Source organism: Rhodamnia argentea, chromosome 8 (assembly GCF_020921035.1).
Source record: "Rhodamnia argentea isolate NSW1041297 chromosome 8, ASM2092103v1, whole genome shotgun sequence".
Taxonomy (NCBI): domain Eukaryota; kingdom Viridiplantae; phylum Streptophyta; class Magnoliopsida; order Myrtales; family Myrtaceae; genus Rhodamnia; species Rhodamnia argentea.
Window position 1 is genome coordinate 6,578,590 of NC_063157.1, and position 72,089 is coordinate 6,650,678.

Genomic DNA, 72,089 nt, shown 5'->3' on the forward strand with positions numbered 1-72,089 from the left:
TACTCATTCTTGTCTTACACCTTTGTCTGATACTATTGAGCCCAAACCTAGTGCGACTCGGATTGCTCAACTCGAATATGAAATTAGGGCTAGGCATGTTGCTGATCAAAAAGCAGAGGCAATCTTGTTTGGTTTTATTAGCCCCGATCTTCGCCCCCAATTTTCTCACAATGTTGGTGCGAAACAGTTATGGGATCAAATTGCTAAGATGTTTACACTGACGGGTTACGTTCGTATTTATCAACTTATGGAGGAACCTCGTTGTGCCATCTAGGGTACACAATATGTTTGTGATTTTTATAACTATATGACGTTTCTTTAGTTCCAACTTGATGTGTTGGCTTGTATAACAAGTTTCACATGTGCTAGCTAGTTGCACTGCTTCTACTACATCCAAACTTGAAGATCAGAACAAGTATCATCTCTACGAATTCTTGATGCAACTCTCACCAGATTTTAAGGGAGTTCACGGTCAATTTCTCTATCGTTATCCTGCTCCATCTCTCTCCGATATAGTAAAGGAACTTCAAGCCGAGGAATCTAGACGAGGAATTCTTGGTGCTCCTCCCTCTTTAGATTCCTCTACCGTATTGGCCACTCCATAAGCGGGTTTTTAGTCCGGCTCCTTTCGGCGTGGTTTTCAGCCTAATTTTCGGTCCGACTCCTCTCAGCATGGTTTTCAACGTGGTTCCCAGCATGTCTCTATAGAGACAAGCATTCTTTGTGGTTTCTAGAACAAAACATTCTTAAAACAGTTTTGAATGCTTACATTGATTGTTGGAAGAGTCCCCGATTCCAAGGCGGATGATGTTTGCGACCTAGATAACAAACCGCTAAGAAGCCCTTCCTTGGTTTTAACTCTTGTTTTCTTGGTTTTTGGTGAACCTACTGAAATGGATGGTCCTTTGCTGAAGGAAGAAGTGGTACTAATTCTCTCAAGATAAGTGGAAAGTCGCCGTGGCGTGGGTCAAAGATGCGGTTCCATAAGATTCCACTATAGTTTGTCCCCATCACGCCTTTCGGCCCGAAAGACAAGGACGATGAACTAGAGGGAGGGAGTTCTGAATATCCAAGTGGAGTCTCCTGAATGTTGGAAGCATCTTTACTCCGCAAATTAGTGTAATCGAAGTTTGAATTTGTTAAAGAGCTGATACTTGTCGAGCTCACCGATGAGGGAAAATCTTGGAACGAAAACATTGACCCCGATATTTGACTTCCAACTAACGTTCCTAGACGGGATGGCAAAGCGAGAGGCTGGCCACTATGAGCATATTTGTCCAATACCTTTTCCCCACCCCAAGCTTCTGGAGGAGTGATAGAAGAATCTTCACTTTTGGATGATTGAGGAGTAGATCCAAGCAGTGTTAAAATTCGATTCTCATCCCGCACAACATAAAGAAACCGTCCATGATTTTCACAAGTAACTCCTATAAGATGTGTTGAGTGGCACGATGTTTACAATAAGACAAGAACAATCCACCAGGTTACTCTAGCGAAATAGAATGTCTTCTAACAAAATCCGACATAGAGTTAATCTAACACAATAGGATGCCTTCTACTCTTCATTGAAAGAAAACTCGGGAAATGCAGGAAATTTTTAATATCACTTTCAAATCACAATCACATCGAACTCCTAGACCGTTTATATGAAGACATATAGGCCTGGACCATCTTCTACCTTTGCCCCAAAAGAGCCAAAACATAAATATGGCTCTCAATTATGGAAGCAAATAGAAATTGCAATATTGTCTCTATGAGCACAGTAACATTCACAATGTGCATCAAACAACAAAAGGATATAGCATTTTCATGGGACAAATGAAAGTATGAAACATGTCCTGAATTGGAGCTGAATTTGCAATCAAATATAGGATGAATGTTACACCCATCCTCAGCAAAGGGATACTGTTGATTCGATGAAGGAAACAATAGCGAAAGAAGTCTCTTATCAAGAGCAGAAAGATCTTTCTTCCTACCATCATTGTCGTTCCATGGTTTATCAAGTGAGGGTGTGATTGGCTGGACGTCTACAAGGGGAGAGAAAACCTCCATGTCATCCTTTGGGTTAAATGTAGAACGCGGAGTATGCAACCTAGCAAACGTCCCACTAGACCATAGATGGCTTCTGTAGGGTGTTTCCTCAGCTGAAACCAAATTTTGCGTGCTCATGGTTAATCCACTGTTACTTGTCGTCGGCGAAGTTGCATCTAGGGAAAGACTTGATCGGCAAGGATCACGTGAGCCAACTACTGATGTAGATATTGTAAAGTTCGATGATGTTGAGGAGAGAAGCGGATCCAGCATAAGTATTGATTCTTCATCAGCACCTACAAGAAGAGCAGTCTCGGCCGAACAAGTACTCTCATTTACAATAACTATTTTGGCTCTTTCCAGCATAAACTCGTAACAGCCTGATTAAAACCACAAAAACTCAAGTTTATAGTAAGACTAGGATTTTAAGGCCTATTTTCTAATCAGAGTTCTTGTAGAGTTTCACAAATAATTAGATAATGATAGTGAAATTCTAAGTTTCACAGCCATTTTAATAAAGCACGAAAAAGGCCTGCAGCAGATATGCTTTTCCAGTCATTCATCACAAAATTTAGTTCCACAAGAAGCAGCAGAGACTATTACTGCTGTTCCATTCTGTGGAGCGGGAAGATAGATCCATTATCCAATTGACAAAGGAGTATATATCACTATACCAAAACCAGGGTATTTCCCTCACTTGTTCATATAATGGATATTTCCTTTAGTTGTTCATACAATGAAACAAACTAAAATACATAGGCTGCATTTGGCACGCTAATATTCAAGAATGGTCTTGGATTTCCTAATATGATGCCGGATCCAAATGAATAAGTACTTGGATTTCCTAACATGATGCCAAATCCAAAAATCAGCAGAGATTGCATTCAATTCAGGAATCAAGAATGAACATAATAGGTGGAGACATGTTACGTCCCAAGGACTGCAAGTATATTTGTCACACCCCGATCCTTGGGCCCACAACAACACTACGAAAACGCCTCAGGTCATAAAAGGACGACGTCCCAGGCACATCATCGACCCATTATTTTATCTTATTATTAAGTGCATATGGAACGTGTAACTCCCAAACAATTATAAAATACATAGTGATAGAAAAGCAGGAAATCACTCCAGACAATCCATTTAATTTATTTATTGTTAACCCTAGGAAGAACGTATATATACAAGCCCCACCTAAAGGCCACTTCCTACAACCCTCAAATATACCGGATCAAGATTATGGGTTAACACCGCTCCGTGCTACTCAAAAAGAATCTGCAAACACTTCCGGCTTCCAAAGCTAAAGACCTAAAAAATTGTTAACAACAACGGGGTGAGATATAAAATCTCGGTGAGTCAACGCCTAAGTCCGAGTAGGACATTGACTCGCTCAAGGCATCCTAAGCATGTAATACAATAACGATGGTAAACCAATAGCGTCCGATCCTCGCAATGCTTTACCTATCACCGAATCGGATCCAAAATCAACAGTCCACCATCAAGCACATGCAAGCTTACCCCACCTTGGTCCACACATTAAACAATTCATATATAACATGCAATCAAATGCATACAACTAAGGCACATAACCAGAACACTCATCATAAATTGCATGCACAATGCACCACATATGTTCTAGTTATTAATGACCATTCCCGGTCTTAGCAAAACCATGCTCTTCCGGCGGGACCAGGCACCGTTCCATTCCTTCGGCAACGGTAACTAACAAACCATGTGGTTTCAAGTACCCTCGGCATGGATGAACAATCGGGCATTCCTGTAGAGAGCGTCGGTCCGTCACAAGCTACGACCGGCATCTAATAAGTCGTGTGGTTCCAAGTACCCTTGGCACGAACTTACCAGGCTCGAACCCTCGTACTCGGGGGTTGGCTTCGTCCTCACGTACCCGAGAAAACGGTATCCATTATGTGACCACACACGTACAACGAGCAACCAGCCAATTTATATCTTTGCATTTAACCCAATGCACACACACAAACAATCGTGCTCAAAACTTGGCTCAAAGCCATTTTCATGCTTAAAATGTCAGTCCACACGTGATCACATAAATACACATATTGTCCACCGGACTTTACATTTATATATATATATGATGACCGGTCACAACAGTCAAGACACTAAACAGTCATCAAATAGACACCCAATAATAATAATCCAATAAACAAGTAATTACTAATTAACGTAATTAATTATCCCGACTACGACTAATTAATATAATTATCGCAGTCCTAATTAATTGATTTAATTACCACTTAATTAGCAATTAATAAATCTCAAATATAAATAATTAAATCTATCTTAATTAATTAACCCGTCCTTAGTTAATTAATCCATCTCGATCAATTCATTCATGCTTTGATTAATTGTCACCTTAATAATACACTGATCCGACTTTAGAAAAATAATGCAATTATAATTTAAATAAAATATATCTAGTACCCGCTAATTATTTTAATCGCAGTCCACATCAATTATTCTAATTCTCGAACGCAGGTTAACACCATAATCGAGTTTAGGGGTTGACTCACTATTCCGATGTTCGATGTAGAGTCGGGCGTGAGGCGACGAAAACGGCGACACGGGTCGATACGGGTCTAGTTAGGCTTCGAGTCGGGTTCTTGTTCGGGTCGGGTCGTGGCGGTCGATTCGGTTCGGGTCGGTTCGGTGGATTTCGAGTCGGTTCAGATCGGATGCGGTTCGGGTTGGGTTCATCCAGTGGCAAGGGTCCGGTCTTCGGGTTCACAGATCTATGGGTCTCGGGCACCGGGGCTGGACCGAGGTGGTTGTGGGTGGTCGGATCAAGGGCGTGGAGTGGTTGATCGAGCGTTGGGGCTGGGCACGGCACGACCGGAATGGAGGCCGGGTCACGGCCGTGGGTCTCGGGTAAGGGCGTGAGCAACGGAGAGGAAGGTCGCGGGTGGTTCGGATCCGGGTTGGGGTAGGGTGGTGGTGTCGAGAACGGGCATGGCGGCCGGGACGGGCTCGGATGGGGGTCTCGGGTGGCTGAAATGGAGGAGCTAGTGTCGGGCTTGCGAGCTCGCGGATCCGGGTCGGGCGGAGGTCGGAACGGGGTTGGGTCGGGGTCGGGGTCGTGGTTGAGCTTGAGCAACCGGCGCGGGGTGACAAGCTAGTGGCGTGGGGTTGGCGGACGAAGGCGGCTGGGTGGTGGTGATAATTGGGCATGGTGGTGTGGCGTCCGGTGGGTTGCAGAGCAGGAAAAAGAAGAAGAAGTTGAGGGCGAAGAAGAAGATGTACGAGGGAGGGGGTGGGGTTTGGTCGCTCAAGAGAGAGAGAGAGAGAGAGAGAGAGAGAGAGAGAGAGAGAGGGAATTAATTGGAGAGAGAGAAAAGATGGGATGGGATGAGGTGATGGGGATGGGTGTTCACGTGGAGGGTGAAGAATGAAGAGTTTGGGGGGGGGGTTTCGGTCAAAGAAAAGAAAAGAATGGGGCCCATGGTCTCTTCAAAATTAGTTTTTTTGTCTTATCTAAATAAAATCTAAGGGAAAATTGGTAATTGGCAAAAATGGGTACCGGTAATCATTTGGCTCAATCGATCGAGGGCAAAATTAGAATTTTGGCATTTAGGGTTCGGACAAGTCCGAAGTTGCGCGAAAAGGGTCTTGACACTACGAGTCAATGTTTGACTATTCAAACTTGACTTTCTCCGACAGACGTCCCGGAACGACCAATCATCGTATCTTAAATCCTCAAAATCCAAATTTTATTTTCCATGTTGGAATTCATAATTTTTCTTACAGACACCAAATTTTCAAGACGTCACAATATTCAAGGCGCAAAAACATGCTTAAACAAGGCTAAGGAGATTCGCATTCCATTTATGACGAGGATAGTGATCAGCATTAATAAAGATAGTTATCAATTAGTTTCTGGCTATATTGATATTCATGTGTACTCGGCTATTTAAGAGGCCATTAGGTTACATTGAAGAATCAACCAATTACAATTCTATTCCTACCTCTCTTCCTTCTTTCTCCTTCTCTCTTTTTTATTCCTACTATATCAACTATTCTCTTAACAATTGGTGCTCTCATCGACTCACACCTCCATCATGCTTGCAACACGTTCTCAAGAACAGGAGGCCCAATTGCAAGCGGTGCAACAACTAGCCAATGATACTGCTGCAGCTGTTGAATAATTGCGATAAGATCTCGTTACCTCTCAAACCAATCAATCGAATGCCGAGAGCCTCATGACTCTCCTGGACAAACGTGACCAACGTCTCAAGGCTATCATCCGAGCAGAGCCATCACCACTGCCCCCCTCATCCAATCCTACGGCGTCTGGAATTCTCGGAAGTGGCCCATCGAAACCCACCCATACGGATGAGAGGCCAACGCAGGGCCCGACACTACGCTTCATATTTCCGCGTTTCTCTTCGGGTGATCCGTCTGTTTATCTTTTCAACGTAAGCCACTTTTTTCAATATTATCATACTCACCCTCAAGATCGACTCACGCTAGTAGCAATGCACCTCGATGCTCCCGCCACCACTTGGAATCAAGGATTAGTGGCTAAAAATCTTCTACAGGATTGGGATGCATTTACCCGCGCTATCCGTCATCGCTTTGACCCCTCCGAATACGAAGATGCAACCGCCCTTCTTGCCAAGTTATCTCAAACGGGTTTTGTCCTTGATTACCGGATCGCCTTTGAAAATCTTGCTAGCGAGGTACGTGGACTCACTCCGGCACACTTATGTAGCCTGCAGCTCCGAGTGCACATGGCCGTCCAAGATCCCCGGCCCGTGGACTTACATGATGCCTTCGCATTAGCGCGCATGTATGAGGCCCGGTTCAGCGAGTCGCGCAACCGGCCTTTTCCACCGTACCCTTCCGCATATGTACCTGCACAACCACCGGTTCCACGGCTTCCCGTTAAACGTCCGTCCGCCAAAGAGATGCAAGTACGACGTGACAAAGGTCTATGCTTCAACCGTGATGAAAAATTCGTTCGCGAGCATCGTTGTAAGGGGCATCCGACCCTTTTATATTTGGAGGGTTTCGACGACTCGAATGATGTCTCACCGCCAACCGAAAGTGAGGCCACCGAAACCACTCCATCTGAACCCGAAATCAGCCTCCATGCTCTCTTGGATCAACGTTCGGCCAAATCCACGCTCATGATGGGAACGATGCGAGGTCAATCGGTTCAGTGCTTGGTTGATGGAGGAAGAACACATAACTTCCTCTCTACGCACATATCCAAGTTCCTTACCTTGCCGCTGTCGCCAATCACTCCCTTCCAGGTGTTGGTAGGCAATGGTGATGCCCTACGATGCACGACTATATGTCACGATGTGCCTGTACTCCTTCGGACCCATTTATTTACCATGGACCAGTTTGTTCTTGACTTGCGGGGAACCCGATATTGTTCGGGCGTCCAATGGCAAGAAACTTTAGGGCCAGTCCTAACGCACCACACAAACATGACAATGGAATTCTAGCACCATGGCCAACCGGTGCGGTTGCAAGGTGACCCCTCTCTGCGCGCACTGTCGGTCTCCTCTTCGAGCCTTTTCAAACTCATGGTGGCCGACGGCGTAAGCGCATGCTATATGTGCTTATCCGCCTCTTCATCAGACCAACCTCCAGCAGACGTGAATGCCGACATTCCGCTATCGGTACCAAAGCTTCTTGCGGAGTACGACGACCTATTTGCCCAGCCAACCGGCCTTCCACCGGCACGTGATGTCGACCACCGTATTCCCCTCAAAGGCGGCACCAAGGCGGTCAATGTCCGGGCTTACCGTTATCTACACTACCAAAAACATGAGATTGAACGCCTAGTCACGGAACTCCTCCGGGATAGAACTATTCACCCAAGTTGCTCGGCCTTCATTCCGCCGGTCCTCCTTGTAAAAAAGGACGGCTCTTAGCGCTTATGCATCGATTACGTGGAGCTTAATGTCGCCACTATTCGAGATCGATTCCCCATTCCAACGGTTGATGAGCTATTGGATGAGTGGCACGGCGCTATCATTTTCTCCAAATTGGATTTGCGCTCCGGATATCATCAGATTGGGATGGACCCCTCAGGCATTCACAAAACAGCCTCCGGACACACCACGACCACTTCGAGTTCTTGGTAATGCCTTTCGGACTCACCAACGCACCATCCACCTTTCGGGCATTAATAAATGAGGTATTCTGGCCATTCCTTCGTCGGTTTGTTGTTATATTCTTCGACCATGTTCTTATTTATAGCAAGGATTTGGCCCTTCATCTTGATCATCTCCGCCAAGTATTTGCCACTCTGCGTCACCACCACCCGATGGTCAAACACTCGAAGTGTAACTTCGCCACGCCCACTGTCGAATTCCTTGGACACATTGTTTCAGTGCATGGTGTCTCCGCTGATCTTGCAAAGCTTGAAGCTGTTCAAGACCGGCCAATCCCAACTACGCTCAAGCGGGTTCGTGGCTTCTTGGGGTTGACCGGCTATTATCGTCGTTTCATCCGCCACTACGCGACTATAGCTGCCGCCCTCATGGACCTCCTCACCAAGGATGGGTTCGCGTGGTGCGCACAAGTCGAGCATGCCTTCACCTCCCTCAAAGATGCTTTGAGTCATGCCCCGATATTGGCACTGCTTGATTTTGCCATTCCCTTTCTTGTGAAGACCGACGCCAGCGGCGTAGGAATTGGCACAGTATTGATGCATCCCGAGCATCCGGTGGCCTTTTACAGTCACAAACTTTCCCCCCTCATGCGCAGCAAGTTAACTTATGTGCGTGAGTTGTTCACAATATAGTCAGCCATCCAAAAGTAGCGTCAATATTTGCTCGAGGCTCACTTCATTATTCGGACAAATCATAGGCCGCTGCACCATCTTCTTCAGCAAACCATCCAGACATCAGAACAACAACAATTCCTCTCAAAATTGGTCGGCTTTGATTGCTCTATCGAATACAAGCTGGGCAAGAAAAATGCAAATGCGTATACCTTGTCAAGGGTTTATGACAACGTCAACTAGGAAAGCGCACTTTTAACATTATCCCGTCCCGTGAATACGGACCTTGACACCCTTGGTGCCGAGCTACTGCTAGACCGGCGTGCAAAGAGCATCATCGATGGCTTCCAGCGTGCATCTAACTCCCAATCCGAGTGTATCACTTTAAAAAAAAAGGTAAGGCATTTGGTAAATAATGTTTTGGATCACTTTGGGAAGATGCCAGCATTGGAAAAATTGAAAGTCCGAGACAAGTGGGCTTTGTTTAGTATTTTCGAAAGGGAAATTTTCGGGGGTTTAGTGACATCTTTTTTTTCTAGTTTTCTCATTTTTCATTTTTACCGTTGAAGGGCCACATCTAAGGACACTTTGAAAGCGTTCACGGGGAATTCACGAAGGAAGTTAGGGACGCCGACCAAGGTCGAGCGACGTTGACTCCAGATGTTGCTTGGCTTGCCTTGTTGAGGTCTCTGTTTTGATTTGTCTTTTTTTTTTTTAACAAGTCTAGCTCACTAATGGTCACACGACACTGGCTGAGGGTTGCAAGACGTTTATGTTCAATTTCAAGCCCTAATAGACGAAGTTGTGCAAGCCTTAGTCGAGTGCAGCTGGATTTGAGATGGAGAGAACTCGAGATGTAAAGCCATGGGAAGAGAGAGCAACAACATGCTAGACTGATGTAGGAGGTAGCGAAACTATCCTCGCCCTCGCCAAGTGTAATACTTGAGTTTTTTTTTATTAGATCAAAATAAGTGGCAGGACCCAATGGTATAAAAAAAAAAAGAGAAAAAGAAAAGAGAGTAGTTGGTTCTCCTTAAAGGGGGTCGGGAGTATTTTGTAGTAGAAAGAAAGGAAAAGAAAATAGAGAAAGGAAAGAAAGAAGAGAAGAAAGAAGGAAAAAGGAGAAAGGGAAAAAGAGAAGAAATAGTCACGTGCGCGCGCCACCCGCCACGAGCGCCTCACCGAGCTAGTTTTACTACCTGTTGCAATGCTGGGTAAGTGCTCGCACCTCTCGTTTCTCCTATAAAGGTGATTTTCGGGTTTAGGGTAAAATTTTGGATTTTGGAGGAAACTGAGTTGTTGTGTCCAATTGCATGGGCGTTGGGCTGTGTGTCTTCTGGAGAATGAAAATTTAGGATGTTATGAAGCCGTAGGATTCGACGGATCTCGATTTGACGTTGTGGTTTGCCCGGAGCGAGTTATTCAAATCTGGTGTGCAAACTGTACTATGCGAATAGTATACTTCGAGGGCTAATTTCTTTAGTTTCCGGTTGTCGGCTGAGGTTCTCTATGTAGGGACTTTTGTAGTACCTCGAATAAGCTTCGTTTTGACTACTATATTGCATTAATCGGAGCTTGGTAGAGGGAGTTATAGCTCAATGAAATTTTGCGCGCAGGCTGCCCAATGTGTGACCAGCAGCTTTTTAGCCCATAGGTATCGAATTATCGACGTTTATATGTCGTTTAGTCAAGTTTTTTGCTAACGTAGTATTTTTCCATCGTTTAATGTTGTTTTTCAATTAATTTTTAGAATTTCAAGCTTTGTGGTTCGAGTAACTATTATAGGTTGGGTTGCGACTTTTAAGGTAAGATGCACTTTATCTTCTAAGAATTTATAAAACTCATGATTTAAAGATGGGTACGTGTACTGTGATTTAATTTTCTTGACAAGGTGAAGAAATGTGACGTTTAGAGCATTAATTTTGCATAAACGGGATCGAGCTATTACTACCTTTTGATTATTTGATATGACTTGTTGACGATTGTTTTATCGCAATGCTTGTTTGAGAAATATGTTTCGTGGAAGGCTATGCATTTAGTTTATAGCTTTCAATTTGTGAAACTGGATCGTTGTGGTTTTTTTGAATTTGGTATTGGGGTTAATGATCATGTTCCTATGATTAGAACCCACCGAGGTGGGGCTAGTATCCATACTGTCGGGATGTCATTGAGCCAAACCATCGGCTGAAATGGGTGGTAGACCTACCCAAGAAGGGTAAATTTGGTGGTCTTGTCAAGGCATTAAACGTGATCATAGTTAACGATGAGCATGAGATTATTTGATGGATGGATCATCGAAAATTGGTTTAATGGGATTAATTAATGGATTAAGCCATTGATAGTTTGTTATTACTATGAATTACTATTTGATTAACTTTGATGAATGCATAGTGATTTCTCGATCCTCTTAGAAGAGATTGTACTTCTCACTGAGCTGTGGTTGCTCGCCCCTTTATCTCCTTTTGTTTCGGCAAGCTGTGCTACAGGACTTTTGGGATTGTGGGGTATATTTTTGTATAAGTTGTATATAGTTGGTAATTTTCGAGCTAGATGTGGAAAGATATGTATGTATATCTTTTTGGTTATAATAGATGAGCTCTGATTTTGTGGACATGTGACCTTTTTATCAAATATATATGGAGGTATATATTTCGATATCAGGTTTTCTCGAGCTATGTTTGAGGCTGCGTCCTTTGATAAAAAGAAGAAGAAGAAGAAGAAGAAGAAGGACGGCCGTGTCATGCCCTTTTTTCTTGGAGAATCGGAGTATGACACCGAGGTTCCCCGATGTTGCCGGCTTCAACTACCTCACAATTGGATTTCTGCACTCTTTTCTTTCCATTTTCTCTTTTCATAGAACAATTGCTTTACAAAGCCCTAGTCTAGTGATCAAAATCTTTTAACCAAAAGTCTTTGCATTTCCCTAAAGGTTTTAGCCAAATGCCGAATCAAACACAAGTAACCAAATCAAATAAGTACTAGAAAATGGATAACATTACGTAAGATGATGTCGTAATCTTATAGACAATGATATAAAACTAAAGTCCCATTGTCGCGACCTAAAAAAAGTAAACGAGTTAATTTTCGGGCTAATGGATTATCAGGTTAATTAATTAACTAACCTAACTCGGACTCTCCCAAGTCCATACCAAATCGCAACTTAAGGTTCAAATAATTAACATGCAATGTGTTTTGAATTTGGAGTCGCCACTAATCATTTTCGGTAGGTTGATTAGAAACCTAAATAAAATAGCGGGAGAAAACTATCTTATTTCCGCGAACCGGAGATTTTGAATTCGGGGATTTGGTTACGTCAGATTTCTCTAACGCCCTTTCGGTACCATTTTCATGAAAAATATTTGATTTGGCAATTTTGATGGATTTTACTTGAAATTCAAAGATGCAATTTTTTGGTTTTTTATCTTCTTTTTTATGAGAATGTAAAACATTGAACTTTGTGCGATATACACCATGGATGATTTAGAAAGAAAGAAAACGCAGCCAAGCACGAGTATTTACAGAAATAAATTAACATGTAATAATGCTAAATTTTGGAACACGTGGCATGTCTAAAATAAACAAACAAATGTTCAAACCAAACGATTACATTTTTGTAGATCGAGATGGAAAGGATTACCTTCTATTACACAAAATCTTACTCACATACACGTTATAGTTCCCTTCAAGATCTCGGAGCTGGAAGAACGCGGCTGTCGTCGAAAATGGCAAGCAATGGCGTTGTTGGGTGGCGAGAGGCGAAATATGTGTCGGGACTCGTCGAAGATGATGCTCGACTAAAACTCTTTTCTTCACTCTCGAATTTTCTCTTCTGATTTTTCTCAAGAACTCTCTTTTTCCTCTCTAAAAATTCCTCTCAAAAACTCTCTCAAAACTCTCTCAATTCTCTTCCACTCCCCTCCCTAAAACTCTTCTCAAGAGCTCTCTACCTTCTCTATCACCAAAATTCTCCTCCTCAATTCTCAAGAACTCTCCCTCTTTTATAGCCAAATTTCTCCACCCTTCATTCTTCATCTTCATTTCTTCACCTTCCATTTTCATCTTCCCTTCTTCATCTTCATTTCTTCACCTTCCATTTTCATCTTCCCTTCATCACCTTCCCTTCATCATCTTCCCTTCTTCATCTTCTTTTGGTATTTGCAATACGGTCCCCGAAGTTCCAAGTATTTGCAATGCAGTCCCCGAAATTTTAAGTATTTGCAATACAGTCCCTGAAGTTTCAAATCTTCTCGGTGTATTTTTCCATCCCGTGCCTAGTCTAGACGCATGCTAAATTAAGTGTTCTGCTTGCCCAATTATATGCCAATGCAATGTACGCTAAAAATAAATATGTGAGATGATTTTTATTTAGAACTAAAATTAGTTCTAATTTTTATGCAAAAAATAGATTAGTCAAAATTTAGGCGTCAACACCCATCTGAATATCCAAATCTGACATTATTGTCCGGCCTTCAAAAACGCTCTCATGAGAAAATGAATAATCCACTACACAGATTCTATAATTTGAACGAGATGACAAATGGTAATTATGCGTCGCAAAAAAAAAAAAATACTATAAAGGCATAGGAGATGAAAAGAGTTTGAAACATTCATTAACATTAATTCTTTCTTTCATAATATAATATCCTTTATGCAACATTTTGCCAACTAACAAAACCGATTCCCATTCGACAAAAAAAAAAAAAAACTGATTCCCCGTGAATAGAAGTCGACAAATACAAGCTTAACAAAGGGAATTTTTTCCTACTACTGTTTCCAATTTCATGTAAGGGTCGACAAATAGAATGAATTTCCTTTTCTACCCTTTATGTTCTTTTCGAGGAATAGTACACGTACTAAGAAGTTTGCTAAACTTTTGTTACTACATGATGTGGCAATTTCTTGTTGGATGTCATAGCACGATTCTCGGTTGATTCAACAGTTAATCAAAAATCTTACCACATCACATAGTAGAATAATTTTTGTTAGATTTTCTTTTGTACTTGCAGCATTTGTCTTTCTCAATTAGCTTCTGATTGACCGTTAATTTGAACAGCAAGCTCTCTTGCTGAAATTACCCGTGAAATTCCCGACGTTAATGGTGGTGCCGTGGGGGAGCAACATGGGGTTCGAGGCCGCCTCCTCCGCAACCAACGCCTTCCCGCTGATGATATGGTAGATGTTGAGCAGGACCTTATGGAATGCGTTCTCGATGTTAAACGCCTCGAGAGCCAACATCTCGAGGAAGGACAGGTTCCCCCTCTCGCCCATGCCCTCCGCCGCCTTCGGCGAGACCGCCCTCGTGTGGTTGAGGTCGAACTTGTTCCCGACCAACATGATGACAATGTTGGAGTCAGCGTGGTCGCGGAGCTCGCGGAGCCACCACCGGATGTTGTCGAATGTTTGCCTCTTGGTTATGTCATAGACTAGCAACGCCCCGACCGCGCCTTGACGGTAGGCGTTCGTGATGGCACGGTACAGCTCCTACCCGGCCGTGTCCCATATTTGAGCCTTCACCGTCTTGCCATGGACCTAAATGATAATGGGAATACTTAATCCATGATCATCTTGCTTTACAAATGCAATTTCAAAAAGATTACTTTTACAGTTTCTTTCTCCAAAAAGCTAAATTTTATCAGCAGTTGTAGATCGGATATGTTTCGTCATTCAAAATAATATAGCAAAAAACTCCGCATAATTTTTTTTTGTCTTCATGAAATTAGATGCTTTGGAAACACATACTTTCTTGTCAAATTCAACAAGAAAAAAAAGATATAAAAAAAGAAGCCGAAAAACGATTTGATTATGACCATTTCAAAATAACACAATAATGAAAGATTATCGGAGAACTTTAAGAAAGCTTCCCCTGTTGATTTTGGTTGACGGGACTTTTGTGTCTGTAACTACATGTCAAAATCGAAAATTTTTAAGGAAAAACGACACGGGAACCAAAAATCATCGGGCGAATCCAATCACGTACCACACCAACCCGAAATCGCAGAAATAAATTAGAATACGAAGACCAAATTAATCCAGACAAAACAGGCAAGCAAGAATAACACCATTCTAATTAAGACAAAAAGCAAAATACTAGAGAGAAAAATTGATGAACCTGGAGAGTCCTGGTGGCGAATTCGACCCCGATGGTGGATTTAGACTCCAAGCAGAACTCATTTCGTGTGATTCGTGTTGGATTTCCCCACGCCCGAATCTCCGATCAGCACGATCTTGAGCAGATAATCGTATTCTTGATCCACTTTATATGCCATTAATTTTAAAAAAATTATAAAGAAAGAATTTCTGATTAGTGCCTAATGATTCCTGCTAGTTTGCTGGAGAATCAAAATCGTTTGACCATGGAAGGTGGCCCCTTCTCGATGATCCCGCAGAGAAGCTTCTTCTCCAGGATGAAGTTTAACCCCAGAGAGAAAAAAAAAAGAGTATTTTTTTTAACTTGATTTATTCGTCTTTTTTCATCTTTATTTCTGATTCTTTATTTTTTGTTTTCTCTGTGGGGTGGGGGATTGTGAAGGGAGAAATTCTCAGTCCAATAGAGGAAAACATAAATTTCGATCCCAAGGCACACCGGTGGCCGTCCACGTTGGACAAGAAGAGATGATTTCGGGGAAATTCATGATTATTTTTCCGCTTAAATCACGAACGTGAAAATTGTTATGTTGTCTCGTGAAAGACTTTATCGTTCCTGGCGGGCGAAGTACATCGCCCAGGGCTTTTGCAGCGACAAGGCTGCCCTCACCTAAATCTAGCGAGAGCTTGGGCAAGAGCCGCGATCCGTGCTAGCGACTAGCGAGGTCGGCCGGCCGTGCCATGTAGAATGACCTGTATTGATACCAATATGACAATGTTTAAAATGAAATTGATGCAATTAAAAGATTTGAAGTTGAATTGGTACCAATGAAACTAATTCGAGACTTTTTTAATACTTTTCTCCAATTTCTTTTAATGAGTTAGAATTGAGTTTTAAGACCTGCGAACAACATGACCACATCATATCTGATTTTGCCAGCATGGAATTTATCCAACTTGACCACATCATATCTCCATGAGATTTTTTGGGCCAAAGCAAACAAATCCTCCCTAAATCAGATCGCTAGACACGGAAAGAATGCTCCGATAATCAACGAAATCTCAATACATTCGATCAATCTTGGGGCCTCTAAAGAGGAGATTCGCTCAAGAATAACCCGAACAATGCGAGCCCCCGAGAAGGGGACGTGTATAGGACCTCATGAGCCGCCCCGCGCACGGTGTTGCACATCGGGCGTGTCGCATTCTCATCTCCCATCGACCCGCCAAAGGATTGCGACCAACCACCCAGCTACAAAAGCCATGGCCAAAAAAAGGAGAGGAAAACCCTATGCATATCACTACCAAATTTGCCATCCAAAATATAAATGCTTGTTAGGATTCGTCACACAATTATGACGAAATATATCGCAAAAATGAGAAAAAAAATCGAGTCACAAAATTTATCTTGATTCACCCTTTAAATAGGGTTACATTTAGCAGATGATTCCACCGTAATTAGTGCCTTGCACCTCTCTGTCACGTCATTTAGTTACAAGCGAAAAAGAGTATATATATAACGGTAGCTACTCACGAACCCAAACTCAAATTACCAATGTAAAGTAGACTCAAACTATAAAGGGGAATTGAATCATGTACCTGTTTTTTGTGGTACTGTTTGACCGAGAGGGATTGTCCAATCTTGATCCCCGTTGTTTCGATCGCCCAATATATGAACTGAATCCGACTCACCAATCTTGGAGGATTCTACTTGAATCCGGACTCGGATGAAATGGAAGATGGTCGCTCGTTTCATGACGAGGAAATCTTTCACCGAAATTCGTTCTTCGATTTTTATTAAGAGGGTTCCGTGGTTCAACCGTCGAGGAGGATTTTGGCGAAAAATAGGCTGCAAGGCAAATGTATGGAAATGGATATGAAATAGATGGATCGAATATGGATTTGAGATCAACAAAAGTTTGAGTTACATTACAATACTTCTAAGAAGGCAGTACATGATTGGAAAATAAACTTGATTGCTGGAATTGAAAGTGCATGAAATGTAAAGTGCGAGAAAGTTAAAGTGCAGAAGAAATTGAGTGTTTTTTTGATGTGTTGTTGATTTTTCTTTCTCTTTATCATCCCTACATATTTGTATCTTCTTGGACTTTGTAACTGCTCGGTCGGTTATCATATTTTTCAAATCTCGAATCTTGGCACCTTCAACCACGTTCTGCATTGTTTTTGTCCACCAAAATTTGATCTTCAATCGCTACAATGACTTCGAATTTGAATCCTTCCAAGTAACTCCCATGATCTGCTACCATGACTTTGAATTTGAATCCTTCCGAGTAACTTCCCACGATCCGTTTGCATCTTCCCCGCCGATGTGACTAACTTGGCTGACTCATGGTTTTCTTTATGCCTACAACCCTCTATTGCTGGCTTTATGCAAGATTCGGTATGTTCCCGAATCTTGCCGAATTGCAGGATTCATGGCTTTATTCCCCCATTTCCCAAATATCGGGTTTAGCCTTCTTGCCATTTTCGGTATGTTGTAATCAACTTATCGAACGTCAGGAAGTGGTTGTTTCTCCTGATTTACCGACTTCAGGACATGGTGATACCGACACCGATTTGGTATTTGTGCTTATTATTATTATTATTATTATTTTTTTGGTGACCCAGGGAACCCCCGCACGGCCGGCAGCCGGGAGGTAAACCCCGGGGGCAACACGTGCTAGCCATCACACACGTGCCATTGGTTAAGTCACCTCGCAACGCCTCTGGAATTCGAACACTCGACCTTTTGTGAGAGGAAGAGTGCGCGAACCAGCGGCGCCACCCGAGTGGGTGGTAAGCTTGTTATTATTTTGGTGTCAACGGAAGTCTAATGAAGATCAAACCTGGATGGCCAGATAGGAATGCCTTCCTGGATGATCTCCGTAATGAGGGGGATCGGGTTCATCTCCACATTATCTTCTTTATACACAAGCGGCCTGCGAAATACACGGATTATGTGTTTCGAAGCCTAATTTTTTGCGCAATTAGCAGACGCGCGCTAGACTTGATCAAGGACTCAATCTTTTGACTTAACTTTTAGACCGCAGAGACTATTTTTCCCGATTTTTCGAGATTCTCTTTGCTTAGACTTGAACATTTTTTGACCTAACTCCATTATGTTCTCATAATTTAGACAGATCTAGAGACGGAGAGAGAGAGAGACCCTTGACAAAAGTCCCAATGAAAAGGGAGGTGAGTGGTGTTAGCATGAAGAGCCCTTTGAACCTCAGGCTTGTTTTTTTTTTTTTTTCCTTCAATTGGAAAAGACGTAATTCATGAAACTAACTCAAAGGATTTGAGTACAAAAGACTTGATTCAGAAACATATAAGGCTCATAGCGCTTTGGGAGAGCTTGCGAGTCACTTTCAGATAGGGATCTATTCGATCGCGCTTTACCAATCCTATCCGCTATCTAATTTGACTCTTTGCTGTTTGCTGCAGTGAGCCTATGTCAATGTCAGATTTGGAAAGCTCATAATGAAAGTCTTGGCCTCAGTGATAAGTACGTCCGCTTCCCACGTGAAGTGATCTAATCCTTGAAGGGTCTTCACAAAAGTTAAGTTGTCTTACTTAACCATAAGACTCTAGCTCGTACGCATCTTATTAAAAAATCTTGGGGTTTCCACCTATGCTAGAGCCTCTGTTGCGCAGCTGAACTCGACCTCACCTTCATTGCTAAACCATCAATCAATTCTCCATGGGAATTCCAGCCAACACAGCTAATGGTCCCAGCCGTAGATCCCACAACGAAGGAGGCATCAACATTGAATTTGAGGGTTCCCTTGCTAGGATTTTTCCAGATTTGAGGTAAGCTATCTTCATCTGCTCCTCACTTGCGCTTGGCTTTAGCCCCCTGAGTAAAGCACCGGTAATCGGCCATGGCAGAACTAATAAGCAGCTATGGGTCGGGAGCTTTCTTGCGAAAATGAAGCTGTTCCTTTCTTTCCGTATATGCCAGAGAACAACAGCAACGAGGTCGAAACTCATCGACGTATGTTGAAAATTTAGAATCCACTTTTCAATTCGAGTGAGACGCAGAGGTGAAATAGTGATGTGCAATGCAGGGTCCGACCAAACACTACGGTTCCAGGGACATAGTAAAAAGAGGTGTTCCAAGGTCTCTGGGTTCTGCTTACACAGGCCCCAAGTATCTTCTTCACAGATTCCTCTTCTAGCTAGGTTTTCCTTTATGGGGTATTTGCCAAAATGCTCTACCTCAGGCTTGTTCAGATAAGTGAATATTCTTCCCTTAAGGCATGGTTCCCCGTCATTCCTAGTCCTCTCCTAGCAACCTGTCAAAAACAAAGAAAAAAAATTCCCATCAAATTTAATTTGACCGAGTTATATGACCCACCAAATCTCATCAATCATGCCTCATTTAGGTATATTTTTAAACTCACTGCACGGCCATCGGCAGGAATTGCTCTGACTTCAAGCTCGAGGATGATGTGCATTTAGGGAGAAGGAGATCGTTGAGCTGTACATCTTCACCGACTTCGTCATTGACTCTGATATTGAACACGTAGTTGCATTCGTTGGAATACTGATCGTGCACAATACTGTCGCGTGTCCTTGGAATTATTGCAGACCGTCCTCTCCAAGTAGAGCATCTCGTCCGATATCACCCCGTGCGCCCACAAGTAATCGCCTGCCTGAACACCAATGTCTAGGTCTAGCAGCAGTTTCCTCGCTAAAGAGACGGTGTGCAAATTTTTAAGGAGAGAAGAATCGTTTCATAGGGGCAAAACTGCAGGAATTGTGCAAAATTTACGGCTATTGACTTGAGCTTGACAGGTTTAACATTGGGCCTTTTGTTGCACTCGATCAACAGTTTGGCAAATTGAGGTATGTAGTGACCTACAAAAAAATGGTATTATATTATTAAGGAGAATAGTCTTACTTCTTGTCCAAAAACGAAATGTCATTTAAGTAATCTAGTTTGGCTTATCATCTTTGAAAATGAGGTCAATCGATGTCGACAACCTGAGAACAAGAAACAACTTTGAGCTGTCCTTACCTGCAGAGCTTTCACCAGCTAGAGAGAACTCAGAGTCCTTGTACATTGGGATTCCTCAAGCCAGTTATGAGAAACCTCAAGTTGTCCTCCGCTGCGAACGGGCCGATGGATCAGTATATTATCGCCCCATGGCCAAAACGGGAAGGATGAACATAATCAAATTTGAAATCTTTGGGAGAAAAGGGGAAAAGTATACTAGAAGTGCCATAACTTGTGTACGGTGTTCACTTGAGTGCCATAACTTTCAAAACGTTCACTTAAGTACCACAACTTTCAAAAATCATTCACTTGAGTGGTACGTCGGAGCAAAATCGTTCACTTGAGTGCTGTAGTAACTTTTTCGGCATGCCACGTCAGCTTTCCAGCGTACTACAATAACTTTTCTGGCATGCCACGTCAGTTTTTCCGGCTGCTACGTCAACATGGCACTCAAGTGAACGATTTTTGAAAGTTATGGCACTTAAGTGAACGTTTTGAAAGTTATGACACTTAAGTGAACGCCGTATAAAAGTTATGGCACTTCTAGTGTATTTTTCCCGGAGAAAAGTGCATAGAGGCGTACTGGTCCGGGTGTGTGGGTGTCGTCCCAATTTATGTAGTGTGAGCTCGCGTTGGAGCATAAGAATCCGAGCATGATGGGTGACTCGAGATATAGCATGTTCGATTCTGATCAGCACTCGCTTAACATCAAAGCAAGATACTAGGAAGCCAGCCAAGTTAATTGCACCTGGTCATAGACAGATTAGTGCAGTGAGCAAGTAAAAATTTACCCAAGTTCCACAGAGTAGTGATTCTTGATGAGCCAATCGTTGTCGCAAGGTTTGAAGGGACCGTGATCCATTAAAAAGAAGAAACCGAGCAACGGACAACCTGGTCCTGGGATTGGAAAGATTGCTCTGTGAACCACAAGTCACAAAACTGGGAATGCGACCAAAGGAAGAGAATTTTGATGCCTCAAGTGAAAAATTCCTGGACCTCCATTGAACCAGAGGGTCAAGGGAAGAGGGGAAACGTTAGGCTAGCGATTCAGCTTCGACGAAGTTATACAACAGAGCTCGGCCATGCGGAGCATCAGTGACAACATAACCGGAGTATTGCTTGAAGGAGACATTAAATGGTTGACCCGGGGAGAGATGTTACGAGCTCGCGCAAGACATAGAACAGTAGAACAGCAACGCGAACAGAGCGAGGATCCGAAGTGCCCTGCGAGAGAATCTTGGTTTCGTGATTCAATAAAAGTCGCAGACTACTTTTCTCGCGCGGGCAGTGCACACGTATATAGTGACAGTTGTGGTCAGTATCCGGTAAATCCAAAGTTTTGGAAGCTTGGTAATGCTTTTGCCTTAAGACCCAGGTAAGGGCCGGCACTGAACAATGAAAATCTTGGACAAAACAAAGCACAATAAGTGGAAACTCCTACGAAAGACTTAATGGACCATCGAAATCAGATGCATATTGGATATCTTTATAAGATCCTTTTTGTTTTGTCAAATCATGATATCTCCAACACTGGACTAGTCTCACAAACCGAATTCTCCTGTACTTGCGTACCCTTGTGAGTGAAGCTTTGTGGAGTGACACTCGGACAAAGAACTCAAATTAGGAGTAAATTGACCAGCCTCGGCCATCTGCATTGCAAGTTCGATGAAAGAGAGCTAGAGATATTTTCCACCCCATGTTTGACCTCAAATTACGATAGTCGCATCGAACCTCGAGTCATATACATCATGGCACCGATCCTCTTGCACGAATACGACGTCGACATTTGCTCATCCGAATTTGATTACTACACTTTCTGAAGATCTGCATGGCCCTGCATTAAATTCTGAAAGCGGATGGAAAAGGCCAAAGAAATTTGACTTCTTGCATTACGAGGAGAATTCAAATTTTGCATACCAAAAGCACAAGTGCAAAAAAATTTTGATCCCCTCAATTACAAGGAATTGGCCTTTCTAGTCCAACCTAATCTTCTTTCACTCCTCCGACATTCTCCATCCCAGATTCTTGTTTGTCCCCAAGAAACCCCCACAACTTTGTGGAGAAACTATTCAACATGCCCAGTCTGCCACTACCAAAGTCAAATCACCAAAACCCTCAGCCAAAGACAATAAAAATAACTTGAAAACTTCCCCTTATATATAATAATAGATCTGCCCAATCAAAGGTTGGTGTTGGATTTAATTGTCTCTTGTTATTATTGGGCCTCTGTAAGGAATTCCAACCACATTAAAATCCTCTGGTATCTCACCCTCTCTTGAAGCCGTGCATAATCTTCTCTCTCCTCTCTAGGCACTGATGATGCTGCATCAACTGCAATATCACAAGGCAACTTCTTATTCTTTGAAAATAACTTCCGAGGACTGTGAAAAGAATCAAGGGGATTAAAAAATAATAGGAAAAAGAGGGGGGCGGGGGGAGACATGGTTTCGGTGTGGAAACCTGAGAAGCTGGTGAATGGGAGATCGCGGTAGTAGGTACAATGTCGGCCTTCAGGGTCGGAGTATGGCGGGCCTAATACATCGAGAACTGCACAAGCTGTCACTGCGGTAAAGCAATGCATGTTGCCTCCGTTGGCTGGATAAAGCATGGACGTTTCACATGGAGCCGTAAACTCGGAATTGACCTTGACCTTAGCCATGCGCATCCCACAAGGCTGGACTGCAAAAAGAGAAATTCAAAGATTTGCGTGACATAGGCACAAACAGCCTGTGACCCGTGTTTCACATTTAGCGAGCTGCTAATCAAAGCACGCTGTGTGCCTCTCTACAAGGCAAAATAATAGAAAAAAAAAATCAATTGTGCAAGAGAGCCGTTTGTTGTTTTTGCAACAAGCGTAACATCCTCAGTTACCCGACTCTTGCTGGATTGCACTTTATGGACAGTTTTAAGAAGATGGCTACTGATTTGTCATTTGACATGTTTTGTATATTTATCCCACCTCTCTAATGCATGATCTTCTCGGTCAACAATAATTACTCGCTCCAGATAGAGAGGTCTTAAATCTTAATGGACAGAGAGTACACTGAGACTTGTTCACAAAGCAAAGTGCCTCACAATCCCAAGGAAATTTAGCAGATTGTAAACGAGCAAGGGCCATATTGAACCCTCAACAAGAGTCCGCCACATCAGCTCCTAATAGAAGATAGCTATTCGAATGCATAGTATTCCACATGCCCCTTTGAAAAAGCACAATCGAGGCTGTGTCATCAAAAACCAAAGTAACTTTTTGGCTAATTTCTTCTAGCCAACAACCCAGAAGTCATGCACGTTCTGGACCAATGGTCAAAATGACAAAGCTTTTTAGCCCTCTTAACTTTTTTAGCCTATCCACAAATTGATATTTTCGGCACTCTTACGTTCTTATCTTATTGAGAGGAAAAGAAAAATGAACATTCCTTTCACTAGGTCGGCAGCACTAATTTCCACCTCATGATTTGAGTTCAAGAGATACAACTGCATAAAATCACAACACCAGCAAATCGAGTTCTTTCTTTGCTTTGTTTAAAACTCTTGTGCTCCTCATTTATTTTCCTTTTCGAATGTGTGTGACTTTTCAGACTCGTCTCTGCATTCATGATACCTATTCTCCTACTTCTAACTCCCCCAATTTAGGTTGTAAATGAAGGAGCAGATTTTACTGAAGCAACTTACTTTGAGGATTACCCAGAACAGCTGATGCTCCGCTGGAACCGTCAACCATCCAATTGTACGATTTGACGTGCATCGTTCCGAATAAAAGCTTGTTGAAGGGTGGTTATGTAGAGGAATCGCACTGGATGCTGGCAAGCAGAAGATCACCGTCACACCCCGACTCTTGAGTTCGCGACATCCCTACCTATATCGCCACAGGTCATAAAATATAGCGTCTCGGGCAGGCTATCGACCTTCGCACTCACAGCCTATGTAGCACCGACACTCCTCCTAAGTGAGAGTGTCGTGTTGGACACCGTGTCCTACACCGACACCCATCCGACACCTCCCGACACCCGTGTCGGTCACATTGACCCCATGTCGGCATTTCGACACTTGGTCAACACGGCCGACACCCCGACGTGTATATAATACACGATTCGAATTAGTGCATATAATACCTATTTCAGCTTTATTTATTTTTTTATATTTTAAAAAATATATTTAATATAACGTGCCCCCGACGTGTCGGATTTTTCTATTTTTGAGAAATGACGTGTCGATGTGCCGTGTCGGTGTCGATGTCGATGTCGGTGTCGGTATCAGTGCAACCTAGCTCACGGCACACGCGGAAACGTGAATTCTCCAATCAATAAACAACATGAGATAGTAAAGCGAGAAACAGACACAATAGTCATTCACAAAAGACAATTTCATTCATGGAGTCAAAGCAGATGATTTTTAACCCTACTGAGCTACGTAAGACTTATACAACCCCATTCTTCGGGGCGGCTCTCTAGGACCTCAAAAAGACACATGGTCGGGTAAGATTAAACCCTCATCTTCTCCCAAAAATTGCTCTAACCACCAGGCCCTAACATCCACGGGCTCCATCACTCGAGACCCGAAAAAGGGTTAACAACGACAGGATGAGAAATAAATCTCGGTGAGTCAACGCCTAAGCCCGGTTAGGGTGTTGATTCGCTCGGACATCCTAGCAAACAGCCGTATCATCCAAGAGCAGATATTTCAACCACAAGCAAACTTACTAGTCTTCTGCCACGCATAATGCAATGCTTGACTCCAATCAACAGTCATGTCGGACAAACAACTTGTAAGGCATCACATCAACTTGCACACATAGGACACCACACGAAATCCCATTTATTAACAGATGAGGCCACATGGCTCGGCACACTAGACGGTTGGTGCCTAGCACACTAGACAGTTGGTGCTCTATTGGCGGGATCGGGCATCGTCCCATTACTTCGGCGACGGCGACTACTATGCCGGTGTAATTCCGATCGACACGGCACGACATAGCAGGCATTCCCAAAAGGAGCGTCGGTCCGTCACAAGCCGCGACCGGCATCCGGTCAATCCGACGACATGGAAAGGCGTGCATCCGACAAGTCGTGTAATTCCGATCGACGCGACACGATCTTGTCGGGAACAACCTTTCAGTAATCATTCAAGCGCATTCGACAACAACCAATCAAATTCTTATCTTTACACTTAGCCGGATACTTATACAATCATGATCAAAGACTCGGCACCAGGCCGTTTTCATGCTAAGACTATGCAATTTGCTTTCACTCGGTTTGCATGAATGCCCGGATTATCCACCAGTCTTTGCATCTAGAAAACGTGGGAGTGACACCCACAATTTTCATCCATAACATCCAGGCAAGCAACAATCAAGACAAAAGCCGGACATTCTCCACAAATCCGACGATACATACCGATCCAATTTCATAAAATTGAACTATTAACGGTCTAATCCAACTAACAATCAAGCATCCACTCGGTTGTGCCCTATCGCTTGCTCGCAATCACACACTGGTAATCATTGCCCAAATAATCGGTTCGAACTAATCACCAAATAGCCATAGACAACCCGACTAGCAGATCGACTTAATTAATCGTGGCCATTTAATTTAAACCCAGTCTCTATTTAACCGACCACGATTAGGCTACCTAAACACCCTATTAGGCTAATTACTCTAATTACCATAACTAATTACCGCTAATTACACTAACTAAGCGTAATTAGCGCCCTAATCGGGGTTTAACTCACAAAAAAACCAGCGGCCGGTGTCGGATCGGGTACAAAACTTTCGAATCGGGTCACACTGTTCACGGGTTGGGTACTGTTCACGTAACAGTAATTTCGGCGGCACACGCTCGGGATGATGATAGGGCTGCGATTTGGTGGTCGGAACTCCCGGATCCGGTGGGTCTCGGGCGTTCGAACGACGGTTGGGGTGGCGCAAGTCACGGCCGGGTGAGGAATCTCGGGTTACGGGGGTTCGGCTCGGGCTCGGCTCCGGGATGCGGGTGGATCGCGAGTTTGACGGAGTGGCTCGGCGGCTTGTGGCGATGGCTCTCGGGACACGCGGGTGGAGGAGGTTGGGGTTTGGGGCATTTCCGATCGGGGTCGTCGTGGGCTGAGGTTGATGGCGCGCTGCCGGATGGCTGCCGATCCGGTGTCGGGGTTGATGGATGGTGGCATGCGGAGGCTCGGGTGAGGTGGGGGTCGAGCGGCTACTCGGGTGGTGGCCGGGGTGAGGTGGAGCAGCGGTGGGGGCTGTAGTCGGTGGTGCAGAAGCAGATTTGATGGAGAGGGGGGGGCGTCACACGGGAAGACCGGAAGAAGAAGAAAGGGAAAGAGAGAGAGAGAGAGAGTCACGTCGTTGGGGGGAAGGCGCAGAAGGGGAGAGAGAAAAAGAGAGTGAGAGAGAGGAAAGGAGAGAGAGAGAGAGAGAGTGCTCGTAGGAAGGGGGACCGGAAGAGAGATGGAGGAGAGAGAGTGAGTGGGTGGGTGGTGATGGGACAAGTGGTGTCCCATCACCCATTAAACCTTTTCGTCCTACTTGCATAAATACTTGAAGGAAATTTTGAATATCGGGTAATATAGGACTGGTTTGACATTTGGCTCAACCAATAGAAAATAATTTTGATCTTTTCACAGATCGGGCTCGGTCTCTGCACAGAGGGTCTAATTTCCAAGGCGTCACAACTCTCCCCACCTTAGGAAATTTCGTCCCCAAAATTCAACCACCGCAACTCCTCAAAAGGATGGAGATACTAACACCTCATAACATCCTCGGTGCTCATCATAATATGCTCGTTCCACACCAATCCTTCTCTCAATTCATCGTACTAAAACCACAATTCGACCATCAATACACAAGTTAGATTCAAACTTACGATCCTCAAATGCTAACCTATCGCAATTCTGTATCCACAATCCGACTTGGCGGGTTAAATTGTCTAACTCCAAAAATTCAACTTAAATTGTCGCCTTTTGAACCGGCTATTCGAACCAACTATTGATTGCCTTACTAAAGCCACAATTCATCACATCAATTAGCCAACCATGCTCGTTGATCGACAATCTCTTAATCAACAATTGACCAAAGTTGCTACTATTCCCTTACCATTCGCAAACACATTCTATAATATTTCACCTAGCATATAATTTAACCTTTCAAACTGACCATCCGTCTAAGGTTGGTAGGCCATGCCAACTGCAGCTTTATTCTCAAAGCAATCCGTAGACTTTTCCAAAATGTGGCGGTGAACTTGGGATTGTGAACTCAAGTGATCATTACTGGCACTCCCTAAATACGTACTATATGTGGTGCATATAGTTCAACATATCTGTCCAAAGCAAAATCATTTCCCCCCGCTACAAAACGAGCAGACTTTGTTAATCCGCCCACTACGACCCAAATTGAACTATGTGCCCTTTGACTTCAAGGCAATTTCCATCACAAGTCTGTTGAGACATACTCTCATTTTTTTTTCCTGGAATCTCCAATCGTTGCGGCAGTCCATTAGACCTACCATAATGCACCTTGACTTGCCGATACGGCTAACACTTCATCACGTGCTTGGCTACATCGGCCTTCAAACCAATCCACTAAAAGTGTTGTCTCATATTCTAATACCTTTTTTTTTTTACTAACATGACTAATACTATAGCTACTACGATAGGTTTCCGACAAAGTTTCTACCTTAACCAAAGCAAGACCCTCGTGGTCATTATCTCCGTAAACTATGTGGCCTCACTATGCTTCCGATGCGCACTCTAATCACGTGCCTTTCTTAATTGCCACATCTCGCAATTTTAACCTTATTCTAGGTCATCACCGATCTTAGCAACTTAAAGACTCAACTAGCAATCCCCACTATATCATCCACTCATAACTTGCCAGATCGAACCTTTCTTGTTTGTCTCTACAATCCTTCGTTCGTCTCGTTAGCCTATGGTTCCATTGGTTACAGTTATCAAATGTTGTACACTTTCCCATGGCAATGTTAGGTCGCTAGTCAACTAGCTCGTAGGGTCTCCAATCATTTCAAACTTATCCTAGTCACACATCAGAGGTCCTCTCCAACCTACTCTCGGAGGTACAACCCGACTTTTACTAATACCATGAGACATAAAGGTGTCACTCAACCGTGGACCACCTACTCACCATCTTTCATATGACACTCAAGATGCAATGTTATGCACTCTTGAAAGTATTTTCACCTTGAGAACCAACTTCAATGTCATGAACGTGTGTAGTATACGATCCTCCTCATCACTCGTTACACACCACTCGTTTTCACTTCAATCCTTATCATTTCGAACTTTCTAACTCGACAAGCGACCAATACATCTCGTAGATCCATTTCCTAAAATCAATCTATAGCCTTATGTCCGATCACGGTCCATATAATTCTCATATGCATTCACTTACACCGGCCTTTAGTCCAAACGTTCACCATTCCACGCCTTGCGATCCTCTTTTTTTTATTATATTGATCAGAGTCCTTAAAAGTCAATAATTTACACTACCAAAATGCCACACGGATTCGGACTTATAATCTATAATTAATCACCCCAATCATTCCAACAAGCTAACCACCAAACTTCAACGATTTACACTTAGATGCTCGCCTCCCGAACTTATCGCCTAATCTATTGTCGGTTACTATGCTATATCCTCAAGTTTGGTCGTTGATAATTCAAAATTACTATCATCTAATCCAATTGGCCCTTCGCCCAAACGTTTCGTATTCGCTTCCTAAACCTCACATCAACAATTAATCGGGGCCTTTTCATAACAATCGATATCTAAAACAATTAGGAACCAACATAATTTCAAGCCTATGATCCACCAAAATCAATCCTCAAACTTCACATCCAAAGCCATTGATATGCCATTTCCATATCAACTTATCGTTCTTAAGTAAATTATTAAACCTCAAGCATATTCACCACTCAAATCCACACTTAAAGCTCTCTCGCTTCGTTCGTTTCCTTGCGAGTCTCAATCATATTACCACTATCGTCGCCGGGTATCCTTGACATCCACTTTCCAATAAACGTGTCGCTTCCAAAGATGAACCAACAGCGTCGAGGTCCCACCTCGACCTCCAACAAACTCAAAGCTACCTCCACTTGATGGGTTAAACCGCACACCCTTACGACTACAATCCACTATGGCTTTTTGCCTTGTCAGCCCATCCATTCTAACAATCGGATCAAAGTCAAACATTTCTAGCACGATCGGGTCTATCTTACTCTCATGACCATCTATTACTAGCTTACAGTTCGGATAGCCTACAGCGGTAACTACGTTATCCTTTAAAGGTGCAGAAATCTTAAAAATAACATCCAAGGGCAATAATTTCAATCCAACCAACCCAACAAATTTAGCTGCCACAAATGAGTGTGTAGCACCCGGATCAAACAAAGCATATGCGACATGGTTGTGCAAGAGGACCGTACCTGTGACGGTCGGTGAATCCTTCGCCTCCTCTCGGGTGTGAGCTAACACCCTTCCTTGCGCCGGAGGTCGACTTTGAAAGTTCGGTGGCGCATTCCCTCCAAACTGTCCTCTCTGCTGTGGCGGTGCTCGTCCGCTCTGGCGCCTCTGCGGGCAGTCTCTCACTTGATGGCCACGTTGGCCACACCAAAAACAGGCTCCTCCTTGATACGAGCACGAGCGAGTCGCATGCATTTGATGGCACAGACGGAACTCGTCATCCCGACGAAAAATCGGCTTGTTGATTGCCCTCTTCTATTGGGCGGGATGTGGCGCCTACCACTCGGGCATCGGCCTTTTCCTTACCGAATGTCCCGTCTATGCGATGGTATAAACCGCAATCCAGTTGTGGCAGCCTTCTCAGCAAAATCACGTTCCACCATCTGTGCCCTCTCATACGTGTCGTCGTAATCTTTCAAGTTGAGAGGCACCAACACGCTCTTGATTTCCGGCTTCAATCCATCCCGGAATCTTCTTGCCCTATCTACGTGGTCCTCTATCATCCTTGGGACATACTTTGACAGTTCAGTAAATCTTACTTCATACTCATCCACCGACAATTGGTTCTCGCGCAGGTGAAGGAACTCTGTCATCTTTTATTCCCTTGCAGGATCTGAAAAGTACTTCCCATTGAACTCTTCCACGAAGGTAACCCATGTCGGGGCTACACCATTCGGAAAGGCCCTATCCTTAGTGGCTCTCCACCACGAACTTGCATTGCCCCGTAATTGATAAACGGCCAGAGTGACCTTATCTTCATCCGTACACCTCAAGAGAGCGAACACTTTCTCCAGTTCCTCTATCCAAGAAGTGGTAGGGTCTCCGCTTCCCGCAAACTTAGGTGGCTTCAGCTTAAGGAATTGTTCCACCAACTTTTGTGCTTGGCGTCCATCATTCGCCACTCCAGCTGGCACGTTCCCTTGTGGTACTTATACAGCGGCGGCAACATTCTGATTTCTTACTTGCTGCCCCATTATATTCCCAATGGCTCCCAACGCCTCGAGGATCCCATCAATCCTTGGATCCCGCCTATCAAGTCTAACTCGGGATGCACTTTCACCTTCCAAGATCTCGGCGATTGTTGGATCCCCGTCCTACAGTGCGGTTGGATTCGATCTAACATTCCTAGCTCAGGGTGCTCTTCCACCGCGTCTACTCATCTTGCGGGAAAATACGGAGACCCGCCCACCCCATAGAAAACGCAATAAGAAGACAGCCCCAACAACTAGAACACAGATAACAATCACATGCATAGCACTTACGGTCCTACTAACTATCCCAATTTTCTCAACGCACCTTATCACTCCAGGCTAATGACCCGATGGATCAGATCGACTTTGCTCTGATACCACCTTGGCCGGGGATGTCACGTCCCGACTCTTGAGCTCGCGACATCCCTACCTATATCGCCACGGGTCATAAAAGATAGCGTCCCGGACAAGCTATCGACCTTCGCACTCACGGCACATGCGGAAACGTGAATTCTCCAATCAATAAACAACATGGGATAGTAAAGCGGGAAACGGACACAATAGTCATTCACAAAAGAAAATTTCATTCATGGAGTGAAAGCAGATGATTTTTAACCCTACAGAGCTACGGAAGACTTATACAACCCCATTCTTCGGGGCGGCTCTCTAGGACCTAAAAAAGACACATGGTCGGGTAAGGTTAAACCCTCATTTACTCCCAAAAATTGCTCTAACCACCGGGCCCTAACATCCACGGGCTCCATCACTTGGGACCCGAAAAAGGGTTAACAACGACGGGGTGAGAAATAAATCTCGGTGAGTCAACGCTTAAACCCGGTTAGGGCGTTGATTCGCTCGGACATCCTAGCAAACAGCCGTATCATCCAAGAGCAGATATTTCAACCACATGCAAACTTACTAGTCTTACGCCACGCATAATGCAATGCTTGACTCCAATCAACAATCATGACAGACAAACAAGCGGCAAGGCATCACATCAACTTGCACATAGGACACCACATGAAGTCCCATTTATTAATAGATGAGGCCACATGGCCCGGCACACTAGACAGTTGGTGCTCTATTGGCGTGGATCGACATCGTCCCATTACTTCGGCGACGGCGACTACTATGCCTGTGTAATTCTGATCGACATGACACGACATAGCAGGCATTCCCAAAAGGAGCGTTGGTCCGTCACAAGCTACGACCGGCATCCGCTCAATCCGACGACATGGAAAGGCGTGCATTTGTCAAGTCGTGTAATTCCGATCGACACGACACGATCTTGTCGGGAACAACCATTATGTGATCATTCAAGCGCATTCGACAACAACCAATCAAATTCTTATCTTTACACTTAGCCGGATGCTCATACAATCATGATCAAAGACTCGGCACCAGGCCGTTTTCATGCTAAAAATATGCAATCTTCTTTCACTCGGTTCGCATGAATGCGCAAATTATCCACCAGTCTTTGCATCTAGAAAACGTGGGACCGACACCCACAATTTTCATCTATAACATCCAGGCAAGCAACAATCAAGATAAAAGCCGGACATTCTCCACAAATCCGACGATACATACTGATCCAATTTCATAAAATTGAACTATTAACGGTCCAATCCAACTAACAATCAAGCGTCCACTCGGGCTCGCCCTATCGCTCACTCGTAATCACACACCGGCAATCATTGTCCAAACAATCGGTTCGAACTAATCACCAAATAGCCACGCACAACCCGACTAGCAAACCGACTTTATTAATCGTGGCCATTTAACTTAAACCCAGTCTCTATTTAACCGACCACGATTAGACCCACCTCTCGGATCCGGTGGGTCTCGGGCGTTCGGGCAACGGTTGGGGTGGCGCGAGTCACGGCCGGGTGAGGAATCTCGGGTCACGAGGGTTCGGCTCGGGCTCGGCTTAGGCTCGGCTACGGGACGCAGGTGGATCGCGAGTCCGATGGAATGGTCGGGTGGGTATTTTTGCATTTTTATTTATATTTTCATGTGGTTTTGAAAATACAAAATATTGCTTACCCGTAAATGACCACTTTATGATAATTTATTGCATGGTACATAGAGGGTATGTATAAGAGTTTACGTGCTTGTAATTAGAATTCAAAACAAACTCGAACAATGGTAGGAGATTATGTTATCTTACATTTTGCGTTCAAAAGTTTTAATAAAGCACGAAAAAGGCCCGCAGCAGATATGCTTTTCCAGTCATTCATCACAAAATTTAGTTCCACAAGAAGCAGCAGAGACCATTACTGCTGTTCCATTCTGTGGAGCGGGAAGATAGATCCATTATCCAATTAACAAAGGAGTATATATCACTACACCAAAACCAGGGTATTTCCCTCGCTTGTTCATACAATGGGTATTTCCTTTAGTTGTTCATACAATGAAACAAACTAAAATACATAGGCTGCATTTGGCACGCTAATATTCAAGAATGGTCTTGGATTTCCTAACATGATGCCAGATCCAAATGAATAAGTACTTGGATTTCCTAACATGATGCCGGATCCAAAAACCAGCAGAGATTGCATTCAATTCGGGAATCAAGAATGAGCATAATAGGTGGAGACATGTTACGTCCCAAGAACTGCAAGTATATTCAAGGCGCAAAAACATGCCTAAACAAGGCTAAGGAGATTCGCATTCCATTTATGACGAGGATAGTAATCAGCATTAATAATGATAGTTATCAATTAGTTTCTATCTACAAGGATAGCCCTCAATTAGTTTACATTTGTCAATTAGTTTCTATCTATAATTGATATTCATGTGTACTCGGCTATTTAAGAGCCCATCAGGTTACACTAAAGCATCAAGCAATTACAATTCTATTCCTACCTCTCTTCCTTCTTTCTCCTTCTCTCTTTTTTATTCCCGCTATATCAACTATTCTCTTAATAATTCGTGCTCTCGTTGACTCACACCTCCATCATGCCTACAACACGTTCTCAAGAACAGGAGGCCCAATTGCAAGCGGTGGAACAGCTAGCCAATGATACTGCTGCAGCTGTTGAACAATTGTGACAAGATCTTGTTACCTCTCAAGCCAATCAACCGACCGCCGAGAGCCTCATAACTCTTCCGGACAAACGTGACCAACGTCTCAAGGCTATCATTCGAGCAGAGCCATCACCACTGCCCCCCTCATCCAATCCTACGGCATCTGGAATTCTCGGGAGTGGCCCATAGAAACCCACCCATACGGATGAGAGGCCAACGCAGGGCCCGACACCATGCCTCATATTTCCGCGTTTCTCTTCGTGTGATCCGTCTGTTTGGCTTTTCAACGTAAGCCACTTTTTTCAATATTATCATATTCACCCTCAAGATCGACTCTCGCTAGCGGCAATGCACCTCAATGCTCCCGCCACCACTTGGAATCAAGGATTAGTGGCTGAAAATCTTCTACCGGATTGGGATGCATTTGGCCCCTCCGAATACGAAGATGCAATCGCCCTTCTTGCCAAGTTATCTCAAACGGGTTCCGTCCTTGATTACCAGGCTGCCTTTGAAAATCTTGCTAGCAAGGTACGTGGACTCACTCCCGCACACTTACGTAGCTCGCTTATTTCAGGCTTGCGGCTCCAGTGCGCATGGCCGTCCAAGATCACCGGCCGGTGGACTTAGATGATGCCTTTGCATTAACGCGCGTGTATGAGGCCCGGTTCGGCGAGCCACGCAACCGGTTGTTTCCACCGTACCCTTCCACATCTGTACCTGCAGAACTACCGGTTCCTCGGCTTCCCGTTAAACATCTGTCCACCGAAGAGATGCAAGTACGACGTGACAAAGGTCTATGCTTCAACCGTGATGAAAAATTCGTCCGCGGGCATCGTTGTAAGGGGCATCCGACCCTTTTATATTTGGAGGGTTTCGATGACTTGGATGACGTCTCATGGTCAACCGAAAGTGAGACCACCGAAACCACTCCATCCGAACCAGAAATCAGCCTCCATGCTCTCCCGGGTCAACGCTCGCCCAAATCCATGCGCATGACGGGAACGGTGCAAGGTCGGTCGGTTCAAGTGTTGGTTGATGGAGGAAGCACACATAACTTCCTCTCTACGCGCATGTCCAAGTTCCTTACCTTGCTGCTATCACCAATCACTCCCTTCCAGGTGTTAGTAGGCAATAGTGATGCCCTACGATGCACAACTATATGTCACGATGTGCCTGTACTCCTTCAGACCCATTTATTTACCATGGACCAGTTTGTTCTTGACTTGTAGGGAACCGATATTGTTCTAGGCGTCCAATGGCAAGAAACTTTGGGGCCAGTCCTAACAGACCACGCAAACATGACAATGGAATTCCAGCACCATGGCCAACCGGTGCGGCTTCAAGGTGACCCCTCTCTGCGCGCATTATTGGTCTCCTCTTCGGGCCTTTTCAAACTCATGGCAGCTGATAGCGTAAGCGTGTGCTACATGTGCTTATCCGCCTCTTCATCAAACCAACCTCCAGCATACGTGAATGCCGACATTCCGCTATCAGCACAAACGCTTCTTGCGGAGTACGACGACCTATTTACCTAGCCAACCGGCCTTCCACCGGCGCGTGATGTCGACCACCGTATTCCCCTCAAAGCTGGCACCAAGGCGGTCAATGTTCGGCCTTACCGTTATCCACATTACCAAAAACATGAGATTGAACACCTAGTTACGGAACTCCTTCGGGACGGAACCATTCGCCCAAGTCGCTCGGCCTTCAATTTGCCAATCCTCCTGGTAAAAAAGGACGGCTCTTGGAGCTTATGTGTCGATTACGGGGAGCTTAATGCCGCCACTATTCAAGATCCATTCCCCGTTCCAACGGTTGATGAGCTATTGGACGAGTTGCACCGCGCTATCATTTTCTCCAAATTGGATTTGCGCTCCGGATATAATCAGATTCGGATGGACCCCTCAGACATTCACAAAACAGCCTCCGGACACACCACGGCCACTTCGAGTTCCCGGTAATGCCTTTCGGACTCACCAACGCACCATCCACCTTTCAAGCATTAATGAATGAGGTATTCCTTTCCTTTGTCGGTTTGTTGTTATATTCTTCGACGATGTTCTTATTTATAGCAAGGATTTGGCCCTTCATCTTGATCATCTCCGCCAAGTATTTGCCACTCTGCGTCACCACCGCCTGGCGGTCAAACACTCGAAGTGCAACTTCGCCACACCCACTGTTAAATTCCTTAGACACATTGTTTTAGCACATGGTGTCTCCGCTAATCCTGCAAAGCTTGAAGCTGTTCGAGATTGGCCAATCCCAACTACGCTCAAGTAGGTTCGCGGCTTCTTGGGGTTGACCGGCTATTATTGTCGTTTCATCGCCCACTACGCGACTATAGCTGCCCCCCTCACGGACCTCCTCACCAAGGATGGGTTCGCGTGGTGTGCACAAGCCGAGCATGCCTTCACCTCCCTCAAAGATGCTTTAAGTCATGCCCCGGTATTGGCACCGCCTGATTTTGCCATTCCCTTTCTTGTGGAGACCGATGCTAGCGGCGTAGGAATTGGCACAGTATTGATGCGCTCCGAGCATTCGGCGGCCTTCTATAGTCGTAAACTTTCCCCTCATGCGTAGCAAGTCAACTTATGTGCATGAGTTGTTCACAATACAGTTAGCCATCCAAAAGTAGCATCAATATTTGCTCGAGGCTCACTTCATTTTCCGAATAGATCATAGGCCGCTGCACCATCTTCTTCAGCAAACCATCCAAACACCGTAACAACAACAGTTCCTCTCGAAATTGATCGGCTTTGACTACTCTATCGAATACAAGCCGGGCAAGAAAAATGCAGCGGCAGATGCCTTGTCAAGGGTTTACGATAACGTCAACTAGGGAAGCGCACTTTTAACATTATCCCGTCCCGTGAATACCGACCTCGATAGCCTTGGTGCCGAGCTACCGCTAGACCAGCATACGAAGAGCATCATCGACGGCCTCCAGCGTGCACCCGACTCCCGATCCGAGTGGTCTTACTCATCAGGTCCGCTCCACCACCGTGGCCGCTTGTTCTTGCCGGTGGACTCCTCCCTCGTGCCCTTCCTTCCGTCAGATTATCACTTAAGCTTACACGGTGGTCACTCTGGGGAACAACGAACCTTACAGCGCATCTCCGCGCATTTTCGGTGGGACGACATGCGCAAGGACATCGCCAAGTTCGTCCAAGCATGCGAAGTTTGCCAAAAGTACAAACCAACCAACCATCACCCCTACGGGTTACTTCAGCCCATTGCTCCACCCAACACATTATGGACCGATCTCTCTATGGACTTCATCACACATTTACCACCATCTGCCGGATATACGGCCATATTAGTGGTCGTTGATTGTTTTTTCCAAGGGGGCCCACCTCGCTTCACCGCTGCTACGCTACACCGCTACCAAGGTGGCCCAAGTTTTCTGGACTACAGTGGGAAAACTACACGGCATACCTTACTCCATTATTTCCGACCGTGACCCAATTTTTCGTAGTGCCATTTGGAAAGGGTTGTTTAAACTCCGAGGAACAAAGCTGCACTTCTCATTCGCTTACCACCCGCAATCGAATGGACAAATGGAGCGTGTCAATCGCTGCATTGAATAGTTTCTTCGTTCATTTGTTCATGATCAACCCTCCAAATGAACCAAGATACTTAGCTAGGCGGAGTACCACTACAACACCACGCTCTAGGCTTCTATCGGTATAACGCCCTTCGAGGTGACATTCGGCAGAAAACCTCCCTCCCTTTTGGCCTATTGTACGAGCACCGGTGCCGTCGAAGCGATCGATCATGACTTGCGCTCACGTGATATAATCTTATCTCGATTACGTGCCAATTTATCCAAAGCTCAGGTGGTCATGAAAACCTAGACAGATAAGCACTACACTGATATTTCTTTCAAACCAGGCGACATGGTGCTTCTTCGCCTTCATCCTTATCGCCCGGTGTCGGTTCGCAAAGACTCAGCCCACAAGCTTGAGCTTAGCTACTATGGTCCGTTCCTTGTGGAGGAACGCGTAGGGCAAGTGGCTTATCGACTTTCCCCGCCGCCTTCCGATCGCATACACCTAGTTTTTTATTGTTCACTACTCAAACCATATATCGCTTCACAATCCACTAGGGTGCACCCACCTCCGGATGCAGCTATTGATCACCAACCCATTCACAAAGCCACTAGCAATTTTGGGTCAATGAGTCATTATGAAGGACTCTAAGCCGGTCTCACAAGTGTTAGTTCAATGGCGGGACCTCGCACCCAAAGACTCCAGTTGGGAGGATGAGCATCTCTTGGATAATACTCGACTTGAGGACAAGTCATCTCTTTATGGGGGAAGGAATGTTACGTCCCAAGGACTGCAAGTATATTCACAGCGCAAAAAATGCCTAAACAAGGCTAAGGAGATTCACATTCCATTTATGACGAGGATAGTAATAAACATTAATAAGGATAGCTATCAATTAGTTTCTATCTATAAGGATAGCCATCAATTAGTTTACATTTATCAATTAGTTTCTATCTATAATTGATATTCATATGTGTACTCGGCTATTTAAGAGGCCATTAGGCTACACTGAAGAATCAAGAAATTACAATTCTATTCCTACCTCTCTTCTTTCTTTCTCCTTCTCTCTCTTTTATTCCTGCTATATCAACTATTCTCTTAACAAGACAACAGCAGAGAAAGCAGAAAAATCAGCAATGCTCAATTTCAATCTTTTATAGGATTTACTTTTAACTCATTCTATTTCATGTATTCCCTCATACAAATGCCTTCCTGTATTGTCATATAACCTACTACCATCCAATGAACATTGTGAGAAAGGGAGATTTATGCAACAATTGCCCCATCATATTGGTTACATTTGCATACTAACATGCTTCTCTATTCATGGAGACACAGAGTGACCATCTTTATGCATGTTAATCTCACATAAAATACAGAGGCTCGGTTATTCTTTTTCTACATCCGTACTAGCCCATGCCCACTAACATATCCAACGCAATTTTTTTTTTTTTATGACCGAGGTTCCGCGCGGCCGGCGAGCTTCGCTCAACACAGCGGTGGAGCATGACTAGTCCTCGGGAGGGGCTAGCGCAGGAGCCCACCACCACGACCCCCCACTTAAGACACTGGTGTCGAGGAGTTTTGAACCCAGGACCTCTCGTGAAAGGAACTGAACTCAAACCAACTTGGCCACCGATCGGTGGGTATATCCAACGCAATTTCATTCCTTGTCGGGCCAACAATCCAAAGTCGAGGAAAAAGGGGGAAAAGGCGATGTTCTACTCTTGTAAAAGACATGGAAGGACCTATAAATAGTCAGAAGCAATTCTATCAACAAAAAATCAGTGTTAAAAGGGCTTGATGGGAGTATCGGAGAACAGGAAAAACAGTTCAACGAAATACACGTAAACAAAGACTTACTTAGGTAGTTCTATGTGCATATTAGGGAGACTATTCAAAACACAGAAAAAGATTTACAATACAAAGAACCAACTACAAACGGACGAGTATCCAAGTTTGAAAGTTTCTCGTGTAAAGGTAAATACGGAAAACATCGATCACCTCTGAACTATTATAAGCACGAAGAACAGTGAAAGGTTGAGGCTTTGCCCGGTCATCATAAAAGACTATGCGACCATTGCTGGTTCCCGCAGCCAATATCCATCCATCGTCTCTAAAAGCCACCGAAGAGAAAGGTGCTTCATAGGAAGTGCAGGAGAACCTTCTGGATCCAGAGTCATAGGTATACAGTTTTTTATCATAACCAACACTGACAGCATCTGCCACAGATATTCTGGATATTAGAATCATCAACACTGTTTAGATCATCGACAACAACGGGCAGACCTTATCAAAAAATAAAAAAGATAGCAATCTTTCACATCAACTATGTCCGCAGCTATCTGATATTCTCTTTTCACGAAGAAGAACGAAAATCCAGGTCTCTGCTAGTGAGTGGAAGGACAAACCTTATCACTGGATGGAGAGAAGCTAACACCAGCAGTTGGTGCAGAATGCTGCTTCAACCAAGCAATCTTAGAGAAAACAAAGGAACCATCAAAACATTGCCTCAAATACTTACTGAAAATGAGAAACAGACTAGCCAACAACGTGGTGGTTGTGTGGGGGTGCGTGCGTGTGTGTTAAAGAAGAGAGTCTCACAATGATTCTCATTCGAATTCAAATAAAATCTCCTTCCAAAAGACGGTGGAAAATCCAAAACAATGTGCTTATTGGAGCTCTAATGTCATATCTTAAGTTATATTGCTAATCCGATTGGCAATCTAGCACAGGTAATTCTCTGGAAGAGCTATTAACAATGACTACCTTTTCAATTCTCCATGATTTTCCACAAGCATAGCTTTGAACTGGAAAAGCAACAGTATGAAATGGTGCAGGTAAATAATAACCATATCCACGTTCACAGGGATCTCGAAATAAAGTAACAAAACATCGCAATGGTAGCAAGCATATGTTAAAACATAAAAGAAAACCTTGGGACTACGACCAGTAGTGTCCCACAGATTAACTGTCCCATCATCGCCAGCAGTTACCAAAAGGTGTCGACTAATCCTTGAGTAGTTAAGTACCCTAAGTACCAGGTCTTGAATCGTCCAGCAAAATAAAATTAGCTTTACAAAGCAGAGCCAGCAAGCATCACGCTGCAGTTTAAGATGAAAACAATAAATGACCTCTGCATTGGGGTCCTTCAGTTCAGCCGCCCTTGCACCGGATGCAAGGTTGGGAAGAATGAGGTCTCCACTGATACTGACAGAAGCCAAGTCCTCATCCTTACAGTTGCACACGGCACCTGTTATCGTATTGCTATGACCCTTTAACCCTTTAATGCATCGCTTCCTCTGCAAGTCCCATATTCTTACAACTTTATCACTTCCCCCGGAGCATATGTATCTGCATCCCTTGTTGCTAAAGCTAATAGCCATGATAGATTCCTGAAAGCCCAGAAAATCACAGTAAGTCAATGCCATGGCCATGATAGCATGACAAATATGAAAACTAGAGTTCTCTTTATTTGTGATCCTCATGCAACGTGTTAGTTTCTTATGCAGTGAGTCAGAATTGTGTAAAGGAGCAAGAAAATAGTAGCCCCATCACCAATGTATATATTGCATGTGAAAGATCAAGTGGAATTGCGAATCATCAATAATTGCTAATGACATTGAAATGCAGGGTTTTCTGTCCATTTCCAGCAAATTCTTGCAACTGTATTCATGTACATTGTACATGTAAAGCCATTAAATCTGCCTCAAGATCGTCGGTAACAACTTCTAGAGTCTAAAAAACTGAATCATTAGACAGTTATGCTATCCCATCTCCACTCAACGGATATATCCTCCATTCTTCTAGTCACTATGTTATAAGCCCTAACAAAAAGCAAGACAGATGGGATAGTGTTGACACCTAAATTTTGATTTTTATTAAATCATTTATTTCAAGCATAAAATGAGAATTAGTTATAGTTCTCACCAAAAATTAATTCCCCGTGCATTGCATATTTATTTTTCATCAGTCATGTATTATTGCAGAGTTGAGTCAATAGAGCTTAATTGAACATAGCGACCGAACCAAACTTAGTTTGAAATTTTCGACTAAGGCCACGAAGTGTGCCGAAAATTCTAAGAGGGCTTGAACCTATTTTCAAGTTTAATTCAGCTCACTTTGCTCGCCTAATTGTTAAAGGCTTTTAATTAATTACTCATTTAATTAATTAAAGCCCAATTTGAGCCCAAGAATGTGCAATCAAGCTCGCAAGAGCATGAAATTGGGCTAGCCCATGACAATTCCTCTTGTGGCCAAAATTATTGAGGAGTTTTAATGAAATCGGACTCTCGAAAATCAGAATTTTTAATCTGACGGTTGATGACGAGTCTTACTTCAACTAGGACTAGAAAACCCTTAGTCTATAAATAGAGTGCAAAGCCTAGGGTTTAGGAGGAGACCAATTCATTGTCGAACACGGCACTTTTTGAAGTAAAAGAAAGAGAGAGGGGTCCTCTGTCTTGCCCTTTTTTTTCTTGCAGGTTTGGGGGCCAATCCTTTGAATATACGGCCATAGGCAATTGGAGATTCAAGGAACAGTGAGAGAGCTTCAGAAACCAATGGAGAACTCGTGTTCTCCACGGTAAGATCGGAGAAAAGAAAGTGGTTGGGTGTTTCCATCGTTAAAAAATTCATTACGCAATTCCGAAGGTGCCAATTACAAAGAGAGAGGAAAGGGACAAGGAAAAAGGGGAAGGATCCTTCATCAGTATCACGTTATTCCAATTCCTTTATTGTTTTGCATTTTCTCACTTTCTTTTAGGTTCCCTTTGTGGATTCCACTTGCAGCTTAATTGAGGTTAATATTATTTTGTAGGTGTACTGGAGACCAACCACGCCCACATGGTGTGCTCTGGGCTGTGATTTCTTGAAAGAACAAACAAAATAGAAGAGGCCACATTATTGGGAATCACGGCAGAGAAGAGGACATAGTCTGGGCGGTTGATCGTGAATTCCGAAGCTCCTTACTGTCCCTCTTGTGGTTTGCCTCTTTGAAAATCCTTGGTGATCTGTAGTTTGTCCATGAATAAACGAGTTCAACAAGTCCACGCTTCCATGGTCAAGATCAAGTGGTGTCCTTGCTTCCCTGAAGTCTACGATCAAAGAAAGCAATTGGGGTTGCGGCTACTCAAGCTTAAATTCTATGCGATTATTGCAAGTTTTCTGTCCAGCAGCTTCCGCACCACTGTTCGGCTCTGCTCAGGGCTGATTTAGCATCGTTTTTGCTTGGAATTCAACGACCAACTTGTTTCCTATTTGGTGCTAGATTACCTTGCTCTTTAGAGCTCGAATTCAGCTCAAAAGGAGCAAGTTTTGGGCGGTTTTCATCAAGTGCGCGCGTGCTGGAAATTTGGCATTGAAAAGGTTTTTGGCGTTTCCCTCAATGAAGTATACACCTCAGTACATAGTCAAAAGAAGCAATTGAGTTGGGCGAGCTACTCCAGTGAAACTCCAACCCACTTAACAAACTGCTCATTCATCGACCTCTATTGGCCAAAGCCGAGAATCTCCTCTGTTTGATCTGAATTCTTGCACGGTTTGAGGCTTAATTTCAGGGCTGTTCGCGCACTGTTTGGGGCTGGTTTTTGCGACTAATTGAGGTTTATTCGAAGCTGGTGGTTGTGAATAATGAGCACACGAGTTTACAGCAATTCGGAGTTGATTTTGAAGTGTTCATCATCGTTTTAACTGCTGTCTATCCCAAAAACAGCAGTTGTTTTGTGCAGATTTTTGTCTCGCTGTTCGGGGACAATTACTTCGTTGTCTCGCGCAAAAATTTTGCTATTTGGTGCTGGATTGTAGGTGTATTCATGCTCAAAGTTGCTGTTGCGAAACAAGCCTTTACGAAAGCACAAAAACCGCCCTTGGCGAAGCTGCTAGGTAGCCGATCAGTCCACTTTTCGAGCTTGGTACGCAATCTTTGAACAAAGTTCGAATTAGGAAATCACAATCGCAAGATAAGGTAAAATTCTACCCCTTGAATGATAAGATTATCTTGTTTTCCTAATTCGATTTGTTTGAATTATTTGAGCATATCTACAAGGATTTAATTGCCTAATCTGAATTGGATAATATCTATGTTGTGGATAATCCTTTTGCTCTAGATAATTATCTGAAGCTCATTGAATTGATTGAGTTGAACTTATCCGTTGGCTATTTGATGTTATCTCTATGTTGCAGATGAGGTTTAATAAACTGAACTTTATCTAATCTTTGAATACATTTGAATTGGATAAAATCATATTTGCTGTGGATAATTCTCGGCTTTGAATGTTTATCTTTAACATGTGTGTTAGTTGGATGCCTTGTTTGATCTTATCTTTTGTGGTTTGAATGGATATCTAATCTTAAGGATAAGGTTTGAGTTCAAATAGACAATATCTGATTTTTTTTTTTTTGAGAATTATCTGAAATTAAATCTTCAAATCCTAAGGATGTCTTCTCAAATTAAAATTTGGATTTCGGATGAGGAAAGGTGGGCCCCAATATCATGTTTTCGGCCACCCCTAGAACTTTTGAAAATTAACATTAGTTGGCTCACGTTTATTTTATTTTTGTCATGTTTGTTTGCTTTTGATTGTTATAAAATTTGCACATTTTTAAACAAACATGCCCATAATAAATGCTCCCCTATGTGCCTAAACCCGTCGAAAAAAATAAATCATACGCCTTGTCCATGATCTTATGAAACGGGATGGTGATTTAATATAGAAATTTGTGTTCTGCCCTTTGGCGAAAGGGATGTTGTTTTTCTATATAGATGTCCACATACCGGCTCGAATCCTCGAGGATGTAGCGGATAAAATCTCGCTCTAGCCCGGATCTTTGGGAATGAGAGGATTTTTGGAAAAATTGGAAATTAAAGGTATATTCTGGGCATTTTTGTTTATTTTTGTTCGGATTTTTCATTGCTTCTATTACCAAAAATACCAAAGAAAATCATCCTCCGGGCGCTTAATATATGGTTTTCATGTCACATTTTTTCAATTAATCATCGAATTCACATCGATCAATTGGAAAGGCTTTTTTCATGAAATTGGTACCGAAAGGGCGTTAATTTTTCAATTAGCGTAACCAGGTCCCCGGATTCATATTCTACGGTTCGTAGAGATAAAATAGTTCTCCCGCTATTTTATACAAGTTTCTAATCAGCCTACCGTAAATGATTAATGGCAGCTCCGATTAAATATTTTCTCATAAATAAACCTAAGTTACGATTCGGTAGGACTTGGGAGGGTACAAATTAGGTTAGTTGATTTAATTGACACGATAATCCGTTAACCTAGAAAACCAATTTTTAGGTCGTGAGAGATAGAAACCATGTTATATTTTTCTTTCTTTCGTGTGGTAAATATGTAGGAGCAAATTCCCAGACATAGTGGCTGTATAAGGAATGTGTTTTTGGACACACAGAAATTAAAAGTTTTGACATCCCAAACCTAATGCAAGGGACAACTACAAACAACAGGAGACAGCAACCCCAATAAATAGAAAACAACTGCCTGTGAGCCTTTTTTAGCTTGATTAACAATGGGGAAAGAACTAAAGAGTAAATCTGGGTACCTTAGTGTTGTCTCCACCATCTATCCCGGACACCGATAATGTCCCCATGCTTTGAGCATTTTTACTCCACAGCGAGATCTTCCCGTCTTCCCGTCTTCCCCAGCACTAGCGACAACTAAACCTGAAGATCAGCAAAGAAAATTAGAAAAAGAAAAACCCGAATGTTTTAACCGGGCACAAGATGAATTTTTGTTCATCTTCTTCATATATGCTACTGGAGACAACCCTACACGAAACTCTCCTCGTTTCACACACAGACCCAATCACTCCCACACCAGGTATAGCGATTGGCTAGTTGACTACACTTCATTTACGATTACCATAAGCCTACCACTTCCGTGAAGACCAATCGATCACTCAATCCTCACTTCGGCTCAGAAAAGCAATCTAATTTCCCCGACAGAGTGTAAAATAAACAGGACGGACAGCTACACCGAGACCGTCACTCACTGGTGTGATTCCACTTGATGGAGTGAACGGTGCTCCCCGGCGATGGCGCGTAGCTCAATGTACACGGATCCCCAGCCTCCACGGACACGTCGAACAGATTCACGGCGTCGCCTCCGCTCGCGGCCAGGAACGCCGTCGACGGATCCATCAAACTCTTCATCATCGCTCCACCTTGCCTCGCGAATCCCTTGGTGGCGATATTGATGAGGGAAACGAGGGAGAGAAGCGTCGAAATCTCCCAAGCCCCGCACCCCAAAGCCCTCCTAAATCGCGGCAAATGTGGGGTCTGGCAATGCAGGGATTGCAATCGATTTCGAGAAGAAAGACCGGGGAATTTCAGAAGATCGAGTCTGGGAAGAGAATTTCAATTTTGCAGAGAGCAAAACCCTACCTTTTGGAGTATGAACTACGAATGAAAGCGAGCGAGAGAGTGTTCGGCAAAAAAATTTTAAAAATGGATGGAGAGGGTGCTGGTAATTGTAATTGGGCACCTTCACAAGTCCATCCTTTTTGCCAAGGGTATATTCATAATGTAAAGTGATTTTTGTCACATTTTTTCTCACCTTCCAAAACTATCTATAGAATACATAATAAAAGATAAGGACCAGTGCATTAGAAGCCTCAAAATTTATCACGAAAGTCTAATTAAATCCTAAAACTTTTAAAAAAAATAAAAGTAAAATCCTAAAACATGTCAAATTAGTGCTAAATTAGCCTAAACTAGCGAACCCAAGTCACTTTGGGACCATACTCCCCACAGCTAACACTTGTCCAGTCCAATAGGAACACGCCGAACAAACGACCGTGAGCTGCTATACCGAATCCTCCACCGGCCATCGGGGACCAAGTGATAAGGTCGTGATCCGTAGGGGAACGGATCACTCATTCTTCCATTGGGGACAGGTGCCTAAACGGCAACTCCGAACGTCACAAATTTGCTGCCTGCCTACCGTTTAGGTGGCACCAAAAATTGGTGAAAAGATAATTTTTATTATTTTCTCATAAGGTTAACTAAAGCACCAAAACAAGATTTCAATATCTCAAAATTTTTAGCTTAGTGTTTAGATAAACTAGATTAAAAATAAAAAAGCTAAAAATTTCTATAAAAAAGAAAATACAAGCTGGCCATCGCGCTTGTGACTATTGCCCCATTACTAATGGGGTGAGGGCTGACAACCCCGACTAGCCATTACCGATACCCAATCGATAATGGGGTGGCGACCAAGGGCAAAGGGCCCAATCCTCCTTTCGCTGGTTGTCCCCTTAACTTTTAGATATATATATTTTTTAGTTTGTCTTTATTTAAAAAACTCTGAATTTTTAACCTAATTAAATCATTGTGATTTGGAACGTCGTTTTGGTGCTTTAGTTAACCTTAAGGCCACACGGGAAAGTGAAAAATAATAATAAAAAAAATAACGCTAGTCGAAATTAACAGAATGTCATTTTTTGAACGTTTTACTTTCGCGATAAGTTTTAGCATTTCTGCTGCACTTATCCCGTAAAAGAAGACAAAATATAATTAACACGATTTTCTTATTGTAACTTCTAATTTTATTTTTCTCGTGTAACATTGTAACTATCCATTTTCATCCCTCAATACCTTCTAACGATAATTGTCTCAACTGGAAGAAAGATGATCATGAAATTAGTCGGAAAAACTAAAGTCTTTTCATATTCCAAAGTGAATATGCTGCATGAAAGTTTTCATCTTCCACTAGATAGTTTCTATTAAAGTCATCATGGAATATGTTATTAATTAATTAGTATAACTGAGAATTATAACAATCTTACTATTGCTACTTTAAGAAAAAAATATTTGATGGCCTGATTGGTTAAGTTTTCGAAAAGTGAAAAGCAACCCTCTTTCCTTTCCGCACAAATTCAAAATATAATTCGAATTTCTAAAAGTTGTGAAATACTCCGTGCATGAATTTACTCATTAAGGGAAAGGTTAAAGTGCATCGATCGCAAAATTCAGATTGAACAAATAGCAAAAAGTAAAAAACCTACATAGACTCGCTCCAGAATAAAGCCTTCTTTCTTACTTTTAACTTTACTATACTCCAGTACCATTTACAACAATCTCGTGTCAAGCCCTCAAAACGAGTATCACAGATTGTGCCATATGCGGAGTGTGCCACATTTACGAGTCAAGTCCTAATTTTTCTCTCATTCGATTCGAAGAGGGACTTGAGGTGTTAAAAAGTTTCATCGAAAACTTTATTTACCATTTTAAAGGACATTGTTCAGTCCATGCATGCAACATCTAGCCTTTCTTAAACTAGGAAAGTCCATAACCTAGAATAAAAACAAAAATTTCATTAGCCTTCTCTTCCGTTAGTCAAATCCGTGATAAAAATTGTGGAGCTTCACACCTTGAATTTTGCATTGTCGCGACTTCAATATCTAATCATACAATCGGGGCTAGCTCGTTAAAAGACTATTTCGTGTATATTTTTTTGTGAGTACAAGTTTAGGGGAAAATCCATGTGATTCCTCTTCGAGATTATCAAATGAATAATTACACTTAATTTTCACGATACAAATAATCAAATGGAAATTAAAAGAAAAACATCTTTGCTGTAGAAACAGAGAGATGATCCGTAAAGTTCCTGGCGTCTTATCTTCTAAACTCCACTTTCTTTCTTTGCGTAGCTTAAATAACAATCTCTCGTTCACCTTGGCCAAAGGGCAAGACCCCCACGGAATTTTCCTTTCTTTCAACAACAGAAATTCGAAATAATTATAGCCCACTTGGCTAAATTCTATCGAAACTCGAGGGTCAAATTCTAGCTGCTTCTTAGTACTAGCTAATTTAGTTCTAAAACTTTAACGATTTATAAATTTAATCACTCCATTGCCGTTGTATCACATAGGACGGTTGACGCTCACCACAGCAGCAATTTTTGATCGAACTTGACAAGTTTTCAAATGGTTAGAGGACTTAACTGGTACAATTGAAAAGTTTACAACTAAATCGACAAGATGTCAAGAAGCTTAGAACTAAATCGATTGTGACATCCTGTAATCCGGCTCGTTTTGAAGCCTAGAATAAATGAAAAGTTTCATCGATGTATTTCAGTCGAATCTCACTCGGAATTGATCCCTCTCGAGAAGACTAACCAAATGAGAATGACTAGCTAGGAAAATCAAGTACATTGACCTAAGAACTTGATCCTGGACCGACTTTTTGGCCATGAAAATTGTCGAGGGAATATTTTGGACCAATATAGGCCGATCCTAGAATAATTAAGGAACGAATTGGGTAATACCATATACTTGGATCACGGGTGATTCCGTTTGACCTCGTGTGGGTTCCAAACATCCCTAAATTATTTTCTAACGATCGTGACCATCGGGAATAGTGATTGACCCTCGCAATTGAATGACAACCAAGGTCGCCATGGCTTGAGTAATTCTTAAACGTGATTTTAATCACGGGTCGATACGCGTAACTCCTAAAAGCCGCCCGTTAGTTTGAGATAAGCTGAAAATTCTATCGATCGATATTGATCGCGAATCAAGCTTCGAAATTTGACGTTGGACCTTTAGGGGTTTCAATAAATAAAATTTTGGACGTTTCCTCATCCTGTGTGCAATTCCTTCGCAGTTCGCCCCAAAGAGGTTCTAGAAAAATAGATTTGGACTGGAAATGAAAAAGGACTCAATTGCCCTCGAAAAATACCCCATTTTTCACTTGGAACGAAGGGTATTTTGGTCATTTTTCCCCTTGGCCGAATTTTGACTATTTTTGGTAGAGAAAATCACCATTTTACCCCTCTTGACTTTCAAGACACCGAGAATATCCCACCCAATAATTATCTTAACCTATATTAGTTATTATTTAGCCTTCCTCCTCTTCATTTTTCAAGAACCTTCTCTCTCTAGCTCACTTTTTCTCTCTCTCTCTCTCTTGGCTGAATTCTCTACACCACCACCATCCTCACCTAAAATTCTTCAAGCTTTCACCGGTATCGCTTTGGATCGCTTGGAGTGGTGGGATCGCCGTCGAGTCGCCGACCGTGCAAGGACCGCCGGAATCGCCGCTTGTTTCAAGCTTTTCTCAACCGTTCAACGGAGGTTTTTGCTAGTTTTTGAGGTAGGATCATTTTTAAACCTAAATTAGGTGGTTAAGTTGCTAAGAGACTATGTATTTGCAAAATTTTTGATGAAGAAAATTGTTGGAATTGAGCTTGGGATGGCTTGGCCGAAAATTTCATGGAGGAGAGAGAGAAACCATGTTCTTGACATGAATAGTGAAGTCAAAAGGATAATTGTTTGGTCAAAGTTGGACCATGGTTACTTTATGTCTAACTATAGTTACTTTATGATATTATTTAATCATGGTTAGGTTAGTTATGGACTCTAGTTAATTTTTGAACCATGGTTAGATTATATCTTAACTAGAGTTACTTTTATGTGTCAATAAATTGTTATGCCATGGTGCTAATTAAATATGGTATTATTATAGTTTAGTACTATAGTAGCGAATTAATTGCACGTTAGGAAATTTAAATTGTTCGGCCCCGATAATTCCCACGTTAGTATAATTTTAATCGTACGTTATTTATTTAGTGCTACGTTAGCATAATTTGGCCGCATGGCGTGGATTGAAGTATGTGGTAGCGTGAATTAATCGGGTGGTCCCGATTTATTAATTCTCTAACGTGAGTAAATCACGTGGTCCCGAGCTATTCTCCGAAAATATGAGGGTCGTATTCAATCAAGTCGTCCGAGGCCAAAGTGTGCCGTATTCGTCTGATTGTCCGAGACCGAGAAAGTATGAAAGTCGTGTTCAATTAAGTCGTCCGAGACCAAAGTGAGTCGTGTTCAACTAATTGTCCGAGACTTAATCCGGTCGTGTTCCTATGTGTCCGAGACCAAGATTTATGGGTCGTATTCCTTTGTGTCCGAGACCCTGGCATATATATATAGAACCGTGTTCCATAAAGGTCCGAGGCTCAATTTCATGAACTTATATGATGGCGGTGGAGTAACGTGAAATATTTCTGGAGTAACGTGGAATATTTTTAGAGTAACGTGGAATATTCTGGAGTAACGTGGAATATTTCTGGAGTAACGTGGAATATTCTGGAGTAATGTGGAATATTGTGGAGTAACATGGAATATTTTGGAGTAACATGGAATATTCTGGAGTAACGTGGAAATTTTCGGAGTAATGTGGATATTTATATTATGGTCTGATGCGTTAAAGGCGGGCCCCGGAGCACGTAGAATATTTTATTGTCGGACCGAGGCGTGGAACGCCGAAACGAGAGTAACGTAGAATATTTGAGATGGTGTGAGAATTTTCGGAGAAAGAATGGAATTTTTTTGGAATTAAATTGTGGAATTTTTGGTAAAAAGGAAAGAGTTGTTGGAAATTGTTGCTCGCCTAGGTTGTGTCTAGAGGCACTAGCGACCCGATCTAGGGTTAGAGATTTTCCTCCCGAGATTTTATCTCACCCCGTCGCGGGCTCGTTGTTTATTTCGGACCCTCCGCCTCGGCCATGAGTGTTCCGCCCTCGAAGTTCGGTATTCCTCGGGACATAGATATGCGGGTGACAGAGTATCCTGTCGGGGAAGACCAAGTTTATTATAGGTATGGTACTACGGTTTGGGTAGACACCGGAGAGCTCTACTGGAAGCCCCGGACATATGTGGCATGGACTTATCGCCATGGGGACCTAACTATTGGACCATTGAGCTGTTTCGATGTTCCCTTTAATGGAGTCGGGAAGTACGATCCTGCAAATGCTGCACTTCCAGATTGAGAGGTGGTGAATCCCGATGCTGCACCTGAAGTTTTGGCACCCAACCCCGTAATCTGCGGTACTGCAGAAGAAGACGACAAAGTTGTGGAGCCTTCGGATGCCGAGCGATCTCCAGAGTTGAATGAGGACAAGCTGGCAGCCTTATACGGGTTTGTACTGGATAGCGAGGACGAGGCTTATGATAGTTGGCCTCTTAGTTTTGTAGGGTGTTGTATTTTGGTTGTGTGGCGGGCTTCGACCACGTGTCTTTTTGTTATAGGTGGTCACGGGCTTATACGGTGGCCCTTGAAGCCCGAGGTTTGACAGTTTGAAACAACTATGTATATATGTACATATGTGTGTTTTTACCATCCCAAGTTATCGTAGTGTTATTGGTTTTCTGTACGGAGATTTTTGTTGCTTCCGCGAAATTTTATTTTGTTGGCCTTTGGATCCTGGAGAACTGTACACGGTCGTGGCCGGGTGGGATGTCGACGGTTCGTAGGGTTCGGGTCGTGACATCCCCGTTTGGAGTGGTATCAGAGCAAGGTCAACTCAATCCAAGTTTGGAAGAGTTATGGAGTGATAAGGAGCGATGACTTTGGGATGGTTAGGGAGAGAGACCTTAGGTGTTTACGCGAGGTAATCGCATTATGCAAGGCATTTGAATATGCGCCCGTGATCTGCTTGATTGGCTTCTGTCATGCTGAGTGTTTGGTTTTGTTTGTTGAATCGTTCTTCCAGAAGCGATTATTAGCTTTGAGCTAATTATCGTGTTAAGCAGTGTGAGAGCGCTAGACCGAGTAGATGGTTTAGGTCTCTAATTCCTTGGCGGAATTATTTTGGTTCAGGTGTTGTGAAGAAAGTTAATGGAAATGGAAAATCAAGGTAGAGGTTCCAGAGGAAGTTTTAGAGGAGCATCTAGAGAAGGTTCTAGGGGAGCCTCTAGTTCGAGAACTACAGTTAGAGAAAATCCGAGAGTGGATGGAGTCCTTAGGACTCTTGAGGAGATAGGAAATCTCATGGGTAGGCGGACTCGGGAACGAGCCGCCGCTATTGCCCAAGCCGCCGAGGCTGCTGTTATGGCTTGCTGCTGCTTGTCCATGGGGCCAATGTCAATCAGGGGAGTGACAATGAGAATAGACAGATGCATCGGTTGGTAGAGCAGTTCTTGAAATTGAAACCGGCGAAGTTTACCGGGAAAGGTGACCCGGAAGCTGCACCTCGTTGGATGGAAAACCTGGAAAAAGCATTTGTGGAATTAGTTGGGATTGAGTTAAAACTGCTAGAAGTAATGTTGCACGTAATTACACCCTTAAAGGATAAAGTATTGGTTACCTTAGGGTGTACTGGATGTAAGATAGTCATTGGTGGTAGAGAAGAATTAATAGACCAAGCAGTTTTGACTATGCATGATTATGACGTCATAATTGGAATGGATTGGATGGGGAAACAAATAGCTGTTTTTGATCGTGGTAGCAGGGTAATCTAATTCAATCCAATTGGACATCCTAGATTTGAGTTTGTGGGAAGTCGAGGAGGAATCTCGATTCCCCTGATCTCATCCTTGGAAGTGACTAAGTTGTTAAATGAAGGATGCCAAAGATATTTGGCTGCGGTGGTAGATCCGTCGATTGAAGGATCGAGGCTAGAGGATATAGCCGTGGTGCGCGATTATCCCAATGTCTTTTCTTAAGAATTGCCGGGATTGCCACCCGAAAGAGAAGTAGAATTTGTGATTGAGTTAGCACCAGGGATAGAACCGATTTCCAAGGCGCCCTACATAATGTCCCTCTTAGAGTTGAAGGAATTGAAGGTTCGGATGCAAGAATTGCTGGATAAAGGATTTATCCGCCCCAGTGTATCGCCTTGGGGAACGCCAGTGCTATTTGTGAGGAAAAAGGACGGGTCATTGCGATTATGCATTGACTACCAGCGGTTGAATCAAGTGACCATCAAGAACAAGTATCTATTGCCAAGGATAGATGACTTGTTCGATCAAGCGCAAGGCGCTTCAGTATTTTCTAAGATTGACCTAAGGACGGGCTACCACCAGTTGAGGATCAAGAAAGAGGACATACCGAAGAGCGCTTTCCATACCAGATATGGGCATTATGAGTTCACGGTCATGCCTTTTGGATTGACCAATGCCCCGGTTGCCTTTATGGATATGATGCATCGGGTGTTTAGAGAATTCTTGGATCGGTTTGTCATCGTGTTCATCGATGATATTTTGGTGTACTCGAGGAGTTTAGAGGAACATGAACATCATTTGAGTATTATTCTACGGACTTTAAGAGAACACGCTCTTTATGCCAAATTTAGCAAGTGTGAATTTTAGCTCGATCGGGTAGCGTTTCTTGGACATATCGCCTCGGATAATGGAATCTCGGTAGACCCGGCGAAAATTGAGACCGTGATAAATTGGCTAAGACCAATGTCCGTCACGGAGGTTCGAAGTTTTCTAGGCTTGGCAGGGTATTATCGCCGATTTGTGGAAAAGTTTTCTTCGATAGCTATTCCGCTGACCCAGCTAACGAAGAAGGAAACTTGCTTTGAATGGACAGATAAGTGTGAGAGGAGTTTCCAAAAACCGAAACATAGGTTGACGACGGCACCGGTTCTGACGATACCATTGGGCCCTGGAGGATTTGAAATTTATAGTGATGCTTCGCTAAAGGGACTCGGATGCGTATTAATGCAACATGGCGGGGTGGTCGCGTATGCGTCGCGATAGTTGAGGCCTCATGAGCAGAACTATCCAACGCATGATCTAGAACTGGCGGCAATTGTTTTTGCGCTGAAGATTTGGAGGCATTATCTGTGGGGAGAAAAGTTTCAGATTTACACGGATCATCAGAGTTTAAAGTATTTATTCTCCCGTAAAGAGCTGAATATGAGGCAGCGCCGTTGGATGGAGTTATTGAAGGACTATGATTGTGATATTTTATATCACCCTGAAAAAGCGAATAAAGTAGCGGATGCTCTGAGTCGGAAGTCGAGCATGGCACATTTATTGGTTAAAGAGTGGACTTTATTGGAAGAGTTGAGAGATTCGGAATTTAAGTTGGAAGTTTGCAATGTCTCAAGTCTACCGGCAACTCCGAGGATTGAGCTAGAGATTCGGGCGAGGATTAAGGCGTTGCGGTCAATAGATCCCGACATTCAGAAAATTTTAGAGATGGATGCCACCAAGAGGAAACCTGAGTTTCAAGTGGCCGAGGACGGAATCTTGAAATTCCGTGGACGTCTGTGTGTCCCTAACGATGAGGAGCTCAAAGAAAAGATTTTGTCAGAAGCACATAGAAGTAGTTACGGTGTGCATCCAGGTAGCACCAAAATGTATCGGAATTTGCGCCAACATTACCGGTGGAATGGAATGAAAGTGGACGTGGCTAAGCATGTGGCTAAGTGTCTGACGTGCCAACAAGTAAAAGCACAACATTGTAAGCCTGGAGGGCTCCTTCGATCGTTAGAGATTCCCGAGTGGAAATGGGAACATGTTAACATGGATTTCGTCATGGGGATACCGAGGAACCAGAGAGGGCACGATTCAATTTGGGTAGTCGTTGATAGATCGACTAAGTCCACACATTTTTGGCAAGTGCCAAAGGATTTTGCAATGGAAAAGTATGCCGAGTTATATATGCGCCGGATAGTCCGGTTGCATGGAGTGCCGGTAACAATTACGTTGGATAGAGACCCTAAGTTTACCGCGACTTTCCGGAAAGTTTTCAGAATGCAATGGGAACACAAGTGCAATTTAGCACCGCCTATCATCCTCTGACGGACGGACGGTCAGAGAGAATAATTCAGACTCTTGAGGATATGTTGAGAGCATGCATGATAGATTTTAAAGGGGGCTGGGAAGAATAGCTACATTTAGTGGAGTTTGCCTACAACAATAGCTTCCAACAGAGTATTGGAATGACACCATTTGAAGCGTTGTATGGCAGAGCTTGCGGAACTCCAGTATGTTGGGATGAAGTTGGCGAGAGAAGTATAACGGGACCAGAGCTAGTTCAGCAATTTGTTGAGGCAGTGAAAGTGATCAGAGAAAGGCTAAATACTGCTCGTAGTCGTCAAAAGATTTATGCGGATAAACGACGTAAACCATTGGAATTCCAGGTGGGAGATCACGTTTTCTTGAAAGTGTCGCCAATGAGAGGCTTATCTCGGTTTGGGAAGAAAGGAAAGTTAAGTCCGAGGTACGTAGGTCCATTTGAGATCCTGGAACGGATTGGGACGTTAGCTTATCGACTTGCCTTGCCGCCGAACTTGTCCCAAGTCCATAACGTTTTCCACGTGTATATGTTGAGGAAGTACGAGCCGGACCCAACTCATATACTGGATCATGAAGTCGTGGAAGTTGATGAAAGAGTATCCTACATGGAGAGGCCGGTGCGAATAGAAGACAGAAAGGAACAAGTTCTGAGGAACAAGACAATTCCACTGGTGAAGATCGTATGGGAACACCATGGAACGGAAGGGGCAACCTGGGAAAATGAAGAAACGATGAGGCAACCGCACCCCCATTTGTTTGAATAGATAAGTTTTGTTGTAAATTTCGAGGACGAAATTTTTGTAAGGGGGAAGAATTGTGACTTCCTGTAATCCGGCTCGTTTTGAAGCCTTGGATAAATGAAAAGTCTCATCGATTTATTTCAGTCGAATCTCACTCGGAATTGATCCCTCTCGAGAAGACTAACCAAATGGGAATGGCTAGCTAGGAAAATCAAGTACATGGACCTAAGAACTTGATCATGGACCGACTCTTTGGCCATGAAAATTGTCGAGGGAATATTTTGGACCAATATAGGCTGATCCTAGAATAATTAAGGAACGATTTGGATAATACCCTATACTTGAATCACGGGTGATTCCGTTTGACCTCATGTAGGTTCCAAACATCCCTAAATTATTTTCTAACGATCGTGACCATCGGGACTAGTGATTGACCCTCGCAATTGAATGACAACCAAGGTCGCCATGGCTCGAGTAATTCTTAAACGTGATTTTAATCACATGTCGATACGCGTAACTCCTAAAAGCCGCCCGTTAGTTTGAGATATGCTAAAAATTCTATCGATCGAGATTGATCGCAAATCGAGCTTCGGAATTTGACGTCGGACCTTCGGGGGTTTCAATAAATAAAATTTTGGACATTTCCTCATCCCGTGTGCAATTCCTTCGCAGTTCGCCCCAAAGAGGTTCTAGAAAAATAGATTTGGACTGGAAATGAAAAAGGACTCAATTGCCCTCGAAAAATACCCCATTTTTCACTTGGAACGAAGGGTATTTTGGTCATTTTTCCCCTTGGCCGAATTTTGACTATTTTTGGTAGAGAAAATCACCATTTTACCCCTCTTGACTTTCAAGACACCGAGAATATCCCACCCAATAATTATCTTAACATATATTAGTTATTATTTGGCCTTCTTCCTCTTCATTTTTCAAGAACCTTCTCTCTTTCTCTCTCTCTCTCTCTTGGCCGAATTCTCTACACCACCACCATCCTCACCTAAAATTCTTCAAGCTTTCACCGGTATTGCTTTGGATCGCTTGGAGTGGTGGGATCGCCGTCGAGTCACCGACCGTGCAAGGACCGCCGGAATCGTTGCTTGATTCAAGCTTTTCTCAACCGTTCAACGGAGGTTTTTGCTAGTTTTTGAGGTAGGATCATTTCTAAACCTAAATTAGGTGGTTAGGTTGCTAAGAGACTACGTATTTGCAAATTTTTTTATGAAGAAAATTGTTGGAATTGAGCTTGGGATGGCTTGGCCGAAAATTTCATGGAGGAGAGAGAGAAACCATGTTCTTGACATGAATAGTGAAGTCAAGAGGATAATTGTTTGGTCAAAGTTGGACCATGGTTACTTTATGTCTAACTATAGTTACTTTATGCTATTATTTAATCATGGTTAGGTTAGTTATGGACTCTAGTTAATTTTTGAACCATGGTTAGATTATATCTTAACTAGAGTTACTTTTATGTGTCAATAAATTGTTATGCCATGGTGCTAATTAAATATGGTATTATTATAGTTTAGTACTATAGTAGCGAATTAATTGCACGTTAGGAAATTTAAATTGTTCGGCCCCGATAATTCCCACGTTAGTATAATTTTAATCGTACGTTATTTATTTAGTGCTACGTTAGCATAATCTGGCCGCATGGCGTGGATTGAAGTCTGTGGTAGCGTGAATTAATCGGGTGGTCCCGATTTATTAATTCTCTAACGTGAGTAAATCAAGTGGTCTCGAGCTATTCTCTGAAAATATGAGGGTCGTATTCAATCAAGTCGCCCGAGGCCAAAGTGAGCCGTATTCGTCGATTGTCTCGAGACCGAGAAAGTATGAAAGTCATGTTCAATTAAGTCGTCCAAGACCAAAGTAAGTCGTGTTCGACTAATTGTCCGAGACTTAATCCGGTCGTGTTCCTATGTGTCCGAGACCGAGATTTATGGGTCGTATTCCTTTGTGTTTGAGACCCTTTATATATATATAGAGACGTGTTCCATAAAGGTCCGAGGCTCAATTTCATGAACTTATATGATGGTGGTGGAGTAACGTGGAATATTTTTAGAGTAACATGGAATATTCTGGAGTAACGTGGAATATTTTGGAGTAACATGGAATATTCTGGAGTAGCGTGGAATATTTTTGGAGTAACGTGGAAATTTTCGGAGTAATGTGGATATTTATATTATGACATAATGCGTTAAACGCGGGCCCTGGAGCACGTAGAATATTTTATTATCAGATTGAGGCATGGAACGCCAAAACGGGAGTAACGTAGAATATTTGAGAAGGTGTGAGAATTTTCAGAGAAATAATGGAATTTTTTTGGAATTAAATTGTGGAATTTTATGTAAAAAGGAAAGAGTTGTTGGAAATTGTTGCTCGCCTAGGTTGTGTCTAGAGGCACTAGCGACCTGATCTAGGGTTAGAGATTTTCCTACCGAGATTTTATCTCACCCCGTCGTGGGCTTGTTGTTTACTTCGGACCCTCCGCCTCAGCCATGAGTGTTCCGCTCCCGAAGTTCGGTATTCCTCGGGACATAGATACGCAGGTGATAGAGTATCCTGTCGGGGAGGACCAAGTTTATTATAGGTACGGTACTACGGTTTGGGTAGACATCGGAGAGCTCTACCGGAAGCCCCGGACATATGTGGCATGGACTTATCGCCACGGGGACCTGACTGTGGGACCATTGAGCGGTTTCGATGTTCCCTTTAATGGAGTCGGGGAGTACGATCCTGCGAATGCTGCACCTCCAGATGGAGAGGTGGTGAATCCCGATGCTGCACCTGAAGTTTTGGCGCCCGACCCCGTAATCGCGGTACCTACGGAAGAAGACGGCAAAGTTGTGGAGCCTTCGGATGCCGAGCAGTCTCCAGAGTTGAATAAGGACGAGCTGGCAGCCTTATACGGGTTTGTGCTGGATAGCGAGGACGAGGCTTAGGATAGTTGGCCTCTTAGTTTTGTAGGGTGTTGTATTTTGATTGTGTGGCAGGCTTCGATCACGTGTCTTTTTGTTATAGGTGGTCACGGGCTTGTACGGTGGCCCCCGAAGCCCTATGTTTGACAGTTTGAAACAACTATGTATATATGTACATATGTGTGTTTTTACCATCCCAAGTTATCGTAGTGTTATTGGTTTTCTGTACGGAGATTGTTGTTGCTTCCGCGAAATTTTATTTTGTTGGCCTTTGGATCCTGGAGAATTGTACACGGTCGTGGCCGGGTGGGATGTCGACGGCTCGTAGGGTTTGGGTCGTGACATCGACACAATTAAAAATTTTAGGATTGAATTAACTCCTATACAATTATGACTTTTTGACAATTTTCAGACTCGTTTTATGTTAAACCTCAAGATAATCGTGGTACAGAAAGAAGTGGTGATTAGCTCGTGATGGATAAGTTGAAAACTCATGATAAGTCAGGTCTTGGGTGATCACTGATTTACAGCTCAGTAACCACTTATCTCTCCTTTCTATCCTTTTTGGGATCTCGTCGCCTTTCCTATAGAGTCGGCTGAACTTGGAAGGCCAGTTGCAATCTTCTTGTCTGGGCCATGATTGAACCCCATCAACATTGACCCCACAAGCCCCTCTAACTACTACCTTGACATATAATGGTGATGGAAGGAGCATAACTATAATGTCTGGCCGGCTCCTGTTGATTGCCGCGGCTCGATACATCGACACAGTGTATAAGGATAAATTTCTCATTCTCAATTACTGTTATAAAATTCATGTTGTTTGAGTCCTCTAAAAGATATCATGGTCGTCGCCGTTGGAACAGCATTTTCAGAAAAGAACAAAAATGATGTGGACAGGTTTACGAGATGAAGTGCTGGCATCCCTGTTTCTAATGTGAGTATCTTAGTATAGTCAGTGCCAGTTGTTAGATGAGGATTTAGTTGAGATTTAGTTGTAGATTGGAAAGTGGATAGTGAAATTGTGGACCAAGAAATGCTAGTGGATGTTCAGTGCCTGCTGTTAGATGAGGATTTTTGTTGCAGATTGAAAAGTGCTAATTTTTTGTGTGTGCGCGCGCTTTTTTTTTTTTTTTTTTTTTTTGTAAATGGATTTGGTTGTGTACTATCTATCTAGCCTGGGGATTTGGTAATTTTGAGTTCAGTTTCTAACCATGGAGTTTAGGATCAGCATTTTGTAATGATCTTACTGATGGCGATAGCAATTTTCTTTTCTGTGCCTTGTATTATTGCTTTTGGATGGAAAATTAGTGATTTCTAGATGGGCAATTTATTGTGGACATATATTCTGTTTTGTTTTTGCATTAATTTCATGTATGATGCGGAATTTTAGAGAACCTGTGTGAAAACCACTGCTAATGTAACTTTTATATTTGCATTTCAAGATCAACGAGGATCACAACTCAAATAGGTCTTTCGCCAACATTATAAACAAATAAATCAAAAAGAGAAAACTGAGAGATGTAAAAAAATAGCTACAAGATGCTCTGCATCATCTAAAACACAACTTCAGTTCAGTCGAACAGAAGAAAAGGACCTCACTTGTCGGCTCTGACTCTTAACTCCTTTGCTCCTTTTCCTTCTCTTTCAAGGCCTTCAATGTGTACTCTTCATGTGCTAACGCTCAGTTGAAAATTCATGAGCTTCTTACTCCCACCCTTCAGTAAACCGCATAAAGAAAAAATGGTTTCATGAGCTTCTGCGGTACCGAGTAAAAATTAGGGAAGACCCTGAAAAAATCATACAGGAAAGACAAAGATGAGTTTAACTTGAAGGAGTGTAATTTTTCCTGTGGCACATTAACCAAATAAGCGAAAACACTCATTCATGAAAGACAAATATATTTTTTAACTTGAAATTTTATAACATGTTCGGGTACATTTGTTTCACGAAAAATCAAAGATTTGGAAAATATTTTCCAAAAAATTAACGCTTATATCTTTTGGAAAAATTAGTCAATGAAAAATATTTTCATTACCACTAACACTTTCTGCCTCACTATTTTCGTGGTAATGAAAATAATTTGCATTCATTCATTTTTATGAGTGATGCAAGCATTTATTATCTTTTTCAGAACTTATATGCCCAAACGTGTTACCAGCACACAGCCCCACACACATGACTTAAAGCTGTTCAACTGCCCCAAAAGAAAGATCCCATGCCCGCTTTTATGAGTCTGATATCAGTTTCAAAAGAACTAAACTGGTGGTAATATATACAAATAGTTTAGTTGTGTTTTTCGGACGGGCGAGGGAAGGATTGGTGAAACATCTTTTGGTATCTGAGTTTTTACATTTATATTATGTCTCACGTTTTCATTTGGTATCTGAGCATTCTTCTCTAGGGATCCATCGACTAATGAGCTCGAGTAGGGCTCCACCACATCTGCAGAAAATGGCTACATGAGGCCTGCATGCTTTTACACCTATAATCTTCAATTGCATTTGTTGACACCAAAAATGGAAATTAGCGTAGACACCGAATCGGTACCGATAGGCCTCGAATTCGGTAAAATAGGAAGAATGAATTGCTTCTCGAATTCACTGCTCTGAATTGAGTTCGAGAACGTACCGAAAAGCTGAGCGCTAATGGCGTCGTGTCTCGAATTCGGTAACCCACAAAGTACGAAACAACTCCCAAAGCACGGATTGCGATTCGGGAATGCATGGGAAGAGAATGCTAAAACCATCGTGTCTTGAATTCGGTAGTCGGGAAATGCAGACTCTTTCCCGAAGTTCGGGAAGTTGTGATATCGGGAGAGTCCCGAAAATGCAGAAAGATTGGCAGAGTCAATGGTAGAGCTGTCGGCAAAATCTTTGTAGATGCCGGAGCTACCCCGAATCTCATATCTTATAAATATTTCAAGAAGTTGGGAAAAGATGAGGACGACATAATCCCATCTAACGTTCAGCTATCCGACTTTCTTGGAGAAGTTACCGAGGTCAAGGGGGCGGTTGTACTTGACTTAATCGTAGGATCCAAGACATCAAAGACTACTTTCTTCGTGATAGAGTCTGATGGTTCATACAATTTGCTCTTGGGAAGAGATTGGATACACTCCAATCGGTGTGTGCCTTCAACCCTTCATCAAGTTTTAGCATTCTGGAATGGAGAGAAGGTAGAATACATTGGGGCGGATTCAGGACTTGCTTCAATTGGGTGGGCCGACGTGCATCAAGAGCTTGAGAATCTTCCCCGTGTGGGTCATATCGTCGGACCCCCAAAGACAGATCCACGATCTTTTGCTTATTGCCGCTTCGGGGATACGGAGACCGAATGGATCCCTAAGTCTAGCTTGGCATCGGAGGAGTTACACACTTTGAATGGAAAGCGAGTCCTTGTTGCAAGAAGTATGTGAAAGGTACTTCGCATACTTGGCGGAGATGGCTTGGCAGAATGTTGAGGCGTCGGACTGTATCGACGAATGGAAGAAATCACCAATCAAAGAAGATCATAGAACAATAGAAGCTCAAGACCCGTTGCTGGAATTTGATATTGGAGAACCGGGTTGTTTCGTCCGAGTGTACATGAGTACGTTTTTGCAAGGGGATATGAAAGAAAACTTAATTAACCCGATCAAAGGGTACAAAGATTGCTTTGCATGTGACTACCATGAAATGCCTGGTTTATCGAGAAACATCGTGGAACATTGCCTTCCAATTAAGAAAGGGTTTCGTCCGCACAAACAGCCGGCAAGAAAGTTTGCTCCAGATGTGGTTGATAAGGTCAAGGAAGAAATCGAGAGGTTGTTAAAGGCAAAGTTCATCGAAACAGCTAGGTACGTAGAGTGGCTTTCAAATATTGTTCCCGTGAGGAAGAAAAATGGAAAATTGAGAGTCTGCAATGACTTTCGGGACCTCAATAATGCCACTCCAAAAGATGAATACCAAATGCCCATGGCAGACATGCTAGTGGATTCAGCATCGGGAAATGAGATGTTATCCTTGATGGATGGTCATTTAGGTTATAACCAAATCTTTATTGCTAAGGGAGATGTCCCGAAAACTACATTTAGGTGTCTAGGTGCAATTGGGACTTTTCGGTGGATTGTCATGCCTTTCGGATTGAAGAATGCAGGAGCTACATATCAACGGGCAATGAATTTCATATTCCATGACATGATTGGCAAATTCCTAGAAGTTTATATTGATGATGTGGTGGTCAAATCAACTCAAGAAGATCATCCGCATTACCTCGAGCAAGCGTTTACTAGGATGAGGAAGTACAAATTGAAGATGAATCCAACTAAGTGTGCCTTTAGGGTTCGAGCAGGAAACTTCCCCGGGATTCTTGGTTAATCGAGGGGAATTGAGATTGACAAGAATAAGACAAAGGTTATCATTGAGCTTCCTCACCCTACGTCAAAAAAGCAGCTGCAGATAGTGCTCGGGAAGATTAATTTCCTTAGGAGATTCATCGCCAACTTGTCTAGGAAAATAGAGCCGATGACACAGCTTACGGGACTTAAGAATCGGGAGGAGTTCATATGGGGAGAAGAGCAACACAAGGCATTTGACTCAATCAAAGCCTATCTAACCAATCCTCCTGTATTAATGCCTCCAAAAGCAGGCAAACCTTTAAAATTGTATTTATCTGCTACCGAAACAACTATCGGGAGTTTGTTGGCTCAAGAGAATGAAAATGGAAAAGAACAAGCGGTGTATTATCCGAGCGGAACATTGACCGACGTTGAAAAACGATACACCGCAATTGAAAAACTATGTTTATCTTTATACTTTTCTTGTATGAAGTTAAGACATTATTTGTTGCCAACCACAGTACACGTGCTCGGTAAAACCGATGTTATAAAGTACATGTTGTTATGGCCTGTCATAAAAGGGCGTATAGCCATCTTGTCCGAATTTGATTTGGCATACACACCGATGAAAGCAATCAAAGGTCAAGCTGTTGCTGACTTCCTTACCGAGTATCCGTGTTCACAAGTTGAAGAAATTGAACAGAATTTCAGCCAAATAATACCATGGACTATGTATTTTGATGGATCATGTGCTAGAAACGTGGTTGAGGCCGGCTTGGTGATAATTTCTCTCACTGGAGAGCTTACAAGGTGTGTTTGTAAGTTAGATTTCGAATGTTCAAATAATCAAGCCAAATACGAAGCATTAATTATTGGCCTGGGGATATTGATTGAATTGAAGGCACAGTTCATCAAAGTATTCGGTGATTCACAATTCGTAGTCAAACAGCTAAAAGGAGAGTATCGGTGCTTGAATGAAAATTTAATTGGCTATTATTATTTAGCCAAGAAACAATTAGAGCAGTTTAGAGAGTATGAAATAGTCCATGTTAAAAGAGAGACCAATTTTGAAGCCAACAAGTTGGCACAAGCAGCTTCAGGTTATAGAGTAGCAGAAGAATTGGTAGACATTGCAACTACCATCACACTCCCAGTACCTTCCATCGAACAAAGAGAAGTGCCGATATCGATCGGTGAAGTAGTTCGGGAAGAAGATTGGACAAGACCTATTATTGAGTATTTAAAGAATCCCGATTCAAGGGACCAAAGGTTGAGGAGACAAGCCCGGAAATACGTGATACTAGGGGATGAGTTGTATCGAAAATCCTCAGATGGTCTACTCCTGCGTTGCCTTGATAGAGAGGATGCGAAGATAGTAATGGCAGAGGCACACGAAGGCATATGTGGAGCACATCAAGCCGGGATCAAGATGAGGTGGCTCTTGAAAAGGTATGGGTATTTTTGGCCAACAATGATGTTGGATTATATTGAATGTGCCATGGCTTGTCATGTCAAAAGCATGGACCACTGCAACATGTGCCGGCGATGGAGCTTCATTCTATTATAAAGCCTTGGCCATTTAGGGGATGGGCAATGGACATAATCGATAAGATTTATCCATCTTCTTCTTGTAAGCACAGTTTCATTTTGCTGGCTACGGATTACTTCACAAAGTGGGTGGAAGCAATTCCATACAAGAGCATTATGCAGAAAACCGTGATCAAATTCATTGAGGAGAATATAATTCACCGGTTCGGCTTGCCCGAGTCGATCACTGCGGATCGGGGAATGGTGTTTACTGGAAGTGAAGTGATGGAATTTACGCGATCATGAGGAATCAAGATGATGCATTTTACACCATATTATCCTCAAGCCAATGGACAAGTTGAAGCTACTAACAAGGTCGTAATTGGATTAATTAAAAAACACTTGGAAGAAAACCCAAGAGAATGGGATGCTCTGTTATCAACAGTGTTATGGGCATACCGAACATCGCGAAGATCAAGTACGGGGGTTAGTCCGTACATGCTTACATATGGACAGGAGGCGGTTTTACCAATGGAAATCACCGTGCAGTCTCTAAGGGTGCAATTACAGAGTGAGATGCTACCCGAGGATTACAGAGATTGGATGCACATAAAGTTGGACGAGTTAGATGAAGTTCGTGCAGTAGCCTTAAATCAGTTGGTGGCCCAAAAGAGACGAGTAGCTAGAGCTTTTAACAAAAAGGTTAGAGTCAAACGATTTGCCGTTGGAGACTTAGTGTGGAAAGCAATCTTGCCGTTCAACTCCCAAGATAGAGAATTCGGTAAGTGGTCATCAAACTGGGAAGGTCCATACTTGGTTACCGAAGTCTGCGGCGGAAACGCATACAAATTGATGGATGTGAACGAAAAAGAATTGTCTCGCTCCATAAACGGGAAATTCTTAAAGAAATATTATCCATCAATTTGGGAAACATAGGGAGATTGACATATTTGTCAGCAATGAAAATACATTCTGATCTTGACTACAAAGGCCTTCAGGTCTCTAACAAGTTTGAGATTTCGGGCTATGAGGTCAGAGTGCAATGCAAGATCACAATGGAGCTCCGATTGCCGCTCTTTGAGAGATGTCAGACGATGAGAGTGGAAGTCAACAGCTTTAAACTCTTCCCAAGCCTCTTGAAGCAACCGTATGTATCGATTTGAGGAGGTCTCAACCATGGACTCGACTTGAGAGATTTCTTCCCTGAGTAATCGCCGCTCCACGCGAGTATGACTGGAAAGGAAATTGAGAAGGTGACGCATCATCTTGACATCCTTTCCAGCTTGGAGGCAAGAATTTCGAGTTTGAGCATATCTCTCTTCCGAGTTGCCCAGTCGGGAGGATTCCTCCGCAATTGGGAGCTTAATAGCGTCGACTTCTATAATAGAGGGTTTAAGACTCCAGATTTCTTTTACATTGTGCTCAAATTCATCAAAACTGGCAGGAAATAAAGAGCACAATTCCCACACTAAGTCGAGAAAATCTGAATTTTCAGATATGAACACCCTCGACCTGAAAATATTTGTTAGTTCGGTGACTTCCAGCTTGTGTTTGGGATTCAGCAACAAAGCATAGTGTCTTTGGGACAGCAACTTGTGTAACCGCCTCCATGGAGATTGATTACCTGTGGAAAGTCAGATGAAGGGAATGGTTCGTGCCAAATGGAACACAGAAAGTGAATAAAGCTAAGGTTAACCGACATGTAGAATGTAGCGAGAAGGCTACCTCTATGGGCATCAGGACGTTTTTCTGATAGAGGCCAGAGAGGCAGCTGAGATGAAGAACCATGCGAAGACATCGTAAGTGGAATTGCAAATTCACAGCGTAAGTTTCACTCTCGGAGTAGTTATAAAGATCAAGGATAAGGAGCAGTTCGTGGGTAGCAACATGTTTGAAGTTTTCTCGAAAAAGTGAAAAAGAAATAGGACGTGGTTCGCACATATGGGTTAACGGTTGTTAAAATCGCGACATGGCGGTTTTCATCTAAAGATTTCGGATGAGAATAAGAGTTAAATCGGGAGTTTTCAGCATCGGGATATTCTCAGTAAAGTCAAGTGTCGGGAGTTTTTCAGCATCGGGATATTATTGACAAAGCATAGTATCGGGAGTTTTGTTGGTATCGGGACATTCTCAACAAGGTCCAACGTTAAGAGTTTTTCATTATCAGGAGGTCCTGCAATGGCATAAAAAGAAACAAAGGTAAATTGAGCACGCTTTGAAATTGAAGAAAGGCTTTCATTTCATTTCCATTTCGATAAAAGGGCCTTGGCCTCAGTTACAAAAGAGTGCAGCTCAAATTCTAGCCTATGGTTTTCTTCCAAGATCTCTGCTCTCCTCTTCTCATGAACTTTAACCATCCCCCTTACGGATTCATATTCCTTCCCCAACTCCCGACATTGCTCCATTTTACGCCTAATAAAGGGACAGAAATTGGACATAGTCACCTCCTGCTCTGCTATTTGGTTGTCAACCTTCTTCAGCTCCGCTTCAAGCTCTGCCTTCCGACCCATCAAGCCACGAAGTTTGTTCTCTTCAGCTTTGTAGCTATCAAAGAAAGTACGAGCATCTTCACGCTTACGGGCTAGTTCCTTTTCAATGGCCAATCCTCGATTTTCCTTGAAGAGGAGATTAGGGAGAAGATCGAGATTGATCCTGATGGTGTTCATAGCGCCCACAAAGCTAACAGCGAAGATGTCGCTTTTGTCTTAGAAGTCCTCAGACAGCACAAAGGATGGATTGCCAGAACATACCTCTTGAAAGAGAGTCCGAGCTTGGCGTTCTCTGATTGGGTCGCTAATTTGTTTGCCATAACCAGATTCTAACAACCCGAGAAGCCTTTCCCACTTGGCTTTGGCTACATTCCTAGAGACTGTGGTGAGCGATGATGGATCTATGGACTCTGAAGGTTTGGCAATTGTAGGAGAGTCGGGGGCGAGAGCTGTGGCTGACAGTATTCTCTCTATTTCAGCTCTTTCCTCTTGTGATAAAAGTGCCGCCCTAGTCGTGGAAGAAGAAGAGGCAGCAGAAGAACCAGTGGCAGCGCGAGTTTCTGGAGGAGGCAGAATAATTGTTGAAGGATAACCAAGAGGCAATGAAATAGTTGACGGGCCCTCAACAGATTCCCCTTCGGGAATGAGAATCCTCTTTGATGTAGATGATGGATCGTCGGTAACTACAAGGGGATGATCCTGTTCTGGTTCTATAGTGATACCTGTAGAAGGGGCAGGGACTGTCGGTGAAGGATTGGGAATGGCCTCAGTTGGGGAATTCCTGGCTAGAGAAGAAGCAAGAGATACCACCTTGGACCTATAGGTCTTGAGAGTGCCTACATCAATTGAGAATATAAAAGTTAGTACCGATGGATTATGCCCATGATTCCAAATGACAAAATATGGCAGTTACCCTTTGGGGTATGTGGTTTCATCATGGTACGGAGTGTGGGCTCAAGGGATGAAACCATTGGTGGAGACTTTTCAGGTGACGATTCAGGAATTTGAACAAGTCTTCTTTTTGTGGCCAACTTTTTCAATGGCTGAGGTGGAGCTGCCGATACCAAAGTCTTCATTTTCTTGCTTGCTACGAAAGTAGGTAACCAGATATAAAAATAAACGTTGAATAAAGATGCATACATGAGCGCAGAAAGCAAAAAGGGTCAAATAACATTTATGAGGCTTGGTTGGTTCGGTGGGATGAGCATCTGCATCTTCGGTTGCCTTCGGGAGTTCGATAGGAACATCATCTTTTATTTTCAGCAGGATCTGGCCTAAAGGATCTGAAAATACATTTTTTTGATAATCCTCCCACCAGAAGTCGAACTCAGCTGAGGAACGATCTGGATGGCCAACGAATTCGATAACTCGGAACGATCGGAAGACATCCCGATTTAAAATGACCACCTCGTTGAAGGTTTGGCTATCCTTCAGCCTGCAGAATGCCTTATCTACAGAGAAGAAAGAAAAGGTATAAAGGGCTGGAACAAGAACGCTTTGGACTAACCCAAATTGCCTGGCACAATATTGGGGAGAGTAGATCTCAAATCCAGCAACAAATCTACCCTTTATAGAAAACCTTATGGGAAGGTCCACAGAGGTCAAAACTACATGCCAGAAATCGCTCTTATTCTTGTGGAAAGAAGGAAGGTATGAACTGAATTGGGGGCCAAGAAAAGGAGAGAAAGAGTGTTTGTTCTGGATAGAAAAAAGTTGGGAAATGAAATATCGAAGAGAAGAGGATGGCCCATCGGGAATAGAGACTAAGTTCCTACCCAAAGCCTGACAAACTGGATGGTCTGGAATTGAAATGGAAAGGGGCTGGACAACTCGGTCTGCAGAGAACCAAGAGGGGAAATAGAAGGCTGCCCACGCTTGGAGAATCCAAAGAGGACCACCATAAACTCCAGGAATTTCATCCGAAACAAGGGAGCAGGAAGCATGGGCTAGGCACCGATACAGTAAGGCTAACAGGGTTTTGCCCAAAGCAAGTTGGGTCCCCAAAGCTAGAGCAGAAGCTATTCCGACAAAGTCATTGGAAACCCTCACAATGAGATGACAGAAAAAAAATTTGCAAAGCCAATACAAAAGAAAAGCGGTATGCTCTTCTTCGGTGACTACATTGTCCCTCCTAAAATACCTTTTCATGAATGCCCCGTAGGCAAGCTCGGAGTCAGACAACTTGTCAAATATTGAAGGAGAGTCAAGGGAGAGAGTGGAAGAATCGGTACCTAAGGGTGAAAGTCTAGTAAGGCAGTACACGTCAAGTAAAGTTACCGACATAGGAGAGAAGGGGAAAAAGAAGCAGTTGGTAGAAGACGACCAAAAATAGGATAGGGCACTGATTAACTCGCGATTTGGGCCGTAATCAAAACAACAAAGACGTAGGGCATTGTGAATTAGGAGTTCATCCCAAAGGGCACCCTTAGTCAGAAGAAGTTGAAGATACCATTGACGGAAATCAGGTTCAAAATTAGACAAAGCCCTAAGACGGGAAGGGCAAGAATGCCAGTTATAGGCCAAGATCGATGAGTCATGAATTGGAAGTACCTCAGTTTGATGACGCGGGAAGCGACTGGAGAGGCATTCCGAAACAGAAAAGAGACTATGAACTGCAGGACCAAGGATGTAAGAATCCTCATGATCGTTCTGCACTGAGAATAGATGAAATTGATCATTGAAATCTTCAGATTCTCTGAACCGATAGTATTGATTGAGGGCACCTGATGCGGAAAAAGAAGGATTTTGATCCTTGGAAGCTTTCAACGCCATGGAGTTCGTGCTAAAAACGAGAGGGATCACTGAAATTTAGGAAGACGAAGGAGGAGGAAAACGGCAAAGAAGAGGATATTCAGAGGAAATGCAAGTGGAGAACAAGGGTCAGAAAATGGAACAGCTATATATCTGTGAGATTGAGTTGAAAAGGGGGTGAAAAAGCAAGCGCACGAAACGAAGCAACGAAATGGCGGCTAGAGCAAAAAGTAAGTGTCCTTTCAGTTTTCTAGCATTTAAAAAAATTAAAGTTCTTTTAATTCTTTTAAAAGGGGCATCTGTTGACACCAAAAATGGGAATTAGCGTAGACACCGAATCGGTACTGATAGGCCTCGAATTCGGTAAGATAGGAAGAATGAATTGCTTCCTGAATTCACTACTCTGAATTGAGTTCGAGAACGTACTGAAAAGATGAGCGCTAATGGCGTCATGTCTCGAATTTGGCAACCCACAAAGTACGTAACAACTCCCAAAGCACGGATTACGATTTGGGAATGCATGGGAAGAGAATGCTAAAACCATCGTGTCTCGGATTCGGTAGTCGGGAAATGCAGACTCTTTCCCGAAGTTCGGGAAGTTGTGATATCGGGAGAGTCCCGAAAATGCAGAAAGATTGGCGGAGACAAAAGTTAAGGTAAGAAACAGATCGGGAACCGATCACGTGCATAATATCTAACTGAAGTTACGAGCAAAACACAGAAGTAGTGGGCATAAAATGAATCGTGGGAGTTACTTGGAGAGATTCAAATTCAAAACCATTTTAACAGTTGAAGATCAAGTTTTGGTGGATAAATTGTGGGAAAAGGAAGTTATTGAAGGCGCCAAGATTCAAGATTTGAAAAGCACGAGGATAACCGACAAGGTGGTTACAAAATGCGAGAAGATACAAATATGCTGAAGAAAAGAGAGGAAGAAGGCAACAACACATGAAAGAACACCCAAGTTCATTTCAACTTCAGTCTGCTCAGCGTCTTCTATTTCCAGTATCTACGATTTCTGCAGTCTATTTCCTTGCACTCTAATGCTTTCATAGGAGTATTGTAAAGTAGTTTGAACCGAAACACCTGTTGATCTCATTTTCACATTCAATCCACCAGTTTCGTATCCATTACACCTTCACCTCTGACATCCCCTGTTTTTGCCTAAACTCTCATAAGCGATTGAGCCACGGAACCTTTTTAATAAAAATCGAATACTTAATTTCGGTGAAAGATATTTGTCGTTGCACATAAACGAGCGAACAGCATTTGTTATAAACACTACATTTCCACTTGAGACGAATTACTAGCGGACTCTATTAGTTTTACTAGAAAAAATAAAAATCAGCAACAAATGACACCAATAGATACTCTCAATTTTCGGCTGAATGCTGTCTAAATATATGAACCATAGAAACACTTGAAGCACAAAACATGATGCCGAACAGAGAAATAGAAACAACGATTATACTCCGCAGCTATGAAATTACATCAAGAATCCTGTCTAATAACTAACAAGTCGATTAATAGCATATGGACTATATCAAAACAAATTCAGATTGAGCAATTCCATTTATTAATTCATGACTATATCTCGGGGACATATTATCAAAGAGGTTGTATACGCTCGACCAAAGGAGAAAAGACAAGTTAACAAGCTTGGATTTGATACTAATCTTGCGCTAAACCCGATGGTGGTAATCAACAAAATCAACTCGAATCATCATGGAAATTAACCTAAACCGAGAAGAAAACATCTTAGCACATATGGAGAGACAATGTACAAGGAATGACTCAATTTCATGCAAGAGACTCTCGGATAAGTTCTAAGATAGACCAAACCAAATTGAGAGCAAATTGAAGAAGAAAAAGAAGCGAGCCCTAACTCTCCCACGGCGAGGGGGGAACATATATGGTCGCTGGCTCTGGCTCTGGCTCTAGCTTTGTTGTGTCGAGCGAACCTGACGGAGGGAGCGACGTCTCGCTCTAGCTGCGGAGTCGTAGCGTAGGGTAAACCCGATGGAGGGAGCAATCGCTGGCTCTGGCTTCGTTGCTTTCAGCGAACCCGATAGACTTCTCCTAATGGAGGGAGCGACCCCTCAAGATCTGGAATTGTTGCGTCGAGCTGATGGAGGGAACGACCACATTCTCGAATTGAAGAAGAAAAGCGAGCCCTAACTCTCCCCAAATTCCGACCAAAGAATGACGTTCCTGCGGTGTTTTTTCAGGTCAATATGTGACGTGGATTTTATGCTGACGTGGAATTGTCACGTGGGAAGACTTGACGTTGATTTTTAATGGAGAACGATTTGGGATTAAAGTAAAAGTTGATGATTTTTTATAAGATAGGAAAAAAAAAAGGTTACGGTAGATTTGAAACAAAACATAAAGTTGGGGTTTTTTACGAAATTCGGCTGGCAAAAGAGAAATGAGATGAAGTCGACTAATTGCTACGAACCAGCGCAACTAACAAACCGAGCATGAATGCAGTTGACGAATGAAGAAAGAAAACAATCATCACAGCTAGCAGCAATTGTTCTGATGTGAAGATGTTGGTGCAAGTTTCCACTTAAACTGAAGTGAAAGCACTGCAATGACATCATAAAAATGTAAAGACATAGAGCTGCATTGATCGGACCTCATCGAAGAATTACGGTACAGCAAGCATCACATCTTTGTCGACATCAATGACTTAGCTTTCTGGTCTGCTGGCTTAAGAATTTGGAAGGAGCACATCAAATTCTCATCAACGCTCATCATTGCACTGGCATTATCAAATTTTTAAACACTTGCAGGTTTACAAACTGTTAACACCTAAAGTTACCCCCGGGGCCACGTGATGAGCACGAGCTGGAGCTTTGATTGCTTGCGGATAGGAATACTGA

At 43.0% G+C, this 72,089-nt stretch overlaps 1 protein-coding gene, 1 long non-coding RNA gene and 2 pseudogenes across 2 annotated transcripts; all 4 read right to left on the bottom strand.

The window, feature by feature from the left end:
* Positions 1-730: 730 nt before the first annotated feature.
* On the bottom strand, positions 731-45,155 carry LOC115752639 (annotated as a pseudogene).
* LOC115731960 lies at positions 13,828-15,069 on the bottom strand (annotated as a pseudogene).
* Positions 22,060-22,872, bottom strand: LOC125316348 (plant cysteine oxidase 2-like). Its single transcript, XM_048284467.1, is given in 3 exon segments — positions 22,060-22,153; positions 22,156-22,217; positions 22,347-22,872. Coding segments are annotated over 3 exon segments (336 nt in total). The 5' UTR covers positions 22,552-22,872; the 3' UTR covers positions 22,060-22,084.
* Positions 45,156-59,535: 14,380 nt separating the features above from the next.
* Positions 59,536-60,565, bottom strand: LOC125316353. Its single transcript, XR_007199590.1, has 2 exons — positions 60,491-60,565; positions 59,536-59,837 (listed from the first exon to the last, which is right to left on the bottom strand). It is a non-coding gene; the product is annotated as an uncharacterized LOC125316353 (long non-coding RNA).
* Positions 60,566-72,089: the final 11,524 nt, after the last annotated feature.